Here is a 72,089-nt window from a genome sequence, read left to right on the forward strand (position 1 = left end):
TATTCAAAGGCATCTAAATATTTCAAAGCTACACCTTGTCACTCATCTTCACAATTACTTTCCCATTTTGTCTGTGTCCGGTCTGGAGTCCTTATCCTTTCTTTACGCTTGTTCTCCGACCGGTGCTAAACCTATAATAATATGCTATGGTTTTATGATTAGACCCCACTATTAAGAACTTGAATCGTGTTAATCCGTATACTGTTCTCATATAGACTGTGTCCATCCTGTTACTCTGCAACATTACAGTGACCGTATAGACTTACAACCTACTTTTATCAGCTTGTTGACAAATGTGCAAATAACCCTTTTCTGTGTTTGATTGTTATTAAGCTATTATGATCATATCAAAGATTTTAATAAAATATAATTTATGTTGATAAAGTAGGCCTGTTATTTACACTTTATGAAGGCAGTAGACAAAGGTTCAGAAAAAAATAACACATTTTGGAGCTATTTCTGTGATGATTTGGAGAAACTGTGTCGCCGAATAGCCAAGCGCACGTTGCATGAGATGAACAGCTTCTTGCGCAGAAGGCAGGCAGTTTCATAACCCCGCGCCATGAGCCTCCCATAATTCATGCAAAAAGAGCCCTAAGGGATTCAGTTGATCTGTGTGTGTGTGTGTGTGTGTGTGTGTGTGTGTGTGTGTGTGTGTGTGTGTGTGTGTGTGTGTGTGTGTGTGTGTGTGTGTGTGTGTGTGTGCGTGTGCGTGTGTGTGTGTGAGAGAGAGAGTCTGAAAATAATATCAGGCTTTTCCGTTAGAATGAACTTTACCACTGTAGCCAGCCATGAAATAATGTGACCCGACACTTCAAACCATCTGCGCTATCTATCCGCCTTCTTATTTACTAAATCAGCCCGTGCACAAAACGGAGTGTATCTGATACTAAACCCGAGTAGCCCAGCAGTGCCACGATAGTTTTATACACAAACGTTCCGTTTTTTTCTGCAGTGTTTAGCAAAAAACGTCTCTTTGATGGATTAGGCTGTAGGCAAGTGTGCAGTGTGAATTAGAAATAGAAGCAGTGATTTAATCTGAGAAGAAGCAGATGCAATACAATATGTCATGGCAGATCAAATAAAGATACATCTGTCAAATATGTCTGATCCAATAAAGATGCGCCTATAATATGTCGATGTAGCCTACATCATCAAAATAACCGAATTTGATGCGAATGACTTCAATTGTTCCAGCATACAATCCTAGATTCATTCAACGTATAGCGTAGTGCCGTATTTTTTTGTGATCAAATGAGTCCCAACAATTCTAGAGCGTGGATGAACGGGATTTTCTGCGTGCGTTAGGCTATATTCAATATCATGCTATTGTAATCGCAGAACATTCGTTGTCTGTTTTTATTCTTTTTTTGAACTATTTTTAAAACGGTATGATAATCAGCCAATGTCTGTCGTGCCTGCTGCGGGGTCTTATTTTCCATTTTCAATTAAAGAAGTAGGCTAAACGTGTGAACGTATTGCGTTTTAATTGACTCGTCGCTTTTCTTCTACACATCCATGATTTACAAAGGAGGGGATGTAGGAAAACATGGAAGGCAATTAAAGGTTTGAAGACAAAAAGCAAAGGTCAAAATGTTTACATTCTAAAAAGCCGCTGTCGAGCACTGGGAGGTGCTGCATTCTCTTAGCGCTCCTTTCCGCGTGATTGGTAAACTTGACAGTGATTGACGGGCATCCATGGCAACCAATCTGCCAAGTCCAATAGAAAATCAGCAGAGGGGCTGACTGTATTCCCCCCTTCAAAATACATCTCGGGTCTAGTTTTTATACTCTTGTAATTTCTACATACCAAGTTCACCAGCCGAGGGCATAGTTCCTCCGTGTTTTTAACGGTTGATCTGTTAACTTTGGGATTGCCTTTTTGTGTGGATCCGACGATCAGAGAGCGAGAGGGAGAGAAGGGTAGGCGCGAGAGGGGAGCGTGTGAGTCAGAGAGAGACGGAGGTGAAACGAAAAGCCTCCATGTTTCAGCTGCCTATCTTGAATTTTAGCCCCCAGCAGGTTGCGGGGGTTTGCGAGACTCTGGAAGAGAGCGGGGACATTGAGCGCCTCGGTCGCTTCCTCTGGTCTCTGCCCGTCGCCCCAGCAGCCTGCGAGGTCCTCAACAAGAATGAGTCGGTGCTTAGGGCGCGGGCCATCGTGGCCTACCACACCGGGAATTTCCGAGAACTCTACCACATTCTGGAGAACCACAAGTTCACCAAAGAGTCTCACACTAAACTACAGGCCCTGTGGCTCGAGGCGCACTACCAGGAGGCAGAGAAGCTGCGGGGCCGCCCGCTAGGGCCAGTGGACAAATACAGGGTGCGGAAGAAGTTCCCTCTACCCAGAACGATATGGGACGGAGAGCAAAAGACCCACTGCTTCAAGGAGAGAACCCGACATTTGTTACGAGAATGGTACTTGCAGGATCCTTACCCTAACCCGAGCAAAAAGAGGGAGCTCGCGCAAGCTACTGGACTTACTCCCACACAAGTGGGAAACTGGTTCAAAAATCGTAGACAAAGGGATAGAGCGGCGGCTGCGAAAAATAGGTAGGCTACATGCTGCAGTCTGTACCTTTTTGTATTTTTATCAAAGATGGTGTGAGGTGGCTACAACGTTTATTGTTACATTCTTAACGAAATGGACCTTGCGTTGCGACCATCTCAGTCAGCCTAAGTATTTGCATTTTTTTTCAATAAAAGCAATTATTTGTGCAAATATTGTTCCATCGAATTGTTTGAATTATGTTATTTTGAGTAAACATTGAAATATAGTTGGCTATAATATATAAATAGTATATTTAAATTACATTTGTTCATAAATATTCTCAACGGAAATGACACCATAAACGCTGTAGCCTATTGAAATGAAGCAAACTGTATGACAAACTCCATTGTGTGACTATAGCCCTTGTCATTTTCATTGCAAAACGAACGCATGTCTTAATGCAGTGTTTCCCCAAATTGACCATTAGCCTATGTAGTCTTGCTAAAACTAAACTTGAAGCATAGGCCTAGCTACTCCCCGAGTCAAGTGTCTCAATAATTCCGTTCAGATTATCCTTCGTTTTCCACAATCCATTTAGATTGTATTGTCCGTGTTACATCTTTGAACATAATTTAACAACAAACATGAAATTGTCTGAAACATTTTTGTATCATGGATGTTGCTTAATTTAATGAAAGACAGAAACACAAGAGCCCTACGGTATTAGGTTATTTGTTCAATCATGTCTGATGACACTTGTGCTGAACAGCAAATCATGAAGGCAGCACGTGTATTGAACGAATCTAAATGATTTCCTATAAGAAAATATTCAGGCTAGTCTGACAATCAATTTCAAATTGTGCTCACTGTGTGGGTTTGGGATTGATGTGTCTTGATTGTGTTTGTGCATTTACTTGTAGGCTATATAATATTTTTTAAATGCATTTGTTTTGCTCCTGGTCTGGCACGTGTGTATCTGATGCTAGACTTAATTACAGCAAAAATTATGTTTCAATTGAGGATTTACTTTAATAGAACCTATTCGTATTGTATTGTGCTTTCTAATTCTAGTATTCCCCCCATGTCTGTCTTTTACCCAGGCTACAACAGCAAGGGATGTCCCAAGGCTCGGTTCGGTCTTTGGCAGATGATGATGGAACCGTCGATCGACTCGGTCCCGCCTCTAGTCCCGAGGCTAGTTTGTCAAGCAAAGCCGCCACCTCGGCTATCTCGATCACTTCCAGCGACAGCGAATGTGACATCTAATGGCGCACGAGGCAGTCCAGAGGAGGGAGAGGATAAATTCACAGGAGATAAATAAAGGAAATCCTAAAAGACAATCTAACAAAAAAACAGTCAGTGCCTGCGTTTGAATTTAAAGAAACTGGTCTTCTTTGATGGCTGCCAAAACATGAGGGATCTGACGGAATGACCTGTCTTAAAGCTATACTTTCTTTTTTGTTGTCGTTTTTCCGCTATGGGTGGCTGAAGCTAATACAAGCGGACAGAAAATGTAAAGAAAAATCATATTCATATTCACAATCCCTTTTTAGGGAGGACTAATAAACCAATGCCTCAAGATACAACTAAAAATGAAGAAAAAAAATACATTTGAGCGCCTAACCTGCTATTTTCTGTGGGTATTTCATGTTGAAAAGACGCTGTAATATTTTTACTTTACTTTTAAAGTTTTATAAATAATGTTTATTTACCTATTTAAATGACTGGCTCTGTTAGAATGTGATATTATTTTGCTTGGTGTTTTTAATATTTACCTTGTGCACAGGTGAACCCGTTGAGCATGTGCGCTTTAGTAAACATGTGTTTCAGTAAAAACGTTTTTTTTTTTAAAGAAGTAAAGATAACTTAATAAAATAATTGTTTATCAAAAGAACAAAACATCAGTTTTTTTATTCTCAGATTACAACGATTGAGAATGGTGTTTGCAGTTATTGTATCACTCGATTATTACTTGATATTACTAGGCAATCTAGTAATTTGCCACAATAAATTAGATTATAGTTTTGGGATTTGGGACGATATTTACAATATGATATCTGTGACAGAATATTTAAAGTATCGTCCTATGATAGGCCTATAGTGTGATGCAGCGTTCTGTATGTATAATTTTGTGCCTCTGCGTTGCCCTGATGAAGTGGTCTCGGTTATATATCTGGTTATTTCAGGCATGTTAAGTTAGTAGAGGTGCTGACTAACGGAGAGTGAACTGTAGTAGGCTATACAAATAAGCAGTCGCACAATAAGCTCCCAGAAATATATTGGATAAATCAACGTTTCTGCATCACATTGTGAGGGTGTACGTACTTAACTACCACATAAGCTACAGATCATCAAATGTGGACTCTGAGTGAGATTTTTTTTTTGTAAGTTTATAATGCCACACTTTGTGCCGTGACACGTTCTCGACATATAGCCTAATTGACCAACAACATGCTTTGCGTCATGTAATACGGCATGACAGCCAGAGGTCAGAGAAAGGCCGGCTCACAAAACGAGACAGTCTCCCGGAGCAAAAACAAATTGTCCTACACAACACCATAATATGAAATGCGATCTGGCTGACGGATGTGCATGGAAATACATAGGCTTTTGTCCTACATTTTAATCTCAATTGTGCTATTGTTGTGTATTTCAAATTATGATTTTGTAGACTAAACCTATCACATTTAATTTAGATATTTGAATCATCGATTTCTAGCTGAGGCTAAAACTTATCAAAGAATTGCATCTGCATGGGATGCGATAGGCTACTATTCGATCGTGGATCTATTCTAAACCATATTTCCTATTATCGCGGAATGAATGTTTGATAACCTAATGTCTGCCACGATTAGCCTATACATCTATGGCCTATTTTTCAAAATTATATTTCATTTCATGGCTACAATGATATCATGTTAGCAAAACTGGTATTTGAATAGTCTGTTATTTATATTTGTTCATTAAGGGTTCAGTGAAAACAACGTTTTTAAGAGTAGACCTATAGGCATAAAGGTTTGTACCAGACCAGTTATGGCGGGCTAAAAAACGTAATGGCCAGATAGGCCATTTACCGCTGGCATACATCCCTGGTTCTGATGAATTAATGCCTATTCATTAGAACGTAAAGACGAGAGTTAGCTATTAGAACGTAAATATGAGGGTAAATGCATATGTAGGCCTTCATCTGCTGTAAAAAAAAATGTCCGTCCCTCTTTCCGTGCGCTTATATGATGTCAGTCCAAATGAGCATCGCAAATAAGAAATGAAAAACACAGAAGTGCTGTTTTTCCAACGGATCCAGAGTTCTGGGTTGGGGCCTACACCTGGGTTTTCATCCAATTTCCAATGAATTAAACTAACCAGTGAAAGGAACAAACTGTATTTCTCTGAACGTTTTTCAGCTGGAACAACACAGAAGTCAATGCAGTGTTTCGTTTTTGGGATAAAGAGGAAGCATGTGAGGGGACGAAAAGGGGCGCTTTGAGTTTCTTTCAAATGATGGGGACAAAATGGCTGAATATTTCCGTTTCTATTGAAAATAAGGGCGACCAGGGGGATGCATGAAAAGGTATTTGTAGCAGTCAATAAGGTTGTCAAACTGGTCAGCGGTAATCAGCACTAATGATGAGGTCTAGGGTCCCCGCGTGAACAAAGGGGCGCTCCCAATGTTTTGTGAGCGGAAGCAACACGGGTTCCCCTTCAAAGAATGAACTGCAGTCAGGGTAGTCTGCCAGGGGTACGGAAATCAGAACGTTTGTGTAGTGTGTGTGTGTTTGGCAGCTGCTGCAATGTGAATTCGTGAGTTGGGCGATTAAAAGGATTTAATGACCAATTGATTGACTGTTTTCTGACTTGTACGTTTGCAGCAGTCATAGCACGTTAATTGTGCTTCAATAAACACGTCGAACATTTTGAATAATAAAGAAAAGGCTTCTACGTTTTGTAAAATATGAAACGACGTTGGATATACCCGCGAAGCGGGTTAATTTGAAAGACCTTTGTCTCTCATCCTTTTAGACCTCTAGCCCTTTAATATATTGGTAACATTATATCTTCTGGATTTTTGTGTGTATTTTTTAAGCCATTTAAAAAAATTAAAGCAGGTGCAACACCAATTTCAATGTAGCCTATGTGTCCATCATAATATGAAAGAAGGTTCTCCTTCTCTTGAACTCCGATCTCTCTATGCTGTTGCGACTTTATTATGATCGAATCTGTCAAAGGAGTTCAGCAGTGATAGCTTTCACTATGTGATGCGAGCTGGTGTCAGCACTAACAGTGGGCTATGTCAATGTGTACTATTTCTCCTGTAGCAGTTAGGTCTACATGATAGTGTCTGGCTATCCACCACATACTCTTGTCTTTAATAATCTATTTTTTAAAGTAGTAATTGTGATTGTAAGACCACGCTGTAGCCTAATATACAACGAGACTGTAATATAGGCCAACCTACAACTTCTCCTTTGATTGGTCTGGAATATTTTTTTACTCCACTCTGCTTCCTGTTTAAATCCCCTGGTTTTAGGTTGTTTTTTTATTAACACATTATAGGCTCTGCTATAGACAACATGGTCCCGTAAAAACCATATTCAATTATAGGCATATATGTATTATTATTATTACTGTCCTTTTTATTGTTGTTATTATTGTTATTCATATTATCAGTTGTAACCAAGAGACATTTCCAAAATCTAGTCTATTATTTTCGTAAAACAGATATTACGACAGAATAGGCCCCTTGCCATAGAGCGGACCATTCACCTTTTGCCGGAGTTTTCCCTGTTTTCTCTAAAGCCGATGAGGTCATTCAATTATGGAGAAACATAAAGGCATTTAAGAGCCTTGTCCTGCTCCATCTTAATTAGCAAAGCTCTCAAGAAGGACTCCTAACTGCCCCATCCCAGTAGACCCAATCTGCCGCGTCTCCCAACAATGTGTTCATTTGATTTGAACACTTTCTTGATGTCGTCTCTGCCATTGACTGTCGTTTAAAACGCATGTCGCTTGGTTTGTTTCTCTTAAATGTCAATGAATGTTTCATGTGTGTTTCGACCGGTCCCCAAATTAATATAGTTGTTTCACTGATGGTTTTGGTATTTTAACCTGCGGGTAATGAACGCGTCTGGTAAAGATAGACAAAATCAACATGGGCACGCGTGGAGCCAGTTTAGCCAAGGTGTTTGAATGTAACAATTTAATGTTGGCTTCTTCACCATCTTGTTTTATTTGTACGTTTTTTTTTATTGTTGGCTATATCCCAACCAGGGCCACATTCGTTTTTTGTTCGTTCACTCAGCAAGAACAGCGCATTCACTGGAGACAGTCAGATATCCATACAAATTACCCAGCCCTATTTTGTATTATTAATAGGAATCCTCAACGTCTTTTATACTCCAGAAAATTGCTTATTTGTAAGTAGGTTACATTCGTGTTTGTGTCGCATGTGTTTCTTTGAAGTCAGATACTTTCTTCACTGGACCATTTTCTCTTTCATAATTTAAGTTCGCAGAATGATGCTAGTGTATTTATCCCGTATTCAAGTTTATTAATATTTAACATCTAAAAATGTCATGAAGGCAGGCGTTTCATAATATTCTCACTGAGAATGCTACGGACGCCCCCTGGTGGTAATATTGGGTAGTACTGACCTGCTTATCAGACACCGCTGTCATGCTAACCTACACTCCTACTATCATAACGAATTATAGGCTATATATGATATTTAAAGTTGAAATGTTTCCATTGTGTTAGAATTGGTTTCCAGAAATATTGTTATTTTCTTGGTATGCATCCAACAGGCTGCAATAAACCCACATTGCTTAATATCCTTCATAACCTGTTGTTCTATGTCTAACACAACACAAAAACTGTCCTGAATTGAGAGTGAGACTAGAGACTGGGATACGTTCTGCACGAATGCGCCGTTTCTTTGTTTACACGTTTACACAAGGGGCAACAATCAACCAAATTAAATTAAGCAAAATGTTAACTTAGTTGTTCATGGAGGAGTGTGAAATAGTCTGTAATCCTATAGCTTTTTGTCTGATCCTGTTGCACCGCACCCTTTTAGCAAGTGGCAGTCAACGGCGATCATGATGACACGTAATAGAATACCAGAGGCGAGTTTCAGCACCTTGGACAGGGCACAACCATTCACCGTACTGAAATGCCGCCTGCATGTTTGCTCCTGGGTCAGGCTGTTAGCATATCAGCTCTTTGTCACCCAGGCCTTACAAAACATCGTCCATTTCGATTGAAAAAATCTATAATGAAATGATAATTTAACTATGAACTTGAATATGTTTTCCAGATACTTTAATTGATGCTGTAAATGAGAGTGAGGTCAAGCATTAAGGTGCTAAGCAACTGACTGTTGAGTCATGTGTTAATATTGTCATTGGATGTTAAAATAAAGATAGCCTACTGTGCACAAAATATTATGTCGTAAAAAAATGTAGGCCCAATGTTATTTCGAACATAACACTTGTTGATACATAGACCACACAAGTGGTCTATGTATCAGGCATGACGCCTCTGGTTTCGTAGGTCTTCCTATAGCTTCTGCAGAATGCCATCCCTTACCGGCTGTATAGGCGAGCCTACTCAAAATGTATAGGCTATTACTAGCCTATGCTATAGCCTTATATTTAAGCAAATAAGGCACGAGGAGGTGTGGTATATTGCCAATATACCACGGATAAGTGCTGTTCTTAAGTGCCTGCATACAGCCCTTAGCCGTGGTATATTGGCCATATACCACAAACCCTGAGGTGCCTTATTGCTATTATAAACTAGATACCATTACAATTAGTAGAGTAAAAATAAATGTGTATTTGGTAACTAGTTTATAACAGCAATAAGGCACCTCGGGGGTTTGTGGTATATGGCCAATATACCACTGCTAAGGACTGTAGGTAGGCACTCCGCATTGTGTCGTACATACAAAATAACAGGCTTAGCTGTGGTATATTGGCCATATACCCCCCCCGGGCCTTATTGCTTAAATAAATACCTTACAGCCAAACAGACAGTGTTTCTCTCACCTATTAACACATATAATATAAGCCATTGAGCAGATGCTTTTATCCAAAGTGACTTACAGTCATGTATGCATACATTGTATGTATATGTGGCCCTGGGAATCGAACCCACAATCCTGGCAGTGCAAGCGCCATGCGCTACCAACTGAACCATGAAGGACCACATACACTGAGTATACAAAACATTAAGAACACTTGCTCTTTCCATGACATAGACGGACCAGGTGAATCTAGGCAAAAGGGGGAGGGCAACTCAATATTAAGGTGTTCCTGATGTTTGGTACACTCAGTGTATATTATGTCTCAGTTTGATTCACTATGGAGGGATACCATTCATACTTATTCTTCATAATTCATTATTTTTTTGTTACAGCCTATCCAGAGGCTTAGTAATATGAATACAAGGTTAAAGGATTTGGTTATTAATAGCAATGCTTGCATGCCATTGAAGCGGTCAAGTAGCCTACATCTATGTTTTGACGAACTCCTTCTGAGTGAATTCTACAAAACATTGACTCCAGTGTCTCAAGTGTTCTAGAACTTTGTCTTAAATAACTCACATTAACTAGTCCTTGTTGTTAATCACCCTGTCAGAAATGCTGTAGGTTCTGCTTTTTACATTGCTCCAGACAGATCAATAGCCTGTGTCTGCCTGGGCCCGCCTGCCTCACACACAATTTCTCATTTGTTGCAAGATACAATGCAGATAATATGGAGCTATATCTGACTGGTACCTATGTAGTAAAGTCAATCAATGTGCATAGCATCAAGATTGTCTGTTCACACAAAGGGCCTAATGTGAACTTGGATCTTCTGTCATTTTCCCTGACTCAAATAATGACTAGCAATAAGTGGATATTGTATTGCCAGGCGCTGGTGAGAGTTCTGTGAAATTATGCGGAGATAAATCTGTGAAAGGGAAATAGTGATAAGAACAGACGGAGGTCAGAAAACTAGGCATTTTACCAATGAAAGTGGTGTATTGTGGGGGCTCTATTGACAGGGTATACACATAGCACGCTGGGGGATTGAGGTCCGTTTGTATCCAGCAAAGTCTACTCTGCAGTTGCTGTTGAAATCTTTAGGTGGTTATGTATGACTGTTCATTACAAACTAAGTATGATACAATTTTGGAGCAATGCACATCATTTTAATAGATGAAGAACACTCTGTGTATTTCTTGTTTTAAGCAAAGAATATGTATTAAAGTGGACACTTACATATAACAGACATGACGTCTTCCATAACCTAAGGCTGGTCTGACGTCCAATCATGTTATTCTCCTGCAACAATTACGTTATTTGGATCAAACATACATATAATATTCTTATTACATCCGCTTAGGTTCAAAGGTTATGATCAGGGGTCTCCCTGATTACACTAAATGTGACAATAAACTGTTGTTTAAAGTATATATATGCAGGGCTCCAATGTCTGCTTTTCCTCTCTTCCTCTCCACACCAACAAAGAATACTACCACACACAAGGCATGAATCATTGTGATGATATAACTTAAATATGTGACATCAAAGTCATAATTAAGGGCATATATAAACTGCAAAATGCCATCTTAGATTCCTTGATTCGTAGAAGAATACATTAATTTATCCTTTGGAAGAGAGCAGAACAACACAAAGGCTGGTGAGAAATATAATCGGCCACTAGATGGAGGCAGTGACCATAGAAATGCATCCTTGAGAACATGCTTTGTTCTAATATATGCTTTGTTCTAATATATAACCGTGATGTCACTGGTGTGCGATGCCTATTGACTGTCTATTTTATAAAGGATAACCTTTATAACCGTTTTTTTTCAGTTTAGTAGGTGCAATTAACAAATCTCCGATATTCTCTGTATTACTTGTTATGTATTGTGTCTTTAAGCGCAATTTGTCTGTCAGTAAAGTATTTGAATAGTCCCTCCTATGACCCTCCCTGGATACAATGAAGACATGGTTTTAAGAAAAAACAAACATGAATGTCAGCATGATTGTGGATATCACAAAAAAAAATGTGTATCACTGAACTCACACCTGCACACATCTTGATGAGCTCACAACTCCACATATATTGGATTAAACAATATGTAGATGAAGTATGGGACAGGCAACATGAGCCCCCCAGTACAGTACATATCTCACGTTGTACAGTAAAAACATGCAGTAAATCAACATTGCCACACGGTGGCGAAAAAGACCCAGTGTTATGTATTTGTAATACTATGTAAATCAGGGATGGGCAACTCCAGTCTCGCTTGAAGGCTACACTGTCTGATGGTTCTCTCTCCTCCCTTGCACTTTATTGATCCATTCATGTTTTGTTCAGAAAGTGCACACAGATGGTTTGCCAGGTCTAAGTCATTCACTGATTTGAAGGAAGGGACCAAAACCAGCAGACTCTGTGGCCCTCAAGAATTAGAGTTCCCCCACATCACACAGTCTGAAACAATCTGAACTCTATTAAACATTAAACACCAATCTCTTAGGTCACTTTCACTGCCATACAAATAATTATATTTTTGTCATGTAACTATTAGTGACAAGCACTCAACATGGGTAAATCACAGATTTCGGTCGGGCAAGTTCCATAAAGGCTACAGAGCTTTTGGACGGTGAAGTAAAATGTTTTGGGGGGATCTGTATTCCTGGGCCTGTATTCACAAAGCGTCTCCGAGTAGGAGTGCTGATCTAGGATCAGTTCCCCTCTATCCATGTAAAATGATGAATGTACTAAGAGATCAGCACTCTTACTCTGAGACTCTTCGTGAGTACGGGCCGTGTAATTCAATTTGAAAATCAAGCAATGAATATGAGGCAAAAGTACATCATGTCACTTTTTAGCTGGAGTTATTTTTACGCATGTTTTCTTTTTCGCAGTTTAGATAGACCCCATATTTGGACAAATCAGTTAAAAATAAATTACTGTAAAGGCTAGTATTTGGTTTGAGATCCCTTGCCAAAATAACTACACCAAGCCTGGCTGCAACCCATTTACTTCACTGAGAGCATGGGACACATATGATCATCGTGTCATGATATTAGATCTTGTAATAACACCTAGCATCACAAATCCTGATGCTGAACGATAGAACTGTTTCAAGACTATCAGACTGCCCAGAGAAGTACATTCTCTGAAGGAGTAGGATGCGACCTCATCTGGGTGTCTTTTTCTTTTGTGTGTAGTACTGTGTGGTTTACTTTCTGCTTGTCTGCGTAGGGTAAAGCATGTGTGTTTGTTTGCATATGCCATTGTGCAGATGCATGGAGTCATTCATCCCTGCCTGAGAGTACTCTTTATGTTGATTAATATGGTGGTGTACTATCGAGCAGCACACTATTCTATGCAGTGGATTCAGAGTGGATTTTGGAGTGTTATTATCTGGCTGTGTAGCCTATATCACTGTGGACTGTTAACATGCTAGTGGGTGTGAATATCTATGTGTAAGAAAGTGTGTTGAGCACTGCAAGTGATCCAGTTGGGGTTCTATATTTAAACTCCTTGGTCTCTAGTTTCTGCAGCTGTCACCAAGTTTAAGTTCAGCACCTTGAGCTTTTCTCCAACTGCTCTTGGGTCAGAGTTATAAACCTGCCAAACCTTTAAAAGAGAGTGACAGTGAGGGACTCTCTCTTACCCTTGAGGTGGTAGCGGTGCCCCCTGAGTGCAGCAGAATGTGCTTACTGGTTCATCAGCAGATCATCCCTGTTGAACATATCACCCTTGTGCACAAGTGACTCCCATCACACAAAGCTGCTACTGCAAACCAACAGTTCTGTCAGCTAGTTGCAACCAGCTTTGGGTCAATGCATAAAGTTGCATTAATACCACTTAGTTACTTGCTGTGTGATCAACTCAAAAATGTATTTGTCCGCAGAACATGTATGTAGGCCTACTCCATTTTTGACTCTAAACTACATACTGAAACTGCTTATTGTAAGTGAGTAAATCATTTGATCAGGGACAATAGCTAGACATTCTAGTAAGAGCAGTGTTTAACACATACAGAAGACAACTCTCTCTTAACTGATTAGGCCTGACTAGGTCAATGATATTTGACATTATGTTAGGCTAGTCTGGGTCATGATGACAGCAGCACATCCTTTCTGCTGTTCTCCACTGTGCCAAAGCCTGCTCACAGATATGCTACAGTGCACACCCAAAGGACTGACATTGGCTTCCTTTGGGCCTTTGACCACATAATATCTGCATCTAACGGTAGACCTATAAACCAATGCTCTGTAAGGGTGGTCTTCAGTCCCTCTAGCTGCTGTAGGTGGTGTGGAGGCCAGAGGAGTGGCCTGTCTGTCCAGTGGCAGTGCTGTCCCTAATAACAGAGCTTAGCTGGCATTCCACACGCTGTGGCACTAAGGGGGGAAGTAACCCAGGGAGAGCCTGGTAATTACCCAGGGCCACTGTCACCACGCAACGAATGCACAGCTCCGCAGAGACATGACAACCAGGACACTTTTAACCCCTTCTCATTCCTCTGCCTTTAGGTGTGTATCAAGGAGGCTGGACTATTGCTAACATTGGTGGTGTATCATGCTGCTGACCGTATAACTAGCCATGCATGGTCATATATACGCTGAGTATACAGAACAGGACATAGACTGACCAGGTGAATCCAGGTGAAAGCTGTGATCCCTTATTGATGTCACTGGTTAAATCCACTTCAATCAGTGTAGATGAAGGGGAGGAGACATTTAAAGAAGGATTTTTAAGCCTTGAGACAATTGAGACATGGATTGTGTATGTGTGCCATTCAGAGGGTGAATGTGCATGACAAAAACGGTAGTGCCTTCGAACGGAGTTCGATCGTATTTGAAATGTGTTTTTTTTTTTTAACTAGGCATGTCAGTTAAGAACAAATTCTTATTTACAATGATGGCCTACCCCAGAAAACACTGGGCAAATTGTGCACCACCCTATGTGACTACCAATCACAGCCAGATGTGATGCAGCTTGGATTTGAACCAGGGACTGCAGTGAGGTCTCCTGCACTGAGAAGCAGTGCCTTGGACCGCTGTGCCACTCGGGAGGCAGTGCCAAGTGTACCGGTTTGTGTCAAGAACGGCAATGCTGCTGATTTTTTTCACGCTCAACAGTTTCCTGTGTGTATCAAAAATGGTCCACCACCCAAAGGACATCCAGATAACTTCACACAACTGTGGGAAGCATTGGAGTCAACATGGGACAGCATCCCTGTGGAACGCTTTCGACACCTTGTAGAGTCCATGCCCTGATGAAGTGAGGCTGTTCTGAGGGCAAAAGGGGGTGTAGCTCAATATTAGGAAGGTGTGGCTAATGTTTGTTATAATGTATGTATCTCTCTAACTGAGGTGCAGTCAATAGCAATCGAGCAATATTGTCTGACTTTAAAGATGCTCAGAAGGATGTCATGTTCTGATACAGTTTGAGAGTTCCGTGTTCTGTCTCTGAGGGAAGAAAGGGCTGGAGAGGAGATCGCTATGGATTGAAGAAGAGTAGAAGGACAGATGAGGTGGCAGTGGTGAGAGGTAAGAAGGGAATGGACATACTTATCTCTGGAGACGAGAGATCTCTCTCGCACGCGCAAGCAAGCAGGCACGCACATACAGAGTAGGTTACCATGTATTTTCTCTCTCTTCTGGACTCACTTACAGTTTTTTCAATCGCTTTGGTGCTATTTTCACGAGTATGTGGAGAATTTTCCAAACTCTTAGTACAAAACTCCAAACTGGTAACACTGGTAGTGTAGCAAGTTTTATATTCAAAACTGTTTGGAGACATCTTTCACCACACAACCATTGATCCTTGGCACGCGAATGGGGATGGCAATCACACACATTCCTCCTGTATTGTAATCATGTATTGCATTTTACAGTAATGTATTGTAAATACTGTATCTATTGTAGTGGTCCTGTGTGGCTCAGTTAGTAAGAGCATGGCACAAAAGTTGTGGGTTCGATGCCCACTGGAGTCACATATGAAAATGTATGGACTCACTGGATAAAAGTGTCTGCCTCGTAAATGGCAGGTATTACAGTACTGTATTGGCCGTTGTAATTTTAGTAAAGCCGTTTGAAACCCCCCCATCAAAATAGCCCAGCAACTTCATTTTGGATACACGTTTAATGGGGATGCATTTGTTACAATTAGCCTAGTGGTTAGAGCGTTGGACTAGTAACCGGAAGGTTGCAAATTCAAATCCCCGAGCTGACAAGGTACAAATCTGTCGTTCTGTCCCTGAACAGGCAGTTAACCCACTGTTCCTAGGCCGTCATTGAAAATAAGAATTTGTTCTTACTTGCCTAGTTAAATAAAGGTTAAATTAAACATGGAGTACTTCTCTGCTCTTGTCAATATCAGACTTTTTGTGAAGTAAAATCGTAAAAGTCAACATCATAATAGTACATCACAGTATACAGTGCATTCAGAGACCCCTTGACTTTTCCCACATTTTGTTGTGTTACAGCCTGAATTTGAAATGGATTACATTGAGAATTGTTGTCTCACTGGCCTCCACCCAATAACCCATAATGTCAACCTGGAATTATGTTTGTTTTTTTACAAATTAATTTAAAACTTGAAAAGCTGAAATGTCTTGAGTCAATAAGAATTCAACCCTTTTGTTATGGCAAGCCAAAATAAGTTCAGCAGTAAAAATATGTTTAAAATGATTTTTGAATGACCACCTGATCTCTGTACCCTACACATACAGTTGAAGTCGGAAGTTTACATACACTTAGGTTGGAGTCATTAAAACTCATTTTTCAACCACTCCACAATTTTCTTGTTAACAAACTAGAGTTCTGGCAAGTCGGTTAGGACATCTACTTTGTGCACGACACAAGTTATTTTTCCAACAATTGTTTACAGACAGAATATTTCACGTATAATTAACTTTATCACAATTCCAGTGGGTCAGAAGTTTACATACACTAAGTTGACTGTGCCTTTAAACAGCTTGGAAAATTCCAGAAAATGATGTCATGGCTTTAGAAGCTTCTTATAGGCTAATTGACATCATTTGAGTCAATTGGAGGTGTACCTGTGGATGTATTTCAAGGCCCACCTTTAAACTCAGTGCCTCTTTGCTTGACATCATGGGAAAATCAAAGGAAATCAGCCAAGACCTGACAAGTCTGGTTCATCCTTAGGAACAATTTCCAAACACCTGAAGGTACGTCCACGTTCATCTACACAAACAATAGTATGCAAGTATAAACCCCATGGGACCACGCAGCCATCATACTGCTCAGGAAGGAGGCTCGTTCTGTCTCCTAGTGATGAACGTACTTTGGTGTGAATAGTGCAAATCAATCCCAGAACAACAGCAAAGGATATTGTGAAGATGCTGGAGGAAACGGGTACAAAAGTATCTATATCCACAGTTAAACGAGTCCACTGCTCAAAAACTGCTATTAAAAAGCCAGACTACGGTTTGCAACTGCTCATGGGGACAAAGATTGTACTTTTTGGAGAAATGTCCTCTGGACTGATGAAACAAAAATAGAAATGTTTGGCCATAATGACCATCGTTATGTTTGGAGGAAAAGGGGGGAAGCTTGCAAGCCGAAGAGCACCATCCCAACTGTGAGCCCCCAGGGTGGCAGCATCATGTTGTGGGGGTGCTTTGCTGCAGGAGGGACTGGTACACTTCTCAAAATAGATGGCATCGTGAGGAAGGGATATTATGTGAATATATTGAAGCAACATCTCAAGACATCAGTCAAGAAGTTAAAGCTTGGTCGTAAATAGGTCTTCCAAATGGACATTGACCCCAAGCATACTCCAAAGTTGTGGCAAAATGGCTTAAGGACATAAAAGTCAAGGTATTGGAGTGGCCATCACAAAGCCCTGACCTGAATCCCGTGGAACATTTGTGGGCAGAACTGAAAAAAGTGTGTGCGAGCAAGGAGGCCTACAAACCTGACTCAGTTACACCAGCTTTGTCAGGAGGAATGGGCCAAAATACACCCAACTTATTGTGGGAAGCTTGTGGAAGGCTACCCGAAACGTTTGACCCAAGTTAAAAAATGTAAAGGCAATGCTACCAAATACTAATTGAGTGTATGTAAACTTCTGACCCACCGGTAATGTGATGAAAGAAATAAAAGCTGAAATAAATCATTCTCTACTATTATTCTGACATCTCACTGTCTTAAAATAAAGTGGTGATCCTAACTGACCAAAGACGGGGAATTTTTACTCGGATTAAATGTCAGGAATTGTGAAAATCTGAGTTTAAATGTATTTGGCTAAGGTGTATGTAAACTTCCGACTTCAACTGTACAATTATGTGTGAGGTCCCTCAGTCGAGCAGTGAATTTCAAACACAGATTCAACCACAAAGACCAGGGAGGTTTGCAAAGGGCACCTATTGGTATATGGGTAAAAATAAAATAGCAGACTTTGAATATCCCTTTGAGCATGGTGAAATGATTAATTACACTTTGGATGGTGTAGCAATACACCCAGTCACTACAAAGGTACAGGCGTCCTACCTAACTCAGTCGCCGGAGAGGAAGGAAATCGCTCATGGATTTCACCATGAGGATACTGGTGACTTTAAAAGAGTTACAAAGTTTACTGGTTGTGATAGGAGAAAACTGAGGATGGGTCAACAACATTGGAGTTACTCCACATTATTAACCTAATTGACAGTGAAAAGAAGGAAGCCTGTGCAGAATACAAATATTCCAAAACATGCATCCTGTTTACAACAAGGCACATAAGTATGCTAAACAAAAATATAAACACAACATGCAACAATTTAAAAGATTTTACTGAGTTACAGTTCAAATAAGGAAATCAGTCAATTGAAATTAATTCATTAGTCTCGAATCTATAGATTTCAAGTGACTGAGAATACAGATATCCATCTGTTGGTCACAGATACAGTACCTTAATATATGTTAGGGGCGTGGATCAGTAAACCAGTCTGTATCTGGTGTGACCACCATTTGCCTCAAGCAGCACAACACATCTCCTTTGCATAGAGTTGATCAGGTTGTTGATTGTGGCCTGTGGAATTTTGTCCCTCACCTCTTCAATGGCTGTGCGAAGTTGCTGGATATTGGCGGGAACTGGAATACCCTGCCGTTCACATTTGATATAGAGCATCCTAAACATGCTCAATGGTTGACATGTCTGGTGAGTATGCAGACCATGGAAGAACTGGGTTGGTGTTTTTTGTAATGATGTAAGTGACCATTGTGCTGTTGTTGCTGTTAGAAATACTAAGGTTCCTAAGACAAACCCACGTTTTAAGAGAAATTGTAAGAGAAATTTGAAGTGTTTTAATGAGCAGGCTTTCCTTTGTGATTTGTTTTATTTTGACTGGAGCAAGATTGAGCTTATTCCTGATGTGGAAACTGCCTGGAAATTCTTTCATGATGGTTTTTCCAAAATAGTTAACAAACATGCCCCATTCCACAGGTTCAGGGTTAAAGGGTGGGATAATCCATGGTTCTTCTGAGCTGTCTTGTATTATTCACGACCGCAATCTAGCCTGGGCTAAAGCGAGGAAATCATGTTCTGATGCTGATTGGCTTATTTTTAGGCAGTTACGAAACAAGTGTTCTTTTTTCCTCAGGAAGGCCAAGTCTGAATATTTTATGTCTGTTACCACTGATAACCTGAATGTGTCACGGACGTCGTCGTGGAAATGATCAAACCAAGGTGCAGCGTGGTGAGCGTACATTTTCCTTTATTTATGTAAATGTCGCCAAAAAACAAGAAACAAAGAAACGACCGTGACGCTTACTAGGGCTATAGTGCCCCTAACAAAGATAACTACCCACAAAATACAAAGGAAAAAGGCTGCCTTAGTATGACTCCCAATCAGAGACAACGATAGACAGCTGTCCTTGATTGAGAACCACACTCGGCCAAATAGAAATAGAAAACATAGAAATAAAGAAACTAGAATGCCCACCCTAGTCACACCCTGGCCTACCCAAAATAGAGAATAAAAGCCTCTCTATGGCCAGGGCGTGACAGTACCCCCCCCCCAGGTGCAGAATTCGGCTGCAAAACCTGACTTTAACATTTACATTACATTTAAGTCATTTAGCAGGCGCTCTTATCCAGAGCGACTAACAAATTGGTGCATTCACCTTATGACATCCAGTGGAACAGCCACTTTACAATAGTGCATCTAAATCTTTTAAGGGGGGGGGGTGGGTGAGAAGGATTACTTTATCCTATCCTAGGTATTCCTTAAAGAGGTGGGGTTTCAGGTGTCTCCGGAAGGTGGTGATTGACTCCGCTGTCCTGGCGTCGTGAGGGAGTTTGTTCCACCATTGGGGGGCCAGAGCAGCGAACAGTTTTGACTGGGCTGAGCGGGAACTGTACTTCCTCAGTGGTAGGGAGGCGAGCAGGCCAGAGGTGGATGAACGCAGTGCCCTTGTTTGGGTGTAGGGCCTGATCAGAGCCTGGAGGTACTGAGGTGCCGTTCCCCTCACAGCTCCGTAGGCAAGCACCATGGTCTTGTAACGGATGCAAGCTTCAACTGGAAGCCAGTGGAGAGAGCGGAGGAGCGGGGTGACGTGAGAGAACTTGGGAAGGTTTAAAGGGGAGGGTCCGGGTGGGCATCCCTTACGGCGGCGGCTCTGGTGCGGGACGTAGACCCTCCTCCGCCTCTGGCTCCCTCTACTTTGGTGGCGCCTCTGGTGCGGGGACCCTCGTTGCGGGCCCCGGACTGGGGACCCTCGCTGCCGGCCACGGACTGGGGACCCTCGCTGCCAACCTCGGACTGGCCCGTGGAGCAGGCACAGGACTCACCAGGCTGGGGAGACCTACTGGAGGCCTGGTCCTTGGAGAAGGCACAGGCTGGGGAGACCTACTGGAGGCGTGACAGAATGACCCTAGAACGTTTTGGAAGGCTATTAAGTCTATGTCTGGTAACCGTAATGTTAATGAATTACTGTCCTGTATATTGAAGGACTTTTTTGCTGTATATGACAAAACTGAAATGCTGAATTGTTTCAATAAGCACTTTGTATCATCTGGTAGGCTGTTTGATTCAGTGTCCTCTGTCTCTGTACAACCCTGTGTGGATGAACCAGTGAGAGCTGGTCAAACATTTAGCTTTTTGCCATTCTCAGTGCAGGTGGTACATAAAGCCCTGAAATCCTTAGATCAGAGAAAGCCTGCAGGTCCTGATCTTTTGGATCCCTGCTTTTTAAATCTGGCAGCTGATTTCATAGCTGAACCACCTACATATTTGTTCAATCTAACCCTGGAATGTAATGAAATTCCAAGATCTGGAAATCAGCATTTGTCCTACCACTTTTAAAAGGGGGAGATCCAACTCCTTTAAGTAATTATAGGCCAATCTCAAAGCTGTCACCCCTGGTGAAAATACTTGAAACTCTTGTGAGTGAACAGCTAAAAGAGTTTTTATTTACTAACTCTATTTTATCAATGTACCACTCGGGCTTCAGGAAGAAGCATAACACAGTTACAGCAGCCATGAAGGTTTTAAATAATATCACTGAAGCCCTTGACAAAAAACAGCACTGTGTCTCACTTTTTATTGATCTCTCTAAGTCTTTTGATACATTTGATCATGCTATACTAAGGCAGAGATTGTCGAGTGTAGGTCTTTCGGAGCATGCAGTTGCATGGTTTGCTAACTATCTGTCTGATAGAACTCAGTGCACTCAATTTGATGTCTGTTAAATTGTCTGTCTGTAATGGTGTGCCCCAAGGCTCTGTACTTGGTCCTCTCTTATTCACTATTTATATAAATAATTTAGACAAAAAAGTCCAAAATGCGCAACTTCATTTTTATGCTGATGATACTGTTATTTACTGTATTGCCTCGTCTCTTACAAAAGTTTTCCAGAACTTGCAAAATGCTTTTTATAGTGTTCAACATACCTTGTGTCAATTGAAGTTAATCCTCAATACTGATAACTAAACCAATGGTGTTTTCTAAAGCAAGAAATAGACCTCTGAACTTTTCACCTGTCAGGGCAATGAGATTGAGAGTGTAACCTCATATAAATATCTTGGAATTTTAATTGATGACGGCCTCTCTTTTAAATTGCATATTCAACAATTTACAAAAATATTTAAACTGAAATTGGGATTTTATTTTAGGAATAAGGCCTGTTTTTCTTTTGAAGCCAGAAGGAGGCTAGTATAATCTACATTTATGCCTTTACTAGACTATGGAGATATTTTATATGTGAATGCTTCCGCTCAGTGTTTGAGATTAATAAACACCCTTTATCATGGCACTTTGAGATTTATTTTAAACTGCAAAACCCTTACGCACCACTGCACTTTGTATACCAGGGTTGGCTGGCCTTCTCTAGTCACTCGTAGGCTCAGTCACTGGTATACTTTTATTTACAAAGGCATTTTGGGTTTACTACCTTTTTATTTGGACATTTTTATTGTTCAGAAATGTGGTGGGTACTCTCTTCATTCGCTGGACTTTATCCTGCTAACTGTTCCTAATGTCCGAACTGAATTTGGTAAAAGGGCGTTTATGTACTCTGCGCCATCATCTTGGAACGCCTTACATAATACTTTAAAACTGGAAGAACTTGTCCCGATTGGTATTTTAAATGATCTTGAGACTGATTCCCTGACCTGTCAATGTTTTTAATTAGCTGTTTTTGATTTAGTTATACTCTTGTGAATTCTATGGTTTTTACTAGATTACTTGTAGTTTTTCATGTTGTTTGTCTGTCATTTTTGTAATGACTTGGTGCTGCCTATCTTAGCCAGTACGCTCTTGAAAAGGAGATTTTAAATCTCAATGAGCCCTTCCTGGTTAAATAAAAAAAACTGGGACAATTTCAGCTTCCAGGAATTGTGTACATGCGCTTGCGACATGGGGCCGTGCATTATCATGCTGAAACATGACACGTGACACGACAATGGGCCTCAGGATCTCGTCACAGTATCTCTGTGCATTCACATTACCATCAATAAAATGCAATTGTGTTAGTTGTCCGTAGCTCATGCTAACGTCACCATGGGGCGCAGTGATCACAATGTTGACATCAGCAAACTGCTCGCACACACGACACCATACACGTGTTTTGTGGTTGTGAGGCCGGTTCTCTAAAACAACATGGTAGAGAAATTAACATGAACTTCTCTGGCAGCAGCTCTGGTAGACATTCCTGCAGTTACTATGCCAATTGCACACTCCCTCAAAACTTGAGACATCTGTGGCACTGTGTTGTGTGACAAAACTGCCCATTTTACAATGGCTTTTTATTGTCCCCAGCACAAGGTGCACCTGTGTAATCACCATGCCTTTTAATCAGCTTCTTGATGTGCCAAACCTGTCAGTTGGATGAATTATCTTGGCAAAGGATAAATGCTCACTAACAGGGATGTAAACAAATTTGTGCACAAAATGTCTAATAAATAAGCTTTTTGTGCTTATGGAACATCTCTGGGATCTTTTATTTCAGCTAATGAAACATGGGACCAACACTTAACATGTTGCATTTATATTTTTTTTCAGTGTAATACTGCTAACAATATGGTAAAGCAATTTACTTTTTGTCCTCAATACAAAGTATTATGTTTGCGGCAAATCCAATACAACACATTACTGAGTACCACTCTCCATATTTTCAAGTATAGTGGTGGTGGCTGCATCAGTTTATGGGTATGCTTGTAATTGTTAATGAATGGGGACTTTTTCAGGATAGAATATAAATGGAATGGAGCTAAACACAGGCAAAATCCCAGAGGAAAGCCTAGTTCAGTCTGCTTGCCACCACACACTGGGGGATGAATTCAGCAGGACAATAACCTAAAACACAAGGCCAAATCTACACTGGAGTTGCTTACCAAGAAGACAGTGAATGTTCCTGAGTGGCCAAGTTACAGTTATGACTTAAATCTACTTGGAAATCTATGGCAAGACATGAAAATTGTTGTCTAGCAATGATCTACAACCAATTTGACAAAGCTTGAAGAATTTTGAAATAAATAAATGGGCAAATGTTGCACAAGCCAGGTGTGGAAAGCGCTTAGAAACTTACCCAGAAACATTCAGAGCTGTAATCACTGTCAAAGGTGCTTCCACAAAGTATGGACTCGGGGGGTGTTTAATTTACGTAATTTTGATATTTCTGTGATTAATTTTGAATAAATTTGCAAACGTTTCTAAAAACATGTTTTCACCTTGTCATTATGGGGTATTGTATGTATATGGGTGACACACATATTGAATACATTTTGAATTCAGACTGTAACACAATGTTTTTAAATAAGTCAACGGTTATGAATACTGTCTGGAAGCACTAGTATTTTATTAGTATTTATTTGTAGTTTTTTTCCCCAATGTTAGAATTTTTCTTCCACTTTGACATTACAGAGTATTTTGTGTAGATCATTGACAATTAAATACATTTTAAATCCACTTTGTATCACAACAAAATGTGGAAAAAGTAAAGGGGGTGAATACCTTCGGAAGGCACTGTACATCACACTTTAGATGTTTATACTTTACAAACATACATTTTCATTATGTAGTTCTCAAAATCTGCAGTAGATGAACCAATTTAAAATATATAGGTTTGCCAAACTGTTAAGTTATTATCAATTAAGAGCAGTCTGATTAAGTAATAGTCAAATGTATTTTAACAAATGAGAAGACCATCATATCAAAAGTAATGTGAGCATTTCATTGTAAAACGCCATCACTTTATATGACCATGTATTGCATTATAAAACATGCATTTCTAGATGAAACATTGACTAAGTTTGAGGAAAAAGAGTCTTTGTGATTGTGTGTTGTGCTTACAGTAGACAATTGAAAATGTGCTTAGGGTTTTGAAACAACTGCCTTTTTGATGATTTGGTTTGAGTTTTGTACCAAGCATTGTGAAAATGTACTACATACTTGTGCCACAGCGATTGAAAAAGACTGTAACTAGAGCATAACCAGTGAACCTCTTCTGAATGACGAGCCTCAGAGGCATTCCCACAAGAGAGGCTTGCTCGAAATATAGGACAGGGCAGAAATGGGATGTTTATTTTCCTTTGTGCACGTGTATCTGTGGCATAGGGGTCCTGTGTCCAAAGTGCTGTTAGTTTTGTTTCAGCAAAGAGTTCATAGCAATTCCCATCCCCCTCCTTATCCTTTTCCTTCCCTCTCCCTTTTGATATTATTTTCTTTCCTGTCTCTCTTTTTTGCTACTTTCTCTGAATCTTTCTCTCTCTTGCACTTCCTCTCACTCTTCACCTTTTCCTCTGTTTTTGCGCTCTGTTTCTGTCCCTCATTCTCTCTCTCGCCGTCATTCTCCCTCTCTCTCCTTGTCTCTCTCTCCCTCCTTGTCTCTCTCTCTCCCTCCTTCTCTCTCTCTCCCTCCTTCTCTCTCTATCCCTCCTGCTCTCTCTCTCCCTCTATCATCTGTAGGCTAAAATAGCCTAAACAGATTTCTCTGTGCCTTTTGTCCCTGCTCAGGGAGACGTTTGGCACACAGAGGATCGTGTTACAACTTTCATTTCCTGAAATATTTTTGGGGAGAACCAAACAAGGGTATTTTATCCTGTACTGGAGTATGGGGATGAGAGGTGAGGGGAGCGGGGAGCGGGATGGAAGCTCAATTTCTGGGACCTGTCATTCTCATGTCACCAAACAAACACAAACTACATTCAGCCCCAGGATCTGGAGGGAGGAAGCAGTGTGGTTTGTGGCTCGGGGGGGATGCACTTGAGCTGTTTATGAACCACTGGGGTAGGTGAGGTGATGGCCCATGGGACAGTGGGGTATATTTAATTATCCCATAACCCATACCACTTCCTCCTGTTGTGTCTGCCTGTGCCCCAACGCCCCTGGGACCACTGCATATAGCCAGGTAACATTAGGTCAATCAGCCCTCTCTATAGTGGGTTCACAATGGATAATATTGGTAGTATTTTCTATTATGGAATAATATTATTGCTTTTTAGTTGAATGGTTTTCTTTTAGTTTAGTTTTGAATAATGTGTGGTGTTTGTATGTGTATGTGTATGCGTGTACCTGCTCTAAGGCATATCACAGTAGTGTGCTCAGACTATAATTGGCAAAGGATAACAAGAGCTGACAATCTGGGGAAATATTCAGTTCCAACATCCCTGACTGAAGTCACCTGTATTCAAAATTCTATATTACAAAATAAATCTATGCCTCCCGAGTGGCGCAGCATTCTAAGGCACTGCATTGCAGTACTTGAAGCATCACTACAGACCCGGGTTCGGTCCCAGGCTGTGTAAACAGCTGGCTGGTTTGGCTGGCCTGTATTTCCTTGTCCCATCACGCTCTAGCGACTCCTTGTGGCGGGCCGGTTGCCTGCAAGCTGACGTCGGGTTCCTGTAAGCTGACTTCGGGTTCCTGCAAGCTGACTTCGGGTTCCTGCAAGCTGACTTCGGGTTCCTGCAAGCTGACGTCGGGTTCCTGCAAGCTGACTTTGGGTTCCTGCAAGCTGACTCTGGTTGCCAGCTGGACAGTGTTTCCTCTGACACGTTGGTGCGGTTGGCTTCTGGGTTAAGCGAGCAGTGTCAAGAAGCAGTGCGGCTTGGCAGGGTCATGTTTCGGAGAACGCATGGCTCTTGACTTCGCCTCTCCTGAGTCCGTAGGGGAGTGGCAGCGATGGGACAAGACTGTAACTACCAGTTGGGGACAAAAAGGGGTAAAAGTACAACAAAAAATATCTAGATATCGCTTTTCCTACTAAGCTCTTAAAATACCGATATCTGATTTTCTGAAACCAGGACAAGCTTTGTCTTTGTAAGGGCCGGTGACATGAGCCCGGGCCTTCCAGGCATATTTCTCTTTACAAGACTCTTTCAAATGCATCAGAATCGAGTTGCATCTTGTCCATCACCTTATATATTGGAAAATATATACAAATTCCCATTCATTGTCTCCTCTACATGACGCCCTTCATTTGACACACATGTTATCTTACACCCTAATAGCTTGGGAGCATCAGGAGTCTGTGCTCCTCCTTGTCTTTGAACTCTGGGTCATGCATCACTCAGCATAGTGGGAGATAGAGATAAATATTTATTTCGCCAACGCTACTTGGAGCTTCCTGTTGTACCAGAGGCTTCCTGCTTGACCACTTGTCTGAGAGGAGACTTTCTATGGAGCGCGCTGTTTATAACGAACAACACACTCCCAAAATGTACAAAGACACACTACAGAGAACAGCTGTTCAAAGGTGTATAGCACTGCATTATAGCACACGCTCTCTCTCTTGCACACACACAGTCTGCCTCTTGGGCCAGCCAGGCTGGAGCGTTGTCAGATCCATGCATCATTGGTAAGGAAATCTCCCCACAACCCCGCCACCCCGCCACCCTGCCCCCGTTCCCGTCCCCGTCCCTGCGGCAGACCTGAAAAGATCCTTTTGTCCATCATCACCCCTCTTCTACCTCCACCTCCCCATGCCCACACCCCTCATACAGCCCGTGGTTATGGATACCTGGGATTGTCTCACACAATGCTCCCATGTAGGGGTAAGGCTACCTGTAGTCACTAGACCTGAGAATGCCAGCCCAAGAACAAGTTCCTTACCTTTTGCTTTGTCCTCATTGTAGATGGATCATTTTACTCACTCTAAGTGCTTACCAAAATCGACATACCAGAACCCTCTCCCACGCTTTAGAACAGACTGCGGCCTTTAATTTACTCTCTATATGTTTATTTACACCCGACAAGGACTTTCCTGCCATTGATTTAATGCCACTGCAAGTCATATCCATGAAAAACAAAATGCTCTTCTGACGACTCTGTTGTCCATTAGCAGCTGCTCTTATTGGCTCTAGTCAGCTCACAGTGAACCTGATGGCACATCACATTCAGCTCTAATGAAGGAGCCCAGTGCCTGAGGCTTAGGTCTATTTCTCCTACACATGCTGCACTGCTGCACCATGACTCCACGTGTAGAACTGAAAGGAGGAATGCTCTGTGTGCCAGATACAGTAGACTCTGATACACATGTGTGTATCCATGTTAACTGTCCAGTGTGAACGCACCGTGTTCGGTTGGGATCCGAAGTGCGGAATTCAGGCGTGATTAAAAGCCTTGTTGGAGTTTCCGCAAGAGATTGAATTCATATTCTATTTCCACCCCTGTAGAGGTGACATTGATGGCTTAATTCCTGTATGGCACATAGTAATCTCTCGTGTGTCCATCCTTTACCAGACATATTGTCCCTAGATTTACTGGCACATTCACTTTGGTGCCTTTGTTATTGGCTGTTAGCCAATCAGGCTATATTTTTTTCTCTGCCTGCAGTCACATGGGAGATTTCGTGCAAATTTGGTCTAAAGAGTCTATTTTGTCAATCAAAGGTGTTCTGCACATTATTTGTGAGTGGGAGGCAGAGTGCAGAAAATTCCTAACCTACATTTGAGTCCCTGACACTTTTTTGAGACGGACTTGTTTATGTGTCTCCTGTAAGTCAAATACAGTGGGGTTGATAAAATAACAGGTTCCTGCTTTATTTAGAGTTCAAATGAGGTCCAAATGTTCCTGCATATTAGATTCAAAGGATATATTTATATACAGGGAATCCCAAGGCATAACTAGTTTCAAGTTTATTTTAGTAGTATGGTAGCTGTAGGGGTAGTATAACATATTATTAGAAAACGATTCAAAATGTAACAACCGCATCACTTAAAAATATAACCTGCATGGCTGTAAATGGTAAATATTCACTCCACTGTATTTGGTAGACATGGTAGGTTGGTGGTCATGATAGGTTAAGAAACAGTCCCAAATGACAACCGCCTCTGGGATGCAGACTGCCCCAGGCCAGGATTCCTCGTGCTATAGCCGGGCATAGCCCTGCAATCTTGGCAATCAGGATCTAATGCTAGCAGCAACTGGTTCAGATTAGGCCCAGGAAATCCTCCGTGCTCTCTGTTCAAAACAATTTACCCTGACATGAGCCGAAGGGGTAGGGGGGCAGAGGAGTTGTCCTCTGTTACCAGAAACTTTTGGAGTGCAAGTGAGACATTTTTCAAAATATGATGCAGATATTTGGCCCATAAAGTACGATATAAATGTTGTTGTCCTTTGAGGATTGCTTTACAGCCTAACGCGGCTGTAGACCCTATTCAAATCAGTCTTAAATTTGCCTATTCGATATATTCGAATGACAATGATTGCAACAGCAATTATTCATATTATTACAGTAGTGTTATTATTTGTATATTGTTTGTATTATTATAAGACAATTTTAGTAATATGCTAATAACTAAAATAAGAAGCAGATTAGGCTACTGTTGTTATTATTGTTGTTGGTGATGGTGGTTTTATCATTGAGCTTTCAAATCCCATCATTATTATAGGATAGTTAGCGTATAACATGAGTGATAACAGGGTTCAATACTAATTGTATTGTAATTCTAAAAGTTGTGCATGATGTTGAACAAGGATGAAGGAGGGAGTATTTAAAAAACATAAATCAATTTCTAGGTTTATTTGTTCTTCGTAGTAGGCTACAGATTAATGTAAAATCACGCCTTCCGCAGATGGTGTTGCTTTTCCGTGGCCCAGAACCGACAGAACAAACACTTGGAGAGAGCAAAGTAAACACCGCAACACAGACGTAATGATCCGCAGCGCTCATGGAGCACGGGCGAGAACCAGGCTTCTTCGCCTTGGGCAAAACATGGCTTTAAATATCATCGACAATACTACTCTGTTGTGCATACCTCGTGGTCCTTTTTTTTAAACGAATTATAACATTTTGGGCCCCACATTTTACAGTACCCAATCCGGATGTTTTGTTGTTATTCTGAATCGATCATGTTTTGAGTTTTAACTCCATTAACACATCTGAAATTTCACGTTGGGTGAAAAAGCAACAATTTCAAGGAAAGATTAAATATGTCCATTTTGTCTGGAGAGTTAAACAGAGAACTTTGACCGTGGTTTCTATCCATCCAAATTGTGACATAGAGGCCTAAGAAACTAAATGTGCTTTTCGAATACACCCTGCCCAAAAGTTGAACAGATATTTTGTATTGTTTGCTATCATGGACGTGCGTAAAATGTAGATGGCTCAATACTATACCAAGGAAGAAAACGTGACCAAAATGTTTTGGTTTATTATAGCCCATATTTGTTCTCCATGCTCTACATATCTTTGAGGGATGAATATAGGCTATGATATAATGCTATTTATTTTATTGACTGGACATACAAATAATACACATTAAACAAATTGACGTCTCTTTTTGTTTTATTGGAAACTAATAGGATTTTAATGAAAACGTCGCTTCTTAGTTTCCATAGCAGGAGGTTGCTATAAATTTTATCTGAACAAAAAATATCATAAATTAAGCAAAAGGGCAGTCCAGTTTAAGTGTCTCGTTGACTTAAGAGTTCGTAAAAGGGGGTTTGATTGTATTTTCACGGGAAGGAGGGTACCTCCTAAGTCAGGATAAGCGCATAAAATAATTGCGTTATAGTTCTAACCAAATTTAACGACAGACAGAGGTCAGTCTAGTTATAAGGTACCATAGTGTAATTTCATATATGTACTCAAGCTGGTAGAGTTATCAGTCTTTTAAAAGATAGTATCAGTTTGCCTTTAGGAGCCTAGATCCACAAGGCTCGATGTTAGAGGTCCCAGCAACGAGTCTTGGAGTTGGTGCGGGTGTCCGTGCATTCCATGCACCGGCTGTGCGCCACCGAGACCCGTCATAGGGTAAGAGGAGACGCCGGGGTGACTCATATTTCCCTGGAGCAAAAGCACAGAGTTCTGATCAGGGCTTTGTGGTGGAGAGAACTCATCTTCCGAGCTGGACATGAGCGACTTGCCGCCATCGAGGGGAGACAGCTGGTTCTGTTTGTTGTTACCGGAGTTGTTGTTTTCGCTGTTTTCTCTGAGAAGGGAAGATATGTAAAGACGTTAGAAATATAAATGTTTATAGCATACTATCATACCACTTTTAGGACTATAAAGATTGTAACACAAAAAGACACAAGCCAGCATATAGCCCAACCAATTCCTAACACTCGTTTTGTCGTGTAACTATTTTAACTATGCAAAAGTTGAGTACAGTCATCATTTGTTTGTTGCATGATTTCGTGGTGGTGATTTACGGTTGTGAATAAACAATCTTGGACCCAGGTTTACAGAATCGATAGGCCAAATACAAGTTAGACATTTAAATTATAAGCCAAGAACAAGCCAATCCAAACTTGGTTTAAACTTTAGGATAATGCAATTAAAAATATATTCAATCCATTTTTTTTATTTTGACATTTCAATTGCAAAAGGGAAACTTTTGATCACACGCAATACTTTTAATTATTGCATGAGAATAATGTCTTCTATCATAATGATTCCATATCTTGACCACTGAAACCGTGACCTGTAGCTCCAAATATACATCTATCACTTTCTAAATAGCTATAACTTATTCTGATGCCAGAAATATTTAGAACACTATCGAAATTATAAGAATACAGTCAATAGTTTGTCATTGGTTCCATTTCAAACGTATGTTAGCCATAGGTTTTTGTTTTGGGGTATCACACTAAATGTTTGAAATGTAATTTACAGTGGATAAATTGTAATTTAAAATGGTTAAAACCCTTTGGTATAAATATATTGTAATATTAGTTGGGCCTTCTAAAAATCAGCATAAGGGCATGTCACTTTAAATAAATTAGTTGGGAATTTATTCAACAAAATTCCAACTCTGGTAAATTACGCATGTGATTATGTTTAGTTTATTCTTTCCTAGTATTAATCCTACTATGGCAACATTTGATTGTACTTTTTTGGTCAAAACATACCTTTCTTTAGCTTCTGCGGCTCTGTCTCTCTGGCGTCTGTTTTTGAACCAGTTGCTGACCTGCGTAGTGGTCAGTCCCGTGGCCTCGGCCAGCTCCCTTTTCTCTCGCGGGGAGGGATAGGGGTTATGCGTGTACCACTCTCTAAGAACACCCCTGGACTTCTCCTTAAAGCAATAGCTGGTCTCCTCGCCGTCCCAGATTGTGCGGGGCAAAGGGAATTTCCTTCTTACCCTATACTTCCCCACAGCTCCAAGCGGTCGGCCGCGCAATTTCTCCGCCTCCACGTAGTGCGCTTTCAGCCACAGCTGCTGCAGCTTGGGATGGTTGTGCGGGGAAAACTGGTGGCTCTCCAGGATCTTATATAGCTCTCTGAAGTTCCCTCGGTGGAAGGCGACCACCGCCTTTGCTTTCAGTACACTTTCATTCTTGTGGAGGTGGTCACAAGCTGGGAGAGACCAGAGAAAACGACCGAGCCTCTCCAGGTTACCTCCTTGTTGCAGGACCTCGCAGACGCAGGCGACTTGCTCCTGGGTAAACCCAAACGAAGGTAGTATTGACATGATGTCGGGTCTCAATCCCCAGCCCAACGCCGATATCCAGAGGGATGCTGTTTTTATGTCTATATATTCTTCACTGGTTTGTTATTGTGTTCCAGAACCCAGTGCAATCCGGCGTCCGGACAATATCCACTCCACCCCTGATGCGCACGGGAGATTCGGATGTTGATTGTTGGGACAATTTGTTCCTGTTGGAGATATGTCAGGCTTAAAGAGAGCGCTGCGCGATTCGTTGATTGGCTCTCCCACTGCCCTATACCCTGGCAGCCGAGCAGAACTGGGTTTGCAGCTCCGTTTCCTCCCTGGAGGGAGTACGTCAGGGGCTGAAATTGGAGCCCCCCCATCCCATACTCCTCTCCAGCTTTAGCTGAGGGAGCAAAGGTACCTAAATGCTAATCAATTATTACAGATTCTTAAAGAGCATTTTTATCATTCCCTTCATGCAGGACCTCCCATGTTTTTGTAAAGTTCCAGACAAGGCTTGAAGTGAAGTACAAGAGATCGATGAATATAGCTGAAGTAATTTATTGCATCACCATGCATTATTAATTATTGTCACTGTTAACCGCCCTCATCTTGCCACCGAGTTAATGGCACGAAGAATGTGTATTTCTCTCCTATTTTTCATAGTCTATTAATTATCAAGTAGTGTATTTTATGAGGTGATATAATTTAATAACTTCCTATGATAGTTATACGTGCCATTACGTACGAGTGCCTGCCAAAAAGGTTGGGGCTTTTAGACAGGAAAGAAACGTTAGGAAACGTACAGGTATTTATAATGTGAATAAACATCTTATTCCAAAAATAACTTAGGATAGTTCTTTGTAAGGCTTCTATGTCAATATTGCAAGATTGTCTATTGATGAAAGATATAGTCGCCTAACACGTGTAGGATATTTTACTGAGCTTTCAACTGAGATTTGCAAAAGGCATCGTGTGGTATAGAACCTGGAATCTGATTTAAATATATTTCCTATAACGTTGTCCAAATAATAACCCCAATGAACCAACCGTTATAATATTCAGTTTGTGCATCAGTAATGACGTGTATGCCTTATATTTTATTGGTGTGACTCCTCTTTACGCATGTGCACCATAGGCCTACCCTATGTGTTAACACATCGATGGACATTTCCATCGATATTATTGTTATTATGTATTTATTTTTTTAAATTTTATTTTTTTGCAGCTTGTTTAATTGTTTCAATTTCCAAAATCCTTGCCTAAACCACGAGTCATACATTGAATCATTTTGATGTTCAGTTATATCTGCTTTCAGATTTTTTTTTTCGTTTCAATTTGCATCAGTACATTTTAGGCTACGAACAGTACTGCATTAGCTGTTCATTTATTATGGTGTGAAGTCTTTATATTTCTACGAAATTGTGTACATTTTTATTCCGGCCTCCCCAAGGTTATTTCCCTGGAGATAAATCGTCTCTCCACTGCTGTCCTCAATGTTGTGGCGTGAAACATAAAACCTATCCATTAGTAAATGAGTTATGTGAGTCACGGGCTCTTGGTCGTTGAGTCGTTGTTTTGAAGGATAGATCAAATTTCTTTATCTTTCCCAGGATTTGCAACTTGACTCTCCGGCAACACGTTGAGAAGTAGACACCGGAAAAGGAGCATTTCTAGGGCAGCCAATATTATTTGCAATATTATTTATTCTGTCCGTTAGGCCTACATCTTTAACCAATATCTGATTTTACATTTAAGAAATATAGATCTCGGGTTAAATGTTATAGGTAATTCACTGTTAACATATTTGGTATTCTACACACCACTAGGCCTACCAATTAAAAGGGCGTAATCGAGCGTTGGTTTAATACATTTCTGTGGTTTTAGACACATGTAAAAACTAACCTCGTGCTTGGATGAGAGGCGAATCTAGAATATCCATCTTAAACTGTTTGAAAATAATGGGCTATACCATAAAGATTATACAAATGATTTAGCGGCACTGCTGTAAATGGAACTTCCATCATGAAAGCAAATGAACGAGGGTATGCAATAAGTGAAGTGTAAGACCCAACCATTTGCTGAGATTATTATGATCTCAATTGAACTGCCTCCTGATGAATTCATGCACAGTAATGTATAATTGCTCGATCTATTATTCCCAGTTGTATTGATTATAAAGGAAAACAACGTCAAACGAGCATCCAAAGTATAGCCTAAAATTGGCTGAGAGATGTGCATTCTGTCATGCAAATTAGAACATACAAGAACTTATGAAATACGTTGAGGTGGGCTATCGAAAACGAAGGCCCCATCATTCAGTGAATAAAAGGTGCATATTGTGCGGTTGACCGGTCGGTCCTCGACATTAGGCGGAGGCCTATGGGGTTCGCTCCGCTCAGTTCTCTAAACCCCAGCGCTCCAGCAAATGAGCTGTCTTATGGGCCGCTCTCAGGTTTCGCTAATATCTCTACCACATTGCGCCGCGCCTCCTCCTTTAACCCGAGAAGCCAGGGGGACGTGCCCAATCTTAGTTCAGGTCGTGATTATTTCAAGATGTGGACTCCCCTCCACTGCCCCCGGGCAACGATGACGATTGGCGACGTCTCTGCTACTGCACACAACGTCGGTGGATGGAAAATGAGAGGGAGAAAGAAAACAATCCACAAATACATACCGAGAAAGCACTTCATAAAAACGTCACCATATCTCATATCAAACCGTCTATATGTGGCGTTTTGTGACTGGGAGGATGGAGGAGAGAGTAAAATGATGAAAGTCCAGCAAGACCGGGTTCACACAAGCAAGCAGATGGTTTTCGCTTAATCAAAACTGCTATTTCAGCTGTTGACTGGAACAATGCTGATACTGTTCAAATTGGCTGAAACATTTGGAATGTAGCCTATGTAGTCCATGGCTTTCCTTAATATATCTAACCTACTTGGATAAATCAAAATAATTCGAGACGTAGCCCAGGCCGAATAATTAATTGCTGTAAAACTATTTTAAATTAAAAGGTAGGCCTATAATATTTGACACCCCGTATAATTCGTTGCATAGGCCTATATATCTTCAAACTATGCAAAGTATGCAGCAAACATTTTTAAACAAAAATGAGTGCCGTTAGACAACATCAAGTCTGGCTTAGATTACTATATTTTTATAACCCTAATGTTGTTGTCTTTGTAAATACAATTGTATGATTTTTTTGCATAATCTTTTGATAATTTAACTCACTCACTTGAGACGAAGTATAGGATATGTGATTATTAATTACCACAATAGGACTTTTTTCCTCAATACTATTAGTTTGAATTAGCCCATAGGCCCTGCCCAGACCTACATTTTTGTTGTAAAACATACAAGCCTATTCATCACTTTAAGTGCAATACTCCGAATTGGTTGCTTTCTCAAAACACAACTGTTGACATGAGTGAGTTAAATGAAATTGGAGCCGCAATTATCAGCTTAACAGAGTTTCCTGTCATGTTAGAAAATTAGCCTTGTATAAGAGCACTGCGGTCACCTCCCATCAAAATCATTACGGCTCACTTTCCTCGCAGTGCTACCTCATAGGCTACAAAAGGCTATATAGCAGGTTAGTAAACAAACGTTGGTCCTGATGTTGTTAAACGATAATTCGATTAAGAGGCTTTACCGTGGCGTTCTATGTAATAAAACAACCACAATGTTTTGAAATGTGTTGTCCTCATTTTCTAAACCACTTGACCATTAGTTTTAGACAATGTGTAGGTTACTGGTAGGGAGGGGGCGCCAGTTTATAAACAACAACCCCATGGCGTTATGCATAGATCGAGATTTGATATTCACAATGCGTAAAACGGACCCTCCAATTAATTAGGCTATTTGGAGAGAATATTTAGTGTTCATGTTTTTATGTGCTAAATTAAGTTCACCATTATCTTTAAAGGCCTATGAGTGTTGGTAACACAACTAATAAAACATATATAGTAAACATTGATTAGGTGACATTTGGCATGGGGGAAGGAGCTGTCATGTTTGTATTGCTTTCAGACAGAGTCAAACTCCTTAATTGTCATATGAGTCTTATTTTCGTCCCTCCTGTTACAGAGTGGTGTGTTTCTATAGGAAATACAATTTCACCAGTGTGGCGTGGCGATGATGCGGACTCCCAGCTGTTGCCTCTCTCTCAACATATCCCATTTCAGTGGAGAACAACACCCCAACATGTGTGCGTGCACCGGTGCGCGTGTGCGTGTGTGTGTGAGGGGGGAGAGATATAGATATGGGTAGAAACACACTGGCATGTGTAGTGCACGTTTGGACCGTTTTTACGCATATGTTATACGTTGCGGTTATAGTGCAGAACCGAGCATTAAATTGCCCCAGGTCGCACCTTTTCTTTTCTTTTTCGTTGTGGGTGGAGGACTGAACATGTGCATATATTTTCTCACGCCTGATAACAACTCAATTATCTGATGTCGAAGTCAAATATTGCGTTGTGGTTTTGATGGCGAAAACAACTTGGCCTATAAGCTAACCTCAGTCGTTCCCAATGGATTTTAGGCACACACACATCTCACATTGTAAACGCCATAGAGTGCGCGTTTAAACATCAATTTATGATTGTACTTATATTTGCTAACTTTAGGTTCATTTATTTACATTTCACTTTCGGAACCCCACACATGAATCTCCGTGGCTAAAGCATTGGTGGTGGGTCTTTTGGAGCAGCGCAGCACCCAGCGACCCCTGGCCTCTCATTAGTGGGATGTGGAGCAGCGGAGTACCGCGCTCCCCAGGTCATGTTACATATGGCTTGCAGTCTGCTGCGCCGCATTAAATGTCAGCTTTGAAACCATCCAAGAGATCAGAGGTCACCGTTTTTAATAAGGCCTCGGTTCTGGGGGGGTCCCTTCTTTTACTGCTCGCCCGCGCATGTTTTACAGTGCACGTTTTAAATTGTGGACGAAATTATACATCTTACTTGTTTAACTTTTTGGTAACATTATTATGTGGTTGGATTGGTGTATTTGATGTTGAACAATAGCCGCTGGACACATCTCATGTATAAAGTGTGTTATTTTAAAAGTTACACATCTATAAGTTACTTTTTAAACTTTTTGTTTTCTAAATATGCAATACATCCCATCAATTAAGGTTGCCTTGTAAGCTATACTGTAATACATATAATGTAGTAATATTGCCAACAGATGTTCTTCAAAATAGTGTTTAGTCTTCCTTTAAAAGGACTGACTGTGCTGTTCATTTTCTTCTAATCTACAGGCACAATAAAAAGGGGAAATTTGAAGCTTTCTGGGGCCCACACCCCATGAGAACATTGGCTCCCTTTTCCAATCAGACTTTGTTCAGGGCTTCAACAAAGCCGTTTCACCCTCTTCAATATTACAGGAGGCATCACCTGATACCTAACAATCAGCTAATCCAATGCCCATGGCAACGAAGTCACCAGTGCACAGGTAACCATACACCAGTTACCTGCCTCTCCCTCTCCTTTTTCTCCCCCACTCTCTCCATTGAATGAGCGGAGACAAACACCTTCTGTTTATTTGGGTCATCCGTATAGAACCCATAAAAATGATCTACGAAGAGGATAAGACCTGAAGTCCAGTCTCAAAACCACTATAAATTCTCCATCTACGTATCCACCCATGCATCCATTCCCCCGCCCCTTCTATCCCCCTTTATCTTAACTAGCCTTACTTGGGAGCCGGTGGAGAGAATCAGAATTGGGTGGAAGATCATTAAAAATCCCCCAAAGCCATGTGAGCAGTTCAGGATATCTCTGTACAGACACACAGTGCCTGTGAGTGACAACCCTTCAGACTCATTCATCCATATGTGGATCAGCTGAGTGAGGCAGGGAGAGCTTGCTCTGGGTTATCCCAGGGAGAGGGCCAATGGATAGGACTGTGTGGAGCTATGGACCCCCCACCCCTAAGAGCAGTACCTCTGGAAATCTCATTGCTGTTTATTTGAATTACGGCGGCTGAGATGAGAATAGGAGGGTTAATGAACACCAGGTTGCCAGGCATGTGCAAATGATCACTGCAGGTTTGCAGAGCGCAGTTCTAGGCTTGTTGGATCAGGGCATGCCTGTTATACCCCCATCCTCGCAGAGGTTGGCTTTCTAAGCCTTTTAAATATATAGAAGACGTATGCTTCCCGTCTGGAGAATGAAGGTCCACTGTAGACATAACATTAAACACAAACCCAACTCGCATGTTTAATTAAGAAATAATCTAGAAATTATTTAGTCATGGTAAAGGAGCCAAATGAACACTTTTTTTCATGACAAAAACCAGTAACAGTTTTATATTTTTATAAATATAAACTTTTAATGCAGTATGGAGATTTAGAAAAATACATTCACATCATTTCAGATTACAAACATACAGTTCAAGCTAAAATAAAAAACAATCTGTTTTACCACATGCCTATGGCTTATTTTTGGTATGTGACATCAGAACATGTAGACAAAGTTGTTCTGTAATGTCATCTTTATGTCAGTTTGCAGTCTGTTCATAGCTCTACTCTGAGTGAGGGTTTAGGTCATGGAACCTGACAAAGGAAAATGTACTGGCAAGTCTCTATGTACATGGATCTGTGTCTTAATGTCTTACTGTTATGTGTAAATTACATTTGTTGGTCATGCGGTTGAGATGGGGTATTATGGTTTTGTGTTGTGCGTCTGTGTGGAGTTCATGTCTTCAGTTGTGAAGTGCTCCACATACATTTGTTGATGTATGAGGCCCACTTACTCCCTACCTCAACATCACAGGAGATGTCTGGCTTATGCACCTATCTAATAATACCAGAAAATTACCCAAAGTGGAAGAGCTTTATCTGAAAACCATGGAAGTTTGCATGTGTCTCACTCTGCACCTATGCATCAATCATAGAGGGTAGAGAACTTGCTAGTCACACTCAATCGTATTTAGAAAATAACAATTAAAAGTAAAAGGCACTAGTAACCAGGACATTTGAATATTCTTAACTCAGTTTGCCATGCAAAGGGACACAATAGAAATCCCTCTCCATAAAAAAACACTTCGGACTGCATGTGGTTCTCCTCCCTCAAACACAATGCTCCCCTTCCAGTTTCTCATACAAACAGGCACAACAGTCAATAATATAAATGTGCTTGCATCTTACCTTGTAGACAAATATAACTGATGTATATTTTTGCAGAGACAGTTTGAGAGACATTTCAAAATGAATGATGGGACATACTGTTGCCAAAATGAACAAACAGCATATAGTGGTCTTACTGTGTTCAAATAGATACGGACTGTGTCACAACCCCTTTATAATCTCTCTGTCTCCAATAATGGATGAAGCTTGAAATATGTTTTCACAGTATAGATTTGCTATGGTTTGATCAGTCCAGAGGGAAAGGTAGGTTCTTTGAAGCTACAATCTTCTGTTATAGTGTTTTGATGCTAGTGCAAATTAGGAGAGATCAGTGCAGACTGACATTCTACGGGTGCAGAAAGGCACATTCATTTCTTCTTAAGTCCCCCGAACAGAAACCATGCCATAAATATGATGAATCACCCTCAGCCCACATGATATGTAACAAATGATGAATGTACTATGGAGGATGGTAGACTTGAATGACTTTCTGAGAATTTGAAGAGGTCTAAATTGCATAAATCAGCAACTGCTGTGCACAGTGATGGTCCTGTTATTCATATGTGGTTTTCAGTGCAGCAATTGTAGTGGTTTAGTGAACATTTTCACAGAGACGCTCCCCTCCCCCTACTGAAGGGCCTTTTTGAGTTGACCCAGATGACACATTTAGTTTGGAGAAACATCCTGGTCACATGATCAGGGCCATTCCAACACCTGCTTCTGTGGATCAAGTCCACTCAATGGGAAGTAGCAGGTGTTGTAATATAAAAAATGCACACTTAGAATGTGGTTCATATGCATGCAAGGGACTTCTAGTTCTGACTTTCTGTGATGCATAGAGGAATCGGGGGTTTTAAAATCATTCATTAGGATGACTTCATGGTGTCAATCCAAGGGGTTTGCATCTGAATAGAGTGCAGTGTAAGGTAAAATGAACACAACATTAGCAAATAATTTAACACTTAGAAGAAATGAATGGTAAAAAAAACACACAAAAAAGTAAAAATATTCACCACATCACTGCTTGGGCAGAATTGAGTGCTTATGAAACGTCATAGGTTACAGGTTAAAGGTCAGCCATATCCTCGTCCATCTGCACTGTCTGTAATTTGGCCAGCTCCTTCTCCTCCCCCGGCTCCATCTCCCCACACATGACCCGCACCATCTCATTCACCCCATCGCCACTTGCGTCCACCTTACTCTCTGACACAGACATGTAGTTGTTGTTCATGCCAGGGCCCAGGAGGTGTGAGGAGGGGACAGGTTGTGGGTTGTGGCCCCTGAGGTACTCAGGCTGGAGGTGGTGTCCGTTCGGGTCTGTTTGGGCCATCAGAGGGGTGCTGACGGTGAGGGTGGTGTAGACCTCAGGCTCTGGACTGGAGGAGCTGACCATGGTTACATCAGAGGAAGGGGTGGGGCCCTGGCTAGAGGGGACCTCCTCTGAGTTTAGGGGGGCTGAGGAGTAACTGAGCTGCCCACTGGTGTCCAGGTGAAGGCCATGATGGTAGGAGTACACCCCACCGCCCCCACCTCCCTCCATGGGCTCCTTCTTGATGGAGGTCTGTCCAGTGTTGCCCATGCTGTACAGCACTGTGCTGGGGTGCATGGGGGCCATGGCCAGCTTGTCCTGATGGTGCTGGTGGTGGTAGGAGTCCTCACTGGAAGAACTGACTGCTACATTGTTCACTTGGATTGTACCTGGGATAATCAATGACAGGACATTATACATCTTATACTCCTTACAAACAGTACTTTATACCCTTATCTCTGAACCACTATAACCAACTCCTGCTCAACTCGACTAACAGTCTTCCAAATCTCTGGCTTCACTCTTACTGTACTGTTGCTGTATGTTCTTAACTTCCAGCAGAAATACATCAAATCTCTGCTGTGTCTCTCTCACACCTAGGTTTTGAAGCTGACCCTGTGGGACCCAGGAGAGTTGTATTGATGTAAAAGTCTGTTATGGGCCAACAAAAAGGCATTTTTTTCTTTCTATTTTACTTTTCTGTTGTCCTGGTATGAAGTCTCTGCTTTTTGTCAAAGTAAGTGCTGTAATGACTCTCTCCTCGTTAGTAAGTTTTTCAGCCCTGTAATTGTCTGAAACAGATTCTCCTCCTCTCTCCCCCTGAGGTCAGGAGTGTGCAGTGATGATGACTTCAGAACCTGTGTTCTATTCATCTCTATAATTTTCAAGGACCACCATATATCGCCACACAAGATAATGGACTGTGTGTGTGTGTGTGTCTGGCATGTACGTCGAGCCCCAACTCATTGCAGTGCAGTAACAAGCCTCTGGCCTCAGACCCAAAGTCAGGAAGGCCAAATGCTAAGGCAGCTTCGACATATTGAATGCATAACAGAGCTGATGACTACACCCATTGCTATTTCAACCCAGGACTCATTCACTTTATTGAAGAAGAAGAAGAAAGGGATTTGGTTGCAATATTTAAAAGGTTAGGGTCAACTACCACCATATTCTTGTAAATGCACAGATAATGTATCTTTCATTAGCAATGAAGAAGACATTAAGTCCTAAAATACTGTAAGCAATAATTATCTCTCACCAATAAGCGTTATCGGCAAAACTTCAATGTGGGTTTTAAGTTTTCAATGTAGCTGACATAGAACTGACAACCAGTTTAAAGTCAACCCACCTTGTGAGAGTGCTGAGGTGGAGGAGCCAGAGGGGAGCTGCAGAGGAGGAAGACCTACATTGCTGTTGAGCAGAGATGCCCTGTTGCCGTCAGATATGCCGCTGTGCACATGGACCTGACTGTAACCGCCCAGCTGGAGCGTCCCTGAGGACGAACTGAACGTGAGGACGGACGAGCCGGCATTTTGAGCTGCCATGCCGTGAACCCCCTCCAGTTTCACCTCTGCCCCGTTCACACAGCCGGAGTAGGAGGCGTAGTCCACACCGGAGCTGCCCAGCCCCTTCTCCTGGCCTGCCTGCATCTGCATGTCCACACCAGAGCCCCCCATCAAGACCCCCCCAGAGAGCCGCTGGGGGTTGAAGGCCAGGGGCTGGACACCCAGGTTGAGCCCGTTGAACAGGATGTTGCTGGGGGCCTGGAGGTAAGACGAGCCACCATTATGGAAGACAGTGGAGGGGTTACTGGTCACTAGGTTCCCGTTAAAGAGAACCCCACTGCTGGATCCAGGGGGCATCTTGATGTCCCCAATCTGTTTGATGACCAACCCACTGTCCAGAGACCCTGTCTGCAGGGGGAGGGCCCCATGGGTCATCGCCCCGTCAGATGAATTGGAGAGGGGGAGTGGAGAAAGCTCTTCCTGTCCTTTACTAGACTCATCCTCTGTGCTGTGGTTGCCATCAGATTCACTGTGGGAAAAAAAGTCAGAGAGAAGGGACAGTGAGATATAGAAAGATGCTCGGGGACTGTCGGAATGAAATATGTCCTCTTCTACACTTTTGATAGATTTTAATAATAGAATTGTGTGTGGCAGAATAGAGGTCAGAGAAGTAAGTTGTCCTACTAGTTTGACTTACAGTATGTTGCTGTCTTTTGTGAGCGCAGAGGTGGAGTTTTACTATTGACAGAGTGAGTGAGACAGACAGATTTTGAAACCAAGATAATCATAGGCAGACCTGTGAGAATGTTGAGAAAGTGGGTGTGACTGTGTGTTTCTCACTCAGAGTGGTAGTGTGTTTGTGTGTGTATGTTGGGATGTAAACATTGCATAAATTAATACAATATTGCATCACTCACTAACAAGGAATAAACGGTCATTTCCTGTAAACAGAAGGCTACAGAGGGTAGTGCGAACGGCCCAGTAGATCACCGGGACCGAGCTCCCTGTCATCCAGGACCTCTATACCAGGCAGTGTCAGAGGAAGGCCCTAAAAATGGTCAAAGACTCCAGCCACCCAAGTCATAGACTATTCTTTCTGCTACCACACGGCAAGCAGTACCGATGCGCTAAGTCTGGAACCATTAGGACCCTGAACAGCTTCTACCCTCAAGCCATTAGACTTCTAAATATACTGAACAAAAAAAAATATTCAACATGCAACAGTTTCAAAGATGTTGCTGAGTTACAGTTAATTTAAGTAAATCAGTCAATTGAACTAAATTCATTAAGCCCGAACTATGGATTTCACATGGCTGAACAGGGGCATTAGGCCCACCAACTTGGGAGCCAGGCCCAGCCAATCAGAACGATTCCGCAGGTGAAGAAACCCGGATGTAGAGGTCCTGGTCTGGCGTGGTTACACGTGGTCTGCGGTTGTGAGGCCAGTTGGACATACTGCCAAATTCTGTAAAACGATGTTGGAGGCGGCTTATGGTAGAGAAATTAACATTAAATTATTTGGCAAAAGCTCTGGTAGGCATTCCTGCAGTAAGCATGCCCATTGTACGCTCCCTCAAAACTTGAGACATCTGTGGCATTGTGTGACAAAACTGCACATGTTAGAGTGGCCTTTTATTGTCCCCAGCACAAGATGCAACGGTGTAATGACCATGCGGTTTAATCAGCTTCTTGAAATGCCACACCTGGTGGATGGATTATGGATGGATTATCTTGGCAAAGGAGAAATGCTCAATAACAGGAATGTAAACAAATTTGTGCACAGAATTTGAGAGAAATAAGCTCCCTTTGTGCATGGACCATTTCTGGGATCTTTTATTTCAGCTAATGAAACATGGGACCAACACTTTACATGTTGTGCTTATATTTTTGTTCAGTGTAGTTACCCAAATAGCTACCAGGACTATGTGCATTGATCCCTTTTTGCAGTAACTCTTTTGACTCACCACATATGCTGCTGTTACTGCTTATTATCTGTCCTGTTGCCTAGTCACTTTAACCCTACCTATATGTACATCTCTTTTACATCATACCCCCACATGTCGACTCAGTACCGGTACCCTTTGTATATAGCCAAGTGAGTCATTGTGTATTTATTGTTTGTGCTATTATTTTTAAATTTTTCTCGCTGCATTGTTGGGAAAGGCCGTAAGTAAGCCTTTTTACTGTTAGTCTACACCTGATGTTTACAAAGCATGTGACAAATAACATTTGAATTGTTTTTTTGATTTGAACATGCAAAATACCTTATTTGCATACTAAGAAATGTGGCTGACTTGTCAATGCAACTTAATTGATCCCTCAAACTGTCTTAGCCAATTGAGATAGTGATAAAACCTCAAGCACAAGCACATATATAATTGTATAGAATCTTTGTGGGCACAACAACAGAGGTGAACCATGGAGATCTCACAAACATTGCTTCAAAGAGGTGTAGTGACGACCAAAAGTTTTACCCCGTGGAGAATACATTGCATTATATCTCTCCATTATTTAAACTCCTTCAGGACCTAGTAGGCTTGGACGACAATACAACCAACAGTGGACCTACCATTTGGTGCAATAAATTCCAGGGTGACAAATGTCAGCTGTGGCAACGTGACAACACAAATGGGCAATTCATTTATTTGTAATTTGGTGGTGATTGGTATATGTTTTGCTTTATTTTTTTTGTTTGCATAACTTCACAATTTAAGTTTTGTAATGTCAAGAAAATATTAAGAAATCGAACAATGCCATTTCCAATTGTATTTTTCATCATGAGTGAGTGACTGAAGCAGCTGCATTTCCCTCGCTACAAAAAAAGACTCGCTCTCTGAAATAAAGAGCCTCATTGACTCTGAGAAACTTCTGCTTCATCGTCTTGAGGCCTGCAAGCCAGTTATTGAAGAAGGATAGCTTATTCCTCTTCTCCATAAATTAACTTAATAACTATGGCTTATAATCACTTATTTTGTCACTCAAAGGACAATATTTTTTAGTCATTGGCAATATAATTATTGGCCTCCACATACTGGAATGAAGTGGATTGTAAACACAAAAAACGTCCTTCGAGCAAAAATGCCTGTGAGCTGTTTATGACATCATCTTTCTTGAAGTGTGTGTGTGTGCGTGTGTATGTGCGTGTGTGTGTGTGCGTGCTTCAATTGCTTTGGCAATGTTAACATATGTTTCCCATGCCAATAAATCCCTTGAATTGAATTGAGAGAGAGAGAGCGAGAGAAAGAACTCACCTCCACCAGGTGCACACGAGCTTTGTTCATAGAGAAGAAAACATAAAAAGAAGGGAATATATCTGCCTGCCTGTGGGTGGGTTTTTTTCAAACGAAACGCTGAAGGGAGGTTTTCTGATTACCCTCGGCTTAAAAGGAAAAGTAAACAGCTAAAGTGATTTATGTGGTGAGGTATTCAGTTGGTTTTGAACACACACAGGTGAGGTATTCAGTTGGTTTTGAACACACACAGGTGAGGTATTCAGTTGGTTTTGAACACACACACACGCGCGCACACACACACACACTGTCAGGAGACTATATAATTGTTTCATACTTATAGGCTAAATCTATAAAACAACTTATTTATAACACCATTTAGACTATATAAGTTATATTCGGAATATAGCAGGCTAATGTTGGACTGGTATCCATTTTCTTAGCGCCTGAACACTCAAAAGAAACCCGATCTGGATGTCAACAGCCTCATATTTCAAAACATTAGCGGCGTGTTTGCTACTTGGCACACTTTTTTGTTTCGGAATTACTCTATCTAATGTTAATTATTTACGCTGTCAACTCACATACCAAGCTCTATGGGCGATTACCATGCAATAGCCAGAGGCAGTCATGTGTGTGTATGATACAAGGAAAGCCAGCTCGACCTTGCCAGCAATAATCTCAAAAATCATTCCTGGTAATGAATGTACAATTTAAATGTGCCATTACGCACACTGTGCTATTTTCGTAAAATCAAGCAATCAACGGATACTTTATTTGTTCTTTCTCACCTTTTTGATTGCGCTTCGGATGGGTTTCTGTCCCTCTGTCTCCTGTTTTTGAACCAGTTGCTGACCTGCGTCAAAGAGAGTCCCGTGATTTTAGCGAGGTTTCTTTTCTCGGCTGGAGAGGGATATCTATTCTGCTTGTAGAGATCCTTCAGCGCGTTGCGGGACCTCTCTTTGAAGCAGTATACGGTCTCTTCCCCGTCCCAGATAGTCCGGGGGAGTGGGTACTTTCTCCGCAGGCGATATTTATCCACGGCGCCCAGGGGTCTCCCACGCGCTTTCTCTGCCTCGGTATACCGTGCCTTGTACCATAGGTCTTGCAGCGAGGAGTGATTGGACGGACTGAAGCTGTGGTTCTCCAAAATACTGTAGAGCTCCTGGTACCGAGCCTGATGAAAAGCGACGAGAGCTTGAGCTTTCAGAATGCTTTCGTTGCCGCGTAGCAGGTCACTCTGTGGCAAGGACCATAAAAACCTGGCCAGCCGGTCCACATTGCCTCCCTGCTGCAGAGCCTCGCAGACGCACGCCACTTGCTCCGGGGAGAATGCCAGGGAAGAAGTCGCGCTCACCAGAAGTTCACTGTGGACCGCATCAGTGTTCGAAGTTGCGCGCTCCATAGACAACTCCGCGGTATCGAGCGCCAGAAGCTTGATACACTCTCGCCTGTCCGTCTTCACATTTTCCTTCTGAATGTCATTTGAAATTGTGACTTCTCCTGAAGAAGAAGACATTTTTCAAGCCTTTCCTGGTAAGTCACTCCTCCCTGGTTCCGGCAAGCCTTCAGCCGATCAGGTTACCCCCTCGCCATGCGAATGCGATCGAATATCTGGCAGCAGCTGTAAGTGGATAGCGCTCCCCTTTCGTTCCAACGTGACTTTTACTCTGCGGGAACTGTAGCAAGAGGGCATTGGGGTCTGTCTGCAGGAGAGCCACCCGATTGGCTACGAAGGGCTCCGCCAGGGAGGAGCGACCTCGACCAAGAGACGAATGTTTGGTTTGCAGCTGTCACTCAAACATGACGTACAAAATTTCAAAGGTTTACCTGTACAAGGTGAATGTGGTTGGGATTTTGATATGGGAGCGGAAAATACTCTCCATATTGTCTGCATCATGGCATATTATTTTTTGATTGTACCAACTGAGCTGTGCGCTAATGGACTGCCCCTGTTAGCTAAATTAAATAATTTGTGATATGCGTACAGCAGCCTACTCTTTATAGCCTACGTTATACATTAAACTCCAACATCGATTAATATAAAAAAGCAAACTAATGAAAGTTTCTTATGCGTTAGCTCAGTTAATGGAAATTAACTGATAGGCTATTTGATTATCATAATGCAACAATAGCTGATACAAATACCTATTATTATTAGGCTCTGATCATTAGACTATTATTATTAGCAATGTTTTTAGCTGATTACTATAGTGAGTTTCTCATGTTTTCAAATAGGTAATCTAACAGGCTATCAAATGAAAATGCATAATTTTAGTTTAAAAAAATGAAATAAGCCTAAGCATTGTGGAGCTCTGAAAATGTCGTGTGTGTGTGTGTTTATTCTTGTTTTCATAATCTTACATTTGAAAATAACAAGATTTATCACTATTACGCATTTGTCCACTTAGTGAGGTGCGCTATGAGGGATCATTAACTAGGAACCGATCTTACCACCGACGTCCTTATCGGGACAATTTAAATGTGACACATTTTACCACTTGTGCGAACTGTTAAAGAGACATTGATAACTTGCTAGTTCATTGTTGACATCTATTTTCGGTGCTTTGTAGAGATGGACAACCATGGGTGTCCGAGATGCAAGACAGCAAAATACAGGAATCAGTCCCTGAAACGAATGGTGAATGTTTGTGAGTATCAATTCATGATAACTAGCTAACGTTAGCCTTCCCAGCTTTTAGCTGCATGTTTTCAATCCATGCAAGGAGGCAATGTGGACCGGCTGGCCAGGTTATGGTCCTTATATATATATGTGTATTATTTAGCCAGACAACTACAATAAGACATATCAAATAAACTGTAATGTTAGTTAGTACGTCTGTAAAGTTTGTCAAGCTGAACGTGAGGAGCTGTTACCTTTTGGTGCGTGATGTCAACATTCATGTTTGCTTGTTTTAATATGTTCTTTCTATTGGCAACATAAAAACGTATATTTGTCTCAGCGTGTCTTGTTTACAAGCTTTTACAGTATGCCCACGTTTAATGAACAGCGCTGGCTTGTTGTTTGTGATACGGAAACTGTTCCCATATATCAATTCTGGTTGATGTAGTCGCTCAGTATCTTTGGAAGTAACATTAAAAAAAGATTGCAATAAAGCTGTTCCCAAAATCCCCCCGGTTTTTTAAGCCCAGACATCCACCCAGTCTCCATGATGGAGAGGAGACCTGTTGATTTTATGGGTGTTGAAGCTGATGAAAATGCTGGTGTCTGCTGGAGCATATGTTCGACCCTGCATGTTTATTGACCGTACCATCAGGAAGTGGCTGTGCTTCGTCATCAGGTCAGCCCACTCATAACTCAGAGCTTCTGTTCTGTCTGGACGCAGGGTCACACTGGGAGAAAATTGAAATAACTTTGCAATAAAGCAATTTAGAGGATTGCCCTTCCCTAGCTCCGGTCACCTTGCTGGTGCTCTTCAGAGCTGTTTACCAGATCATCAGGGTGCTGCTAGGAAACTGCAACCACACACATTGGGATGTTGTCTTTGACTGTCCCGACTGCTGGTTATTTGACTAAGGTTTGGTGTGATATTGTTGATGTGCAAATGTTGTGCAATCTCGGAACCCAGAACTAAATCCGATCTGTCACTGGAGATAAGCCTAATCTTGACAAAAGTGGTATTTTTTTCATAGTCAAAAATATCCTGCCCACCTATCTGGTTGTCTGTCTGTCGGTCAGTCTGGCTCTCTGTTGGTCTGACTGTCAATTAGTCAAGCTGTGGCAAGGTCTTATCTGCTTTGGGGAGAGAGTCTTGCTGACAGCTGACAACGCTGTGAAGCCATCCAGTCTAGGCCGTCCCGTGCGCTATATGGAACCACTCCACCCTGCATCTAAATTTAAACCCCACTGTGGCACATTTACTGTCGCCGTGGCCTTCTGTTATTTATTACCTACGCACAATGACGCAGGATCTGTGTCCTTTGGCGACGACACAGCACAGATGCCGGTGGGCCAGGGATATTACCCAGGCTGGGGAGGTACAGATCAAGGAAGGACTGATAGGGACACCTCTGCATGTGGAGGCTAGGTTCTTGTGATCTACCGTGTCATTTATGACATTCATCTTCCCATTAGTTAAAGAGTCAATCAAATGTCCCAGTGTTTTCTGGCTGTGGCTCCTTACGTTTTAGGTGTTACTGGCAGGAATGTGGCGTCACAGTAGGTTAGCGGTGTTTTTTTTGTGTTTCAATTTCGTGGTATCCAATTGTTGTAGTAGCTACTATCTTGTCTCATTGTACGGGCTCAGGAGAGACGAAGTAATGCGTCCTCCGATACACAACCCAACCAAGCCGCACTGCTTCTTAACACAGTGCGCATTCAACCCGGAAGCCAGCCGCACCAATGCGCCGGAGGAAACACCGTGCACCTGGCCACCTTGGCTAGCGCACACTGCGCCCAGCCCGCCACAGGAGTCGCTGGTGCGCGATGAGACAAGGACACCCCTACCGACCAAGCCCTCCCTAACCCGGGCGACGTTAGGCCAATTGTGCGTCGCCCCATGGAGCCTGGGAGCGAACCCAGGGACTCTGATGGCACAGCTGGCGCTGCAGTACAGCGCCTTTAACCACTGCGCCACCTGGGAGGCCAGGTTAGCGGTGTTTGATGGCCAGGTGATTACGACACAAAGGGATCTCCTGCCTGGGCCCACGCACCACAGCTGCTTGTGTGGGAGTCCAGAGCATGGAGTCCAGAGCATGGAGTCCAGAGCATGGAGTCCAGAGCATGCAGAGCATGGAGTCCAGAGCATGGAGTCCAGAGCATGGAGTCCAGAGCATGGAGTCCAGAGCATGGAGTCCAGAGCATGGAGTCCAGAGCATGGAGTCCAGAGCATGGAGTCCAGAGCATGGAGTCCAGAGCATAGAGGGCTTTATGTGAGAAACAGGTGAACCAGCCCCTATGTGGCTGCATTGTTCCTACCTTCAATAGTGTATAGGAGGAGGAGGAGGAGGAGGAGGGAGGGAGGGAGGCAATGTCACTGGCTGTTGGGGTTGCGGAGGGGGAGGGGGTTGTCTTTGCTGTGCCAGGCCCCTGTTTACCTCCTTTCTGACCTGCTGACAGCTGCAGATGGGAGAGATATGAGCTCTGAGCAGGACAGGTGAGGGGGAGGACTAGAGGTGCAGGGCTCGCTCACCACTCTGCTACAGTGAGAACAGTTCTGGGAGAGAGGAAGAGACAGAGGGAAAGATAGCGTATGCTAGAGAAATCGTGTGGATGATGCTGGACATATTACCGTATAGCCTCTCAAGCCCTTATGCCCAGCAGCAGGAGAAAGGCACAATTTGAAAGATGATGCTGCAGTAGATGGCAGGCATTTTATGGGCTCTTGACCTATTCTGTCACACCGTGTATTAGTGATGTATGGGTAGACTCATAACCCGCAGTCCCCGTGCTTATAACCGCAAAATATTGTGTGGATGAAGGACAGGTGGGTTGCAGTCGGGTTGAATAAAGAGAAAACAATGCATTCATAAATCCATAATGTATCATTTTTGTGCAATTTACGCTGAGTGAAATGCAATGCTGCATAAAAAAAAAAAATCAGTTTCCCATGTATATCAAGAATGTTCCACCATCATAAGGACATCCAGACAACTTGACATAACTGTGGGAATCATTGTAGTCAACATGGGCCAGCATCACTATGGAACACTTTTGACACCTAGAGTCCATGCCCCAACGAATTGAGGCTGTTCTGAGGGCAAAAGGGGGTGCAACTCAATATTAGGTAGGCGTTTCTAATGTTTTGTACACTGTGCATATCATTGAGGTTTTTCTTTCATTATTTTAGGCTATCTGACATTAGAGCATAAGTTTAAGCTTCAGGGCCTAACTCTACACGTGCAAAATAGCCTACACGCCAATCGCCAAATGCTTTTGGAAACGGGCAGAAAACGTTAACATCGATCCACTGAGGCAAACAGGACAATGTCAGAGTTGAAGTCAATAAGAGAAAAGTTGCGAAGTGGAGAGATGAAAATAAAGATAGAGGGAGGGCCAGACAACATAACAAATCTTTCCTAAACATTAGTTATGTGTGATTGTGAGAAGCTATACAAATTCAACAGTCCAAATCCAACAGATGGGGACTTCAAATAGGCCTATGGCACGACAAGGGAACTGTAGCCTGCTGTTCAGATCGGTTAAATGGAAACTGAAATCTGGACACTGACTAAAGGTTTATAACCTCTCACATAGTCTTTTATATTATCTCCTGCAGAATTAAGCATTTCTTGCAGTAAAATTATACACCAAATGTACGTTTTGACTCGGGGAACATGAGAGAATATGACGGCTATCTTTATCAGCATCATAAAAGCTGATAGTATTTCAACCACATAAAATATAGATCCAAGCCGAACTGAAATCTTATCAGAAAAAGGTTGGGTCGTTTTCACAGCTTTACATTTCCTTTACAACTAGCACAGGAAATCATTCCCGATTTCTGTTGTTGTTGACTTATTGCATTTTCTCCTCAGTCCCTAAATGTCTTTGATCTGCAAAAGAAGCAGAGATGACGGAGAACTTGACCGATATCAAATATATTGAAGCGTTCATTCTACCGATTTAGGGCATTGTTCTGGTGAGCAAGGGTTTATATAGTCTTCTAGGTCAACATATAATGACAGAAGATAAGCTGCTTGTATCTAATTGTAGACAAGTTGACTAACAAATAGCCTAAAAAAATGTCTGAAATTATAAGCAGAAACGTATCTAAATGAGGCAAATAAAAATCCTGCATCCCCTGTTAATGTTGCGCATTGTGTATTCTATTATTTTTATTTTTTTCTCTCTGCATTGTTGGGAATGGCTCGTAAGTCAGCATTTCACTATTAGTTTACGAGGCATGTGGCAATAAAAATGTATTTGACAATCAGAGGGGCCTATTCAAATGGCTTGTCTGAGAGGAGCTAGCCTGAAGATGGCAAGTTCACTTTGAAAGTCTCCTCACTCCAATCTTCTCTTAGTTTCACCTCTTTGCTCTACAATTACAGAGGATTTCCCCTGTGGAAGGGTCCGTTATGTGGTCCATTTATGGGACAGGGGGCAAGCTACGCCCAACTCCTGGACCTACCTGATGAATGGGCTCTTTGTGGGTCTGTGGAAACAAGCAGCAAACCCCCCTTTTACCTCCATATGGCCAGGCCTATACCTCTCCTGTAGCCTGGGGCCACAGTGAACATCTGCCCCTACTGGGCTGCACTCGAACAGGGGGCCCTCTCATGGTCCTGGGGACCAACCACGTACAGGATAATTTTTGTTTTATTTATGTTTTTTGTGTGATAAATCCAGCAATTGTTGAACACTAGGCCAATTTGCTCATGTTTTGTGAGATCTTTTCTATACTAGAGGGTAGTGATGAACCGATATGACATTTTTGGCTGATACCGATATCCAATATTTTCCTTGCCAAACAAAATTATACCGATATGTATAACAGATATAAAAAAATTGCAGCCTTTTTAAGCATTCTAGTACAGTTAAATAGTTAGACCACTGCGTCCATGTGTGTGTTTTAAGGCACTGCATCTCAGTGCAAGAGGTGTCACTACAGTCCCTGGTTCGATTCCAGGCTGTATCACATCTGCTCATAGGGTGGCGCACAATTGGCCCAGCGTCGTCAGGGTTTGGCTGGTGTAGGCCGTCTTTCTAAATAATAATTTGTTCTTAACTGACTTGCCTAGTTAAATAAAGGTTACACACCACACTGACCAAAAAGTTATTTTGTTGGTATTTACGTATGTCCCCATTACCAGTAAAACATAATCAAAACCTATTTCTTTCACTTACTTGCTGTGCTGTTTCGGTGTTTCATTCTCAACCAAGATTTCTATGGAACGCTGTTTGGGTCTTTGAGTGTCAAAAAATACATTATTTAACCCTACTTGACATGTCAAATAACACCATTTGACCAATCAGGACCTGAATATGACTGCATGTCACATAATTTAATGCGTTCATAAATCTTTTACGTAGTTATTACACATTGATTACACTATCACTCGTATTTCATGTCACAACTATTCATCGATACGTATGCTATGATGCTGGTAAAGTTGTCTCGCGCACCTACAAAAAAAGCTAGCTCATGGATGCAAACAATGTTCTTCCCCAAAACATAGCAAAACGACATCTGTTTCAGTAGCTATAGTTAGTTAGCTAACTATATAGCTAGGTGTCATCTAAAATAACCCCAATTTATAAGATCGTTCTTACTTGATTAATGGTGGTCGGACCCATCTATGTGAAGCTAGCCACAATAAGGATTAGCCACAATAGTGGACTTTGCATTTAGCCTTCAAAATAAAAGCATGACATAATTCTACTATTTGTATTAATTTGCATCACTGTCAATTACGTATTTTTATTTTGAAGGCAAACTGCAAATTCCACTATTGTGCCTAATCTTTATTGTGGCTAGCATCACAACACATAACCCGGTCGAGCAAAACTAGCCAGATGAAGCTACCAGGCTGCTTATAACGTTAGCTTTAGCCAACAGGGTTAAGTAGCTGGCTAGCTATTTATTTTCCTGAACTGAAATTCAGTATCAATCGGCGAACAACAAGTGGCAACCTAGCTAATACTTACTCGCAAGGATTCCTAAATCATTGATTAATGAGTAATGAATAATGAAAATGACAGCAGTTTTTACAGGTCATTGAGTGGCTGCTGCCAACACACTGACACTGACTCAACTCCAGCCACTTTAATAATGGGAATTGATGGGAAATGATGTAAATATATCACTAGCCACTTTAAACAATGCTACCTTATATAATGTTACTTACCCTACATTATTCATCTCATATGCATACGTATATACTGTACTCTATATCATCGACTGCATCCTTATTTAATACATGTATCACTAGCCACTTTAACTATGCCACTTTGTTTACATACTCATCTCATATGTATATACTGTACTCGATACCATCTACTGTATCTTGCCTATGCTGCTCTGTACCATCACTCATTCATATATCCTTATGTACATATTCTTTATCCCCTTACACTGTGTATAAGACAGTAGTTTTGGAATTGTTAGTTAGATTACTTGTTGGTTATCACTGCATTGTCGGAACTAGAAGCACAAGCTTTTCGCTACACTCGCATTAACATCTGCTAACCATGTGTATGTGACAAATAAGATTTGATTTGATTGTTTTCAAGCTGATTGTATTGGTGCTAACTAGGTACCAAGCTAAAGCTAGCTACCCAAGAAGTTGAGGTTGAACAAATTATGCTACCAACGCAGTATTGTAAACTCATCGTTTAAGGCCGGTGTTTGCTGACTTTTTTTGTACAGCTTTGACAGTGCTACTCTTATCTTTTTTGACATGCAAAGACCCATGACGTGAAACAAATCAAATTAAATGTATTTATATAGCCCTTCTTACATCAGCTGATATCGCAGTGCTGTACAGAAACCCAGCCTAAAACCCCAAACAGCAAGCAATGCAGGTGTAGAAGCACGGTGGCTAGGAAAAACTCTCTAGAAAGGCCAAAACCTAGGAAGAAACCTAGAGAGGAACCAGGCTATGAGGGGTGGACAGTCCTCTTCTGGCTGTGCCGGGTGGAGATTATAACAGAACATGGCCAAGATATTCAAATGTTCATAAATGACCAGCATGGTCAAATAATAATAAACACAGTAGTTGTCGAGGGTGCAACAAGTCAGCACCTCAGGAGTAAATGTCAGTTGGCTTTTCATAGCCGATCATTAAGAGTATCTCTACCGCTTCTGCTGTCTCTAGAGAGTTGAAAACAGCCGGTCTGGGACAGGTAGCGCGTCCGGTGAACAGGTCAGGGTTCCATAGCCGCAGGCAGAACAGTTGAAACTGGATCAGCAGCACAGCCAGGTGGACTGGGGACAGCAAGTAGTCATCATGCCAGGTAGTCCTGGCAATAGCTGTGACGCTATTACTGTGTAACTCCGGGTAGGGCAACATCTGAAAAATAATGCACTTGGTAGTGTTAACCGGTGCTCGACCAGTCGGCAAAAGCCAACATCACCCACGACAGAGGGGGTTGTCTCGCTGAAATTCTGTTACTCTTTCAAATGACTGCATGATTTGTTGACTGCTCGATCCACACAGAAGACATTGTGTTCTACTTTAGGAATGCGTGTAGCGCCAAATTTTACGTGGCGTCATTACGTCATGTACTTTCGTTATATAGGGATGCACGTCAGCTTTAAAATCGGTTTTGCACATTGGGAGTAGACATTGGCCGATTCCAATATGTTCACAGATTAAAAAAATGTATTTATTAATTTTTAATTATTTGTATTATATCGTGCATCCCTACTAGAGGGTGTGTTGGTGTTCATGATCTTTTGGCAGGTTTGCTTTGTTTTCCGCATATCTGATATGTAAACAGGTAAAGCCCAGTAGCGGTGCTGTTTCTCCCATAACTGCTTTTTCATTTAGAATCCTGCTGATGAGGTGAAAAAGATTTACTGCGTCTAGGCCTAAAGCACTCAAGTTCTGAAGAGGGTTTGAAAGAAATGAGACTTTGGAAACATACAATAAAAAATATAAAACATTGTAGGCCCAAGACGATTTTCCCCCTCAAATTTCATCACATTGAAAAAAAACCAAAACATTTTGGCTATGTTTTGAGGTTAAAACGGTTGTAGTCACTCCAGATGTGGCCATTTGGAAACCAGATGTTGGTGCTTGCTTCTGAAGGTGGCCAGCTAAGAGCAGGAAGCCTACGGAAGGTGAATTCCAGTGGAATAAAGCTCCACAGAGACTTAATTAAAGGAGTGGGCTGTGCAAACGTTTATCCAGCCCCCCCGCCTGCCACCCACCCCTCCTGCCGCCTACTTAGGGAAGATTTAAGACCTTCTCCATTGTCTTTAGGGTCCACTCCTCACTTGAGTGTGATTGATGGGTAAACTCCTACCTGCTTAAAGGTGTGATTGATGAGTAAATGTTGCTCGGCCCGAAAGTGGCTCTGGTGGTAGCTATGGCCGTGTTGTTTTGATGGCTTTTTACATTTTTTAAATGTATTATTATTATTTGTTAAACCTTTATTTAACTAGGCACTTCAGTTAAAAACAAATTCTTATTTTCAATGACGGCCTAGGAACATTGGGTTAACTGCCTTGTTCAGGAGCAGAACGACAGATTTTTACCTTGTCAGCTCGGGGATTCGATCTTGCAACTTTTAGGTTACTCGTTCAACGCTCTAACCACTAGGCTATTTTGCCGCCCCGCTTGTGGAAGGACCCTCTGCATTGGAAAGTTTTCGTATTGGTGGACATTGACATTTGATGATGGAATTTGTGTGTCATGCAACAATTTCCTAGAACAGCTCTGTGTTGGCCAATGAGGGAAGGGAACCCCTCTATGCAGTAAGACTTATTAAACCAGACTAATACAGGAACACTGAGACATGATATGTCTAATGTAGTCCTGTTGTTAATTGATGTCGTTTATAATGAAATATTTATCTCTAAACTACCATAACTGTTTTGTCTTTTTTGGGATCTTATTAATATTAGACCAGTTGTTAGAGCACTTTCAAGGTCATAAGAAATGATTACGATCCTGACAATGTTGAAAGAAGCCCGAGCCTTTTCAGGGAACTTAAGCATCAGTGGAATTTGAAATAGTTTAGTGATGAGAAGCTGTGGGTGCATTGCTGAACTGGATTTTGTATTGTGTGCAGTGTGGCACGCTGACTGTTTGAGGAACTTTGAAATTACAATAGAAAAAATACATTTCCAGTGCAGACAAACAATCTTTGGCATGGGTGTCAGATTAATTTCCTGTCTGTCTGCAACATTTCATTCATGATTCCTACCGTCTGAACTATTACATGAAGGTAATATAAGATGGCCATTATCACCTGTTGTGGGGCTGATAACACGCATACATATTATATAAAATGGAGGAATACCACCAGGCCATTGCTAAGGAAAAGTGCATTAGAGATGCATGTAGGTAATAGATTTAGACCTGCCTGCTCCAAAGAATAAGGCTTCTTCTGTAGAGCTTTGTATATACAGTTGAAGTCGGAAGTTTACATACTTAGGTTGGAGTCATTAAAACTCATTTTTCAACCACTCCACAAATTTCTTGTTAACAAACTATAGTTTTGGCAAATCGGTTAGGACATCTACTTTGAGCATGACACAAGTCATTTTTCCAACAATTGTTTACAGACAGATTATTTCACTTATAATTCACTGCATCATAATTCCAGTGGGTTAGAAGTTTACATACACTAAGTTGACTGTGCCTTTTAAACAGCTTGGAAAGATCCAGAAAATGATGACATGGCTTTAGAAGCTTCTGATAGGCTAATTGACATCATTTGAGTCAATTGGAGGTGTACCTGTGGATGTGTTTCAAGGCCTACCTTCAAACTCAGTGCCTCTTTGCTTGACATCATGGGAAAAGCAAAAGAAATCAGCCAAGACCTCAGAAAAAATGTGTAGACCTCCACAAGTCTGGTTCATCCTTGGGAGCAATTTCCAAACACATAAAGGTACCACATTAATTTGTACAAACAATAGTACGCAGGTATAAACACCATGGGACCACGCAGCCGCCATACCGCTCAGGAAGGAGACGCATTCAGTCTTCTAGAGATGAACGTACTTTGGTGCGAAATGTGCAAATCAATCCCAGAACAACAGCAAAGGATCTTGTGAAGATGATGGAGGAAACAGGTACAAAAGTATCTATATCCACAGTAAAACGAGTACTATATCAACACAATCTGAAAGGCCGCTCAGCAGGGAAGAAGCCACTGCACCAAAACCGCCATAAAAAAGTCACTCTGGTTTGCAACGACTCATGGGGACAAAGATCATACTTTTTGGAGAAATGTCCTCTGGTCTGATGAAACAAAAATAGAACTGTTTGGCAATAATGACCATCGTTATGTTTGGAGGAAAAAGGGGGAGGCTTCCATGCCGAAGAACACCATGGCATCATGAGGTAGGAAAATTATGTGGATATATTGAAGCAACATCTCAAGACATCAGTCAGGAAGTTAAAGCTTGGTCGCAAATGGGTCTTCCAAATGGACATGCATCCAAAGTTGTACAAAATGGCTTTAAGGACAACAAAGTCAAGGTATTGGAGTGGCCATCACAAGGCCCTGACCTCAATCCCATAGAAAATATGTGGGCAGAACTAAAAAGGCGTGTGCGAGCAAGGAGGCCTACAAACCTGACTCGGTTACACCAGCTCTGTCAGGAGGAATGGGCCAAAATTCACCCAAATTATTGTGGGAAGCTTGTGGAAGGCTACACTAAATGTTTGATCCAAGTTAAACAATTTAAAGTTAAGGCTACCAAATAGAATTGAGTGTATGTAAACTTCTGACCCACTGGGGATGTGGTGAAAGAAATAAGAGCTGAAATAAATCATTCTCTACTGTTATTCTGACATCTCACATTCTTAAAATAAAGTGGTGATCCTAACTGACCTAAAACAGGCAATTTTTACTTGGATTAAATGTCAGGAATTGTGAAACACTTTAGCCAAATACATTTAAACTCAGTTTATGTAAGCTTCCGACTTCAACTGTATGTGTGTGTGTTTGACACATTTGTGTGTCTGTTTCCTCAGATGTGCGAGCTGTGTGGACATGCTGTTTGTGAGTGGCTCGGGGGAACTGTGTGCAGTGTGGCACGCCCCTGAGGAAGAGTAACTTCCACATGCAGCCCTTCAAAGACCCAGCCATCGACAAGGAGGTGGAGATCCGCAAGAAGGTGCTCAAGATGTGATTGAGGGGCACGGGGGAGAAGGGTGTGTCTCTGTGTGTGTTTGTGTTCAGCCCTCTCCTCCCTCTCCTTAAGCTTCCTTTGTCTTTGTCATTATGCTGTTTGTTTTGTAGACAATGGCCCCTCAGGGGTTGCTCAAATGGGAAGGCTCTTTCCCTGCCATACATCTGCCTCAGCCCCTCCCGTTCTGTCCATCCCTCATCTTTGTTTCTTTAGCCCTGCTATTTCAATGTAATGTGAGCAAACAAGTATTAGGCCTGATACTTAGGGTATATATATATTTTGTCCTCTTCTCCTTCACAGTTAGAATGAGAGACTTTGACTTCTCCAGCCTGAGAGAATACAATGACTATTTGGAGCAAGTGGAGGAGATCGGTGAGAGCAGGCTGTGGATTCGGGAGATGGAGAGATAGAGGGGGGTCTTAGTGCATTGGTCTCTGGCCTTGGCTCTGGATGTTGAAGTTTTACAGGTGTTAGTGCCAGCCAGGGTCAGAGACCCACCAGTCTCTCTCTGCCAATTCTCAGAGATCTCTGTCAGATGGTGTTTGCACTGTGACTATGGGTTAGCCTATGGTTTCCTATGCTTACATTGTCAGAAACATGGTTTATTACTTTTAGAGAAAAACACTACTGGTCAAAAGTTTTAAAACACCTACTGATTCAAGGGTCTTTATTTTTTTTAACCATTTTTGACATTGTAGAATAATAGTGAAGGCATCAAAACTATGAAATAAAACAGATGGAATTATGTAGTTACCAAAAAAGTGTTAAACAAATCAAAATATATTTTAAATTCTTCAAATAGCCACACTTTGTCTTGATGACCGCTTTGCACATTCTTGGCATTCTCTCAACCAGTTTCATTAGGTAGTCACCTGGAATGCATTTTAATTAACAGGTGCGCCTTCTTAAAAGTTCATTTGTTGAATTTCTTTCCTTAATGCGTTTGAGACAATCAGTTATGTTGTGACAAGGTAGTGGTGGTATACAGAAGATAGCCCTATTTGGTAAAAGACCAAGTCCATTTTATGGCAAGAACAGCTCAAATAAGCAAAGAGAAACGACAGTCCATTAATATTTTAAGACATGAAGGCCAGTCAATACGGAACATTTCAAGAACTTTTGAAGTTCCTTCAAGTGCAGTCGCAAAAGCAATCAAGCACTATGATGAAACTGGCTCTCATGAGGACCGCCACAGGAATGGAAGACCCAGAGTTACCTCTGCTGCAGAGGATACGTTCATTAGGGTTAGCAGCCTCAGAAATTGCAGCCCAAATAAATGCTTCACAGAGTTCAAGTAACAGACACATCTCAACATCAACTGTTCAGAGGAGACTGTGTAAATCAGGCCTTCATGGTCAAATTGCAAAGAAACCACTTCGAAAGGACACCAATAAGAACAGACTTGCTTGGTCAAAAAAAAACATGAGCAATGGACATTAGACTGGTGGAAATCTGTACTTTGGTCTGATGAGTCCAAATTTGAGATTTTGGGTCTCAACCGTCGTGTCTTTGTGAGACGCAGAGTAGGTGAAGGGATGATCTCCACATGTGTGGTTCCCACCATGAGGCAAGGAGGAGGTGTGATGGTGTGGGGGTGCTTTGCTGGTGACTCTGTCAGTGATTTATTTGGAATTCAAGGCATATTTAACCAGCATGGCTACCACAGCATTCTGCAGCGATACACCCTCCCATCTGGTTTGGGCTTAGTGGGACCATCATTTGTTTTTCAACAGGACAATGACCCAGCACACCTCCAGGCTGTGTAAGGGCTATTTTACCAAGAAGGAGAGTGATGAGAGTGCTGCATCAGATGACATTGCCTCCACAATCCCCCGACCTCAACCAAATTAAGATGTTTTGGGATGAGTCGGACTGCAGAGGGAAGGAAAAACAGCCAACAAGTGCTCAGCATATGTGGGAACTCCTTCAAGACTGTTGGAAAAGCATTCCAGGTGAAGCTGGTTGAGAGAATGCCAAGAGTGTGCAAATCTGTCAACAAGGCAAAGGGTGGCTATTTGAAGAATCTCAAATATAAAATATATTTTGATTTGTTAAACACTTATTTTGGTTACTACATGATTCCATATGTGTTATTTCATAGTTTTGATGTCTTCAATATTATTCTACAATGTAGAAAATAGTAAAAATAAAGAAAAACCCTTGAATGAGTAGGTGTTCTAAAACTTTTGACTGGTAGTGTACACTGGCAAGCCCTTGAATTGAAACATTAAACCTTATTTATACATTTTAAAACAATTCATTATCAATAGTCTGGTGCTTTGCAACATCATACTTTAGGTTGTGCCGAATCCGATTTCCAGTATCTGCCCTAGATCATTTGAAGGGAAGTCTGTGCTAGTGTCTTGGAGGGCTATTCTGCTCCAGTCTATAACCTGACCAACAACCTTGAGGTGGAGGGCACCAAACACATCATGGAGGCGTACCAGAGAGAGAGAATAGAGACATCATTGAGAAGAACAAGGCCAAGCTGGTTGGGTACCTGTAATCCCACACTGACTCGCTCTGCCTTGCCTGATGAAACTCATCACTTATGCATTATTCTGTTGTACTACATGATCTCGCTCCCTCTCCCACCCTCTGTCTCCTCCTGCAATACTGACTACTAGGATATTGATTATTCCCTCTCTCTCTCTCCATCAGATGCGAGAGCAGGAGGAGCTGCTGTTGTTGGAGTAGCAGGGGAACGAGCATCGCAGGCTGGAGGCTCTGCAGGAGGAACAGAGACAGCTACAGGGCAGGAGGAAGAGCAAGCAGGCTCTACTAGATAATCTGGTGAGACACCTAGACATGTACACAGACACACACCTCATACAGTCACACTAATAAACACACATTGCCACATAGGCCAACGGGAACAAATTGTTCTATGACTTACAATCAGGTGACACACGTACAGGATGAACAAGCAGGATATATAAGATGAGCCAATGACTGGTAACTAGGCTTATTAAGAGCTTATTACTACTCTTCTGCTGTGGAGCTGCTGAAGCTTTGCTGTCCCCTCAGCATTGTTAGTGTTCTGTGCCTCCTGGCAAGTATCCTGGCTCCTTTGTGTTTAGCTACGGGCTTTAGAAGTGATTGTCCCTGTAGAGCAGCCTGGTATAGAGCGATCACAGATAGCAGGTTGAGCTGTTTGTTTGTTTGTTTGTTTAAACACTGGGCCTCTGTTGTTTGTTGGGAGATGAGCAGTAAGAACCCGGGGACACGCTCCTGTGCTTTGGCATTTACAGTAGAAATCTCTGAGGCCACACACGCACACGCACACGCACACACAGTAAAATATACACTACTTAACCCAAAGTATGTGGACACCTGCTCGTCAAACATCTCATTTCAAAATCATGGGTATTAATATGGAGTTGCCCCCCCCCTTTGCTACAATAACAGCCTCCACTCTTCTGGGAAGGCAATACACAAGATATTGGAACATTGCTGCAGGAACTTGCTTCCATTCAGACATACGAGCATTAGTGAGGATGGGCACTGATTTTGGGGAGTTAGGCCTGGCTAGCAGTTTGCGAGTCATCCCACTGATGTTCTATAGGGTTGAGGTCAGGGCTTTGTGCAGGCCAGTCAAGTTCCTCCACACCGATCTTAACAAACCGTTTCTGTATGGACCTTGCTTTGTGAACAGGGGCATTGTCATGCTGAAACAGTAAAGGGCCTTCCCCAACTGTTGCCATAAAGTTGGAAGCACAGAATCGTCTACAATGTCATTGTATGTTGTAGGGTTAAGATTTCCCTTCACTGGAACAAAGGAGCCTATCCCGAACCATGAAAAACAACCCCAGACCATTATTCCTCCTCCACCACCAAACTTTACAGTTTGCACTATGCATTCGGCGAGGTAGCGTTCTCCTGGCATCCGCCAAACCCAGGAGTGTTCGTTGGACTGCCAGATGGTGAAGCGTGGTTCATCACTCCAGGGAATACGTTTCCACTGCTCCAGAGTCCAATGGCGGCGAGCTTTACACCACTTCAGCAGACGCTTGGCATTGGGCATGGTGATTTTAGGCTTGTGTGCAGCTGCTCGCCATGAAAATCCATTTCATGACGCTTCCGACGAATTGTTATTGTTCTGACGTTGCTTCCAGAGGTAGTTTGGAACTCGGTAGTGAGTGTTACAACCGAGGACAGACGATTTTTACGCGCTTCAGCACTAGGGGGTCCCATTCTGTGAGCTTGTGTGGCCTACCACTTCGCAGCTAAGCTGTTGTTGCTCCTAGACTTTTCCACTTCACAATACCAGCACTTACAGTTGACCAGGGCAGCTCTAGCAGAGCAACTAACTTGTTGGAAAGATGGCATCCTATGACGGTGCCACCTTAAGTCACTGAGCTCTTCAGTAAGGCCATTCTACTGCATTTTCTTTGTCTATGGAGCTTGCATGGCTGTGTGCTCGATTTTATACACCTGTCAGCAATGGATGTGGCTGAAATGGCCAACTCCAGTAATTTGAAGTGGTGTCCACATACTTTTGTGTGTATATATAGTGTATCAATGATCAGATAGACAGATGTAGTGTTTGCAATGTATCCTGATAAGGGGCCATCAGCAGATCACCTCCAGCTGTTCATTATTCGGCTCCACACCTTTCTTTCTGCCTGGTGATGAAAACACTCCCAGCTCTGTGCCCACCTCCCGTCCACCCCGCGATAACATCCTGCTCCCTCCATGGATGGCATGCCTGGGCTTGTGTTTTCAGACCTCTAAGCTTGGCAACACTCCACCGGAGAAATTGCAATGTTCAACCTTCGCTTAATGGAGGTGAAGACATCGCAGTGTACTTGAAAAAAGGTCATACCACCAGGGTTTTAACATTGCTTGCATCAATAATCTGATGACTAGCCTTGAACCGCCTTGGTTTGTTGTGCAGTTATAGGGAGGAGCGTCTGATTTGATATTTTGAACTCTGAGGTTCCCAAGTTGCACATCTCATTTACATGTACCAGTCTTCGAAGCACCTCCCATCTTTTACTTAGTGTAAATCCGTTTTTTGCTTTATCAGGATTCGAAAATAGGATCACTCACCTCATACCTGTATTTGGATGTTCCCCTTCAGGAACGCTCTCATGTCACCACCATCCTGCTGGCACCAACACAAGGACCGGACTGCCCAGCTGGAGACCCAAATTGAGAAGCAGAAACAGGTGGTCAAACCCACCATCTTCTCCACTGGCATCCCTATGGTGAGTACCGCATGCCACATACAAGCACACTGACTGTCCTGACTGTGCAGGCTGGCTTAAGCCTACCACATAGTTGGCAAACAAACAACATCCAAACAGGCTAGCTCACACAGACATGCTAGTGAATGTCCAGCATGCACCCTGGGTCGGCCTTGTCTAGTTTAAAGTTAAAGTGCGATGAGCTCACACGAATACTCTGCCTACGTGACTTCACTCAATGGTAACATATGGTTATCTTCCTTACACAGAGCCCAATGCAGTTTATCTTACTGGGGGCACACACTATGCTCTTTAGGTACATGCTAATTCATTGTTAGCATATTACAGTGGTGGTCAGTTTAGATTAGCTTCACGCTAATGGTTGGGAAGCCCTTGAAGGTGGATGTTGCTGCAGTGTATTGTGTCCTTATCAAGGGTCTCTGCCTGGTGTGGGAACAAGCCCTCAACTCCTCTGTAATGTCATCACTTTCCTACCTGCAGCCCTCAGAGACAGAATGAGGGCTCTGCCTCTGTGTTTTGTTGAGCTGTCAGCTATGTGTTATTCATGGTGTCTGTTAAGGCCTTCTTCCATTTGGCAACTGCTTTGTTTTCCTCCACAGTTGTTTATTTGAATTTTACAGTGATGAGATAAAGCGATGCCATCACCCTCCTTCTCCTCCAGCCCCTATGAGAGGCGTAGCGGTTTTCCCAGGGTGCAACGGTGCGTGGGAGAAATCTCTGCTCAGTGCTCACCTAGTCTCATCTCCATGACAGTGGAGAAGTCTTTCTCCAGACACACTCATATTTCTATACATTACATTGGGGAATTTGCATGCAGAGTCTAGAAACCTTTTATTCCAGTGTATTTGATAGCCATTTAAACCCAAAGACATGACCATTGCCCATTTTTCATCCACCATTGGGGGGGGGCTGCTCCAGTATGGCTGGCTTCACATGGAGGAGGATGTGGTTCTCTCTAACTGACTGAATATGCAGCATGAAGTCGAACATGCTGATGGAGAAAGGGTTGTAGGATGCTGTTGCTCTTGGCTCTGACTCTGGCTGTTTTTCCTCACTTTTCCCCCTCTCTTTCCCTCTTTTCTCCTCCTCCCTCTGGCTCGGGGTGGGGTAGAGCGGTTGCCAGGCGTGTCTGGAAACCGCAAGACTTCAGTTGGGCTTCAGTGTGGTTTTTCTTTCCCCTCACCTCAGTCCAGAAGACTAACTTCTGTTTGACTTGGTGGCATTTCAAGGTGGCGCGGTTGATTCCTGCAGAACACCGGCTTATTTAGAACCATTTATTTAGTTAAAAAAAACATATATATTTCGTTAGTTTGTGGTGTCCTGTTTGAGGTACGATTGAAATGAGAGAAGATGGAGTCGTGTTGCTGTCATTTCAGAGAGCAACATTTTCAGAGAGCGGGAGAGAAACATTTATTCTCAGATCGAAAAATGATCTTTCCATTAATCAATAATAGGCTGTGTGAAGGGCTGTATCAAGGGTACTTCTCTCTCCTCTTAACTATCATGTCCTGGACATGGAAGCAGACTGAGAGAAAGATGAAAAGAATGAAGGAGGTGAAAGGTGAAACGACTTCAGCGCCTCCATGGTCATGGCTTGTCTCCTCTGGGGGTTTGGAAGCAGGGGGTTTGGCCCCACAGAAGACTCTGCAGGCAGGCAGGCCAAGGTATTTGCATTTATTGAGGATCCCCATTATCTGTTGCCAAGGAAACTCTTCCTGGGGTCCAACAACATTAAGGCAGTTATATACAATTAACAATATTACATGTAATTACATTTTATAACACCGTTCCCTCGGGTCACTACTCTACTACCACACATTTACAATACAGAATCCATGTGTACGTGTGTGTGTGTGTGTGTGTGTGTGTGTAGAATCTTATCACTTGTAAGCGCGCGCGCGTGTGTGTCTCTTCACATTCCCCGCTGTTTCATATTTTTATGTTATTTAAATCTGATTTTACTGCTTGCATCCGTTACATGATGTGGAATAGAGTTCCATGTAGTAAAGTGCACCTCCCATAGTCTGTTCTTGACTTGGGGATTGTGAAGAGGATGTCTTGTGGGGTATGCATGGGTGTCCAAGCTGTGTGCTAGTAGTTTAAACAGACACCTCAGTGAGTTCAACATGTCAAGGCTTCTTACAAAGACAACTAGTGATGAAGTTTATTGCTCCTCCACTTTGAGCCAGGAGAGATTTACATGCATATTATTAATGTTAGCTCTCCATGTACATTCAAGGGCTAGCCATGCTGCCCTGTTCTGAGCCAATTGTAATTTTCCAAGGTCCCTCTTAAACCCTAATTAAACCCTGACCTGAAGACTGAACAGTAGTCCTGGTGCGACAAAACTAGGGCCTGTTGGACCTGCCTTGTTGATAGTGTTGAAAGGCAGAGTTATACTTTATTATGGACAGACTTCTCCCCAACTTAGCTACTGTTGTATCAGTATGTTTTGACCATGACAGTTTACAATCCGGGGTTACTCCAAGCAGTTTTGTCACCTCAACTTGCTCAATCTCCACATAGTTTATTACAAGGTTTAATTAGGGTTTAGTGAATTATTTGTCCCAAATACAATGCTTTTAGTTTTAGAAATATTTAGGAGTAACTTATTCCTTGCCACCCATTCTGAAACTAACTGCAGCTCTTTGTTAAGTGTTGCAGTGATTTCACTCGCTGTAGTAGCTGACGTTGTGAGTCATCTGCATACATAGACACACTGGCTTTACTCAAAGCATGTCATTAGTAAAGATTGAAAGAAGTAAGGGGCCTAGACTGCTGCCCTGGGGAATTCCTGATTCTACCTGGATTATGTTGGAGAGTATTCCATTAAAGAACACTCTGTTCTGTTAGATGGGTAGCTCTTTATTCATAATATAGCAGGGGGTGTAAAGCCATAACAAATACATATTTCTGGCAGCAGACTATGATCAATAGTGTCAAAAGGCACACTGAAGTCTAACAAAACAGCTCACACAATCTTGTTTGTCATCAATTTCTCTCAGCCATTCATCAGTCATTTGTGTAAGTGCCGTGCATGTTGATTAGAGGTCGACTGATTATGATTTTTCAATGCCGATACCGATTATTGGAGGACCAAAAAAAGCTGATGATGATTTTTTGAATGTATCATTTGTAATAATGACAATTACAACAATACCGAATGAACACTTTTATTTGAACTTAATATAATACATCAATCAAATCAATTTAGCCTCAAATAAATAATGAAACATGTTCAATTTGGTTTAAATAATGCAAAAACAAAGTGTTGGAGAAGAAAGTGAAAGTGCAATATGTACCATGTAAAAAAGCTAACGTTTAAGTTCCTTGCTCAGAACATGAGAACATATAAAAGCTGGTGGTTCCTTTTAACATGAGACTTCAATATTCCCAGGTAAGAAGTTTTAGGTTGAGGTTATTATAGATATTATAGGACTATCTCTCTATTAGAGGTCGACCGATTAACTTCTTGCGTTGAGCCATCCCGGATCCGGTATCGTGACTACAGCCTCAAGCTCATTACCATAACGCAACGTTAACTATTCATGAAAATCGCAAATGAAATTAAATTAATCTATTTGCTCTCAAGCTTAGCCTTTTGTTAACAACACTGTCATCTCAGATTTTCAAAATATGCTTCTCAACCATTGCAAAACAAGCATTTGTGTAACAGTATTGATTGCTAGCGTAGCATTTAGCATAGCATTTAGCGTGAGCATTCAGCAGGCAACATTTTCACAAAAAACAGAAAAGGATTCAAATAAAATAATTTACCTTTGAAGAACTTCAGATGTTTTCAATGAGGAGACTCTCAGTTAGATAGCAAATGTTCCGTTTTTACAAAAAATATTATTTGTGTTGATAAATCGGTCCGTTTTCTTCATCATTCTTCATCACGTTTGGGGGAAAAAAAGAAGAAAATTAAGTCATTAAAACGCAAACTTTTTTCCAAATTAACTCCATAATATCGACAGAAACATGGCAAACCGATGTTTAGAATCAATCCTCAAGGTGTTTTTCACATATCCATCGATGAGAAAATCCTTCGTGGCAGTTGACTTTCTCTTCTGAAGAAATGGAACGCGCATGGACCTACAGATTATGCAATAATTTCGACACAGGACACCGGGCGGGACACCAGGTAAATGTAGTCTCTTATGGTCAATCTTCCAATGATATGCCTACAAACACGTCACAATGCTGCAGACACCTTGGAGAAACGACACAAAGGGCAGGCTCATTCCTGGCGAATTGACAGCCATATAAGGAGACATTGGAACACAGCGCCTTCAGAATCTGGGGCATTTCCTGTATGAAACTTCATCTTGGTTTCGCCTGTAGCATTAGTTCTGGGGCACTCACAGATAATATCTTTGCAGTTTTGGAAACGTCAGAGTTTTGTCTTTCCAAGGCTGTCAATTCCATGCATAGTCAAGCATCTTTTCGTGACAAAATATTGCGCTTAAAACGGGCACGTCTTTTTATCCAATAAAGACATAGCGCCCCCATAGGTTGAAGAGGTTAATCGGAATGGCCGATTAATTAGGGCCGATTTCAAGTTTTCATAACAATTGGAAATCTGTATTTTTGGACACCGATTTGGCCATTTTATTAAAAAAAAATATATATATATATATATATTATTTAAAATGTTATTTTTGACACCTTTATATCATCCCAGTTTGGCGAAGTTGGCTGTCTTTGTTAGGAAGAAATAGTCTTCACAGATCGCAACGAGCTAGGCAGCCCAAACTGCTGCATATACCCTGACTCTGTTGCACAGAACGCAAGAGAAGTGACACAATTTCCCTATTTAAAAGAAATTCATGTTAGCAGGCAATATTAACTAAATATTCAGGTTTAAAAATATATACTTGTGTATTGATTTTAAGAAAGGCATTGATGTTTATGGTTAGGTACACATTGGTGCAACGACAGTGCTTTTTTTCGCGAATGCGCTTGTTCAATCACCCGTTTGGCGAAGTAGGCTATGATGCAATGATAAGTTAACAGGCACCGCATCGATTATATACAACGCAGGACAAGCTAGACAAACTAGTAATATCATCAACCATGTGTAGTTAACTCGTGATTATGTTAAGATTTATTATTTTTTATAAGATCCGTTTAATGCTAGCTAGCACCTTACCTTGGCTCCTTGCTGCATTCGCATAACAGGTAGTCAGCCTGCCACACAGTCTCCTCGTGGAGTGCAATGTAATCGACCACGATCAGTGTCCAAAAATGCAGATGTCAAGGTTTCATAACAATCGGTCATCGGCTCTAACTAATCGTCCGTTCCGATTAATCGGTTGACCTCTAATGTTGATTGTCCATCCCTATGAGCGTGCTGAAAGTCTGTTGTAAATTTGTTTACTGTAAGTTTACTAAGAGTTGGAAACAGGCTGAGTGGTTGACTTTTTGAGCCAGTAAAGGGGGCTTTACTATTCTTGGGTAGCGGAATTACTTTTTGCTTTCTTCCAGGCCTGAGGTCACACACCTCCTAGTAGGCTTAGATTTGAAGATATGGCAAATAGTGGCAATATCGTCCGCTATTATCCTGAGTAATTTTCCATCCAAGTTGTCAGATCCCGGTGGCTGGTCATTGTTAATAGACAACAATAATATTTTCACCTCTTCTACACTAATTTTATGGAATTCAAATGTACAATGCTTGTATTTATTATGGATCCCCATTAGCAGCAGCTGCTCTTCCTGGGGTCCAGCTAAATTGAGGCAGTTATTCCTTATTTTTTTTATTTTATTACTATACATTTACAACAGATTTCACAACATATTAAGTGTGTGCCCTCAGGCCCCTACTTTACAACCACATATCTACAACACAAAATCCATGTGTGTGTGTGTATAGTGCGTATGTTATCGTTTTTTTTGTATGCATGTGTCTGTGCCTATGTTTCTGTTGCTTCACAGTCCCCTTGTCTTTCATAATTTGATCAGTTATACTTGGATGTGTAGTGTCAGCGTTTGTTGCTGGCATGTCAATTAAAATGTAATTGGCAATATCAGTGTGTTTTGTGATGAATGAGCCATCTGATTCAATGAATAGTGGAGCTGAGTTTGCCTTTTTGCCCAACATTTTATTTAAAGCTTTTTACTATCATTATTAATGTAATTGATCTTTTTTTCATTGTGTAGTTTCTTCTTTTAATTCAGTCTAGTCACATTATTTTTCAATTTGGAGTACGTTTGCCAATCGGTTCTGTAGCCAGACTTAGTTGCCATTCCTTTTGCCTCATTGCTCTCAACCATACAATTTTTGTAACTGTAATAAGCAATTTCATAAATGTCAAGTGCAGCATATAGTTGCTCCTCATTACACACCACAGACCAACAAATATTCTTTACATCAACAACATGGTAATCACTACAAAACTTATTGTATGACCTCTTATACACTATATTAGGCCCAGCCTTTAGAACTACGTTTTTCTTAGATATGGCTACTATATTGTGATCACTACATCCGATTGATCTGGATACTGCTTTCAAGCAAATTTCAGCAACATTAGTCAAGATGTGATCAATACATGCTTAAGATTTTGTTCCTGTGCTGTTTGTAACTACGCTGGTAGGTTGATTGGTTACAGTTTGCAGATTTTTCTTGTGTGCAGCTTGATGAAAGCCAGTCAATATTTAAATCACCCAGAAAATATACCTCTCTGTTGATATCACAATCGTTAGCAAGCATTTCACACGTTATCCAGGTACTGACTGTTAGCACTTGGTTTATAGCAGCTTCCCACAAGAATGGACTTGACGTGAGGCAGATGAACCTGTAGCTATATTACTTCAACCGTATTTAAGGTGATCCGTCAGTGGGGGATGACATCTATATGTTTTAGGCTGAGGAACGTGAATAGCCTGTGAGGATGCCACCTCCTGGTACTTTGTCTTTATTTAAACCATGGCGAGCTAACGCAGTGTGTGTACTTCTGTCATGGTGTTTACGGTCTGAGCTATTCTGCTCCCCTGTGATTTAGCAGCAGTGGAGAGGGAGCCTCTAACCTGCATGCCTTGATAATCCTGGAGGTGTGTGTAAGATGGAGTGTGTCCCACCATTTTTATTTATATTTTTTTCTCCACCCCTTTTTTCGTGGTATCCAATTGGTAGTAGTTAGTCTTGTCTCATCGCTGCAACTCCCGTACGGACTCGGGAGAGGCGACGGTCGGGAGCCATGTGTCCTCCGAAACACAACCCAACCAAGCCGCACTGCTTCTTGACACAATGCACATCCAACCCGGAAGCCAGCCGCACCAATGTGTCGGAGGAAACACCGTACACCTGGTGACTGTGTCAGCGCGCACTGCGCCCGGCCCGCCACAGGAGTCACTAGTGCGCGATGAGACAAGGATATCCCTGCTGGCCAAATCCTACCTAACCCGGACATCTTGTGCGCTGCCCCATGGGCCTCCCGGTCGCAGACAGCTAAATCTCTAGTGGCACAGCTAGCACTGCGATGCAGTGCCTTAGACCACTGTGCCACCCCCCACTGTGCCCCGAGTCCCATCAGTATCAATAGGATGTCGATGTCCACACCAACGCAGATGTCTAATTAGCATAATACAAAAACCCCCATAGAAATCAGTCAGTTTAAGCTAGCAATCTTTATTTTTTATTTTTACATGGGCTGCGTCTCAATCCACTGTTGCCCTTCCGCATCTGCGATGAAAGGTGGCAGTGTTAGTGCGGTGTTAGTCAGACCATGACACATCCCTAAAATCAGTTTTCTCATAAAAACGTCTGTAGCATCCAAACAGTTTGGCCTACAAACTATTGACCACTCTATGGAAAGATGACTCTCGCGAACACAATGGTGTTCTTCATTTTGGTCTACGACCCCCACAAGTGTCATAGGCTGTACCAACTTCAGACGAGTCCCATCTGCCAACTTCTGTCTATAGTGTCCGAACAGTTTGCGCTTGGAATACACAATATATCGGAAAGCATATCGGAATAGGCCGATATTAGCTAAAAATGCAAACATCGGCCCGATGTCCAGTTTAACACCGACGTGCAAAACCGATGTCTAAGCTGAAGTGCATGCCTAAATAACGTAGGTAGATGACGTAATGATG

The 72,089-nt window shown here is 41.9% G+C and overlaps 3 protein-coding genes and 1 pseudogene across 3 annotated transcripts; 2 read left to right on the forward strand and 2 right to left on the reverse strand.

Annotated features, from left to right (window-relative positions):
* The first annotated feature begins 1,762 nt into the window (after positions 1 to 1,762).
* LOC118362573 (homeobox protein SIX6) lies at positions 1,763 to 7,006 on the forward strand. The gene is made up of 2 exons (XM_035743005.2): positions 1,763 to 2,555; positions 3,594 to 7,006. Exons 1-2 carry the CDS (start codon positions 1,984 to 1,986, stop codon positions 3,757 to 3,759), a joined length of 738 nt encoding a protein of 245 aa, XP_035598898.1. The 5' UTR covers positions 1,763 to 1,983; the 3' UTR covers positions 3,760 to 7,006.
* A 21,061-nt stretch (positions 7,007 to 28,067) lies between these two features.
* Positions 28,068 to 32,287, reverse strand: LOC118362574 (homeobox protein six1b). Its single transcript, XM_035743007.1, has 2 exons — positions 31,303 to 32,287; positions 28,068 to 30,383 (listed from the first exon to the last, which is right to left on the reverse strand). The coding sequence occupies exons 1-2, from the start codon at positions 31,860 to 31,862 to the stop codon at positions 30,089 to 30,091; spliced, it is 855 nt and encodes a 284-aa protein (XP_035598900.1). The 5' UTR covers positions 31,863 to 32,287; the 3' UTR covers positions 28,068 to 30,088.
* A 5,850-nt stretch (positions 32,288 to 38,137) lies between these two features.
* LOC118362575 (homeobox protein SIX4-like) lies at positions 38,138 to 46,694 on the reverse strand. Its single transcript, XM_035743008.2, has 3 exons — positions 45,796 to 46,694; positions 41,618 to 42,303; positions 38,138 to 40,658 (listed from the first exon to the last, which is right to left on the reverse strand). The coding sequence occupies exons 1-3, from the start codon at positions 46,521 to 46,523 to the stop codon at positions 40,027 to 40,029; spliced, it is 2,046 nt and encodes a 681-aa protein (XP_035598901.1). The 5' UTR covers positions 46,524 to 46,694; the 3' UTR covers positions 38,138 to 40,026.
* Positions 46,695 to 61,437: 14,743 nt separating this feature from the next.
* Positions 61,438 to 72,089, forward strand: part of LOC118362175 (CDK-activating kinase assembly factor MAT1-like) — a 67,980-nt pseudogene continuing 57,328 nt past the window's right edge.

The sequence above is a fragment of the Oncorhynchus keta genome, chromosome 29 (assembly GCF_023373465.1).
Source record: "Oncorhynchus keta strain PuntledgeMale-10-30-2019 chromosome 29, Oket_V2, whole genome shotgun sequence".
NCBI lineage: Eukaryota > Metazoa > Chordata > Actinopteri > Salmoniformes > Salmonidae > Oncorhynchus > Oncorhynchus keta.

Bases quoted from the DNA above. Each gene is read 5' to 3' on its own strand.
- LOC118362573 (XM_035743005.2), top strand. From the start codon at position 1,984: ATGTTTCAGCTGCCTATCTTGAATTTTAGCCCCCAGCAGGTTGCGGGG. The intron at 2,556-3,593 runs GTAGGCTACATG...TCTTTTACCCAG, and splicing joins GCGGCGGCTGCGAAAAATAG to GCTACAACAGCAAGGGATGT.
- LOC118362574 (XM_035743007.1), bottom strand. From the start codon at position 31,862: ATGTCAATACTACCTTCGTTTGGGTTTACCCAGGAGCAAGTCGCCTGC. The intron at 30,384-31,302 runs GTATGTTTTGAC...TTCCCTTCTCAG, and splicing joins GCCGCAGAAGCTAAAGAAAG to AGAAAACAGCGAAAACAACA.
- LOC118362575 (XM_035743008.2), bottom strand. From the start codon at position 46,523: ATGTCTTCTTCTTCAGGAGAAGTCACAATTTCAAATGACATTCAGAAG. The intron at 42,304-45,795 runs GTGAGAAAGAAC...TTTTTCCCACAG, and splicing joins TCCGAAGCGCAATCAAAAAG to TGAATCTGATGGCAACCACA. The intron at 40,659-41,617 runs GTGGGTTGACTT...TGATTATCCCAG, and splicing joins CACCTCAGCACTCTCACAAG to GTACAATCCAAGTGAACAAT.